The sequence below is a fragment of the Metopolophium dirhodum genome, chromosome 9, assembly GCF_019925205.1.
Source record: "Metopolophium dirhodum isolate CAU chromosome 9, ASM1992520v1, whole genome shotgun sequence".
Lineage (NCBI taxonomy): Eukaryota > Metazoa > Arthropoda > Insecta > Hemiptera > Aphididae > Metopolophium > Metopolophium dirhodum.
Window position 1 is genome coordinate 24783999 of NC_083568.1, and position 72089 is coordinate 24856087.

A 72089-nucleotide genomic window follows, 5' to 3' on the forward strand; every position below is an offset into this window, starting at 1 on the left:
TTCTGGTCATTGTAGTTTGAACTTTGAAATGTATTTTTCTAAATAAAATTTTTTCAAATTTTTTTTTTTATTTTCTAAAATGCATTTGCCTGCGGGCGCCAACACCCTCCTTCAAATTTTTTTTTATGATTTAACCTCTAGCCAAATTTTTTAAACATTGACAATTGGGTACCCTTGAATAATCCTTATCTTTAATGAACTAAATATTTTAAATAGTTTTTTCTGTTTAATATTCTGGTCATTTTAGTTTGATCTTTGAAATGTATTTTTCTACTGTAAAATTTTTTCAAATTTTTTATTTTGTTTTCTAAAATGCATTTGCCTGCGGGCGCCAACACCCTCCTTCAAATTTTTTTTTATGATTTAACCTCTAGCCAAATTTTTAAACATTGACAACCGGGTACCCTTGAATAATCCTCATCTTTAATGAACTAAATATTTTAAATAGTTTTTTCTGTTTAATATTCTGGTCATTTTAGTTTGAACTTTGAAATGTATTTTTCTACTGTAAAATTTTTTCAAATTTTTTATTTTGTTTTCTAAAATGCATTTGCCTGCGGGCGCCAACACCCTCCTTCAAATTTTTTTTTAAAGAATATGGGTATTTTAGTTTTTACTTTAAAATGTATTTTTATACAGTTAAATTTTTTCAAATTTTTTTTGTTTCTTAAAATGCATTTGCCTGCAGGCGCCAACACCCTCCTTCAATTTTTTTTTTTAGTAATATAACTGTAGTTGAATATTTTATATTGACTTGAAAATTGATAACTTGGTGCCCTATGAATAATCATTCTTTAATGAAATAAATATTTTAAATAGTTTTTTCTGTTTAATATTCTGATCATTGTATAGATTGAACTTTGAAATGTATTTTTCTAAATTAAATTTTTTCAAATTTTTTTTTTTGTTTTCTAAAATGCATTTGCCTGCGGGCGCCAACACCCTCCTTCAAATTTTTTTTTATGATTTAACCTCTAGCCAAATTTTTTAAACATTGACAATCGGGTACCCTTGAATAATCCTTATCTTTAATGAACTAAATATTTTAAATAGTTTTTTCTGTTTAATATTCTGGTCATTTTAGTTTGAACTTTGAATGTATTTTTCTACTGTAAAATTTTTTCAAATTTTTTATTTTGTTTTCTAAAATGCATTTGCCTGCGGGCGCCAACACCCTCCTTCAATTTTTTTTTTTAGTAATGTAACTGTAGTTGAACATTTTGTATTGACTTGAAAATTGATAACTTGGTGCCCTATGAATAATCATTCTTTAATGAAATAAATATTTTAAATAGTTTTTTCTGTTTAATATTCTGGTCATTTTAGTTTGAACTTTGAAATGTATTTTTCTACTGTAAAATTTTTTCAAATTTTTTTTTTTGTTTTCTAAAATGCATTTGCCTGCGGGCGCCAACACCCCCTTTCAATTTTTTTTTTCTGATTTAACCTCTAGCCAAATTTTTAAACATTGACAACCGGGTGCCCTTGAATAATCCTCATCTTTAATGAACTAAATATTTTAAATAGTTTTTTTTGTTTAAGAATATGGCATTTTAGTTTGTACTTTAAAATGTATTTTTCTTCTGTAAAATTTTTTCAAATTTTTTATTTTGTTTTCTAAAATGCATTTGCCTGCGGGCGCCAACACCCTCCTTCAATTTTTTTTTTTAGTAATGTAACTGTAGTTGAACATTTTGTATTGACTTGAAAATTGATAACTTGGTGCCCTATGAATAATCATTCTTTAATGAAATAAATATTTTAAATAGTTTTTTCTGTTTAATATTCTGGTCATTTTAGTTTGAACTTTGAAATGTATTTTTCTACTGTAAAATTTTTTCAAATTTTTTTTTTTGTTTTCTAAAATGCATTTGCCTGCGGGCGCCAACACCCCCTTTCAATTTTTTTTTTCTGATTTAACCTCTAGCCAAATTTTTAAACATTGACAACCGGGTGCCCTTGAATAATCCTCATCTTTAATGAACTAAATATTTTAAATAGTTTTTTTTTTTTAAGAATATGGGCATTTTAGTTTGTACTTTAAAATGTATTTTTCTACAGTTAAATTTTTTCAAATGTTTTTTTGTTTCCTAAAATGCATTTGCCTGCAGGCGCCAACACCCTCCTTCAATTTTTTTTTTTAGTTATGTAACTCTAGTTGAATATTTTGTATTGACTTGAAAATTGATAACTTGGTGCCCTATTAACAATCATTCTTTAATGAAATATATATTTTAAATAGTTTTTTTTGTTTAAGAATATGGGCATTCTAGTTTGTACTTTGAAATGTATTTTTCTACTGTAAAATTTTTTCACAATTTTTTTGGTTTCCTAAAATGCAATTGCCTGCGGCCGCAAACACCCTCCTTCAAATTTTTTTTTATGATTTAACCTCTAGCCAAATTTTTTAAACATTGACAATCGGGTGCCCTTGAATAATCCTCATCTTTAATGAACTAAATATTTTAAATGGTTTTTTTTGTTTAAGAATATGGGAATTTTAGTTTGTACTTTGTAATGTGCATTTCCACAGTTAAATTTTTTCAAATTTTTTTTTGTTTTCTAAAATGCTTATGCCTGCGGGCGCCGACACCCTCCTTCAAATTTTTTTTTTGTTATGTGACTAGTTGAATTTTTTGTATAGACTTTGAAATGTTTATTCCTACAATAATATTTTTTTTTAAATTTTTTTTTTATTTTCTAAAATGCATTTGCCTGCTGGTGCCAACACCCTCCTTCAAATTTTTTTTTATGATTTAACCTCTAGCCAAATTTTTTAAACATTGACAATCGGGTGCCCTTGAATAATCCTCATCTTTAATGAACTAAATATTTTAAATGGTTTTTTTTGTTTAAGAATATGGGAATTTTAGTTTGTACTTTGTAATGTGCATTTCCACAGTTAAATTTTTTCAAATTTTTTTTTGTTTTCTAAAATGCTTATGCCTGCGGGCGCCGACACCCTCCTTCAAATTTTTTTTTTGTTATGTGACTAGTTGAATTTTTTGTATAGACTTTGTAATGTGTATTCCTACAATAATATTTTTTTTTAAATTTTTTTTTTATTTTCTAAAATTTATTTGCCTGCGGGTGCCTACACCCTCTTTCAATTTTTTTTTTTTGTTTTGTATCTCTAGTTGAATTTTTTGTATATACTTTTTGAACATCAATAACCTGGTGCACTTTGAATAATCCATCATTAATGAACTAAATATTTTGAATAGTCTTTTTCTGTTTAAGATTCTGGACATTTTAGTTTGAAGTTTTTAATTTCAATTTTTTTGGTTTTCTAAAATCCATTTGCCTGCGGGCGCCAACACCCTCTTTCAATTTTTTTTTTTTGTTATGTATCTCTAGTTGAATTTTTTGTATAGACTTTGAAATGTTTATTCCTACAATAATATTTTTTTTTAAATTTTTTTTTTATTTTCTAAAATGCATTTGCCTGCTGGTGCCAACACCCTCATTCAATTTTTTTTTTTGTTATGTATCTCTAGTTGAATTTTTTGTATAGACTTTGAAATGTGCATTCCTACAATAATATTTTTTTTTAAATTTTTTTTTTATTTTCTAAAATGCATTTGCCTGCTGGTGCCAACACCCTCATTCAATTTTTTTTTTTGTTATGTATCTCTAGTTGAATTTTTTGTATAGACTTTGAAATGTGCATTCCTACAATAATATATTTTTTTAAATTTTTTTTTGTTTTCTAAACTGCATTTGCCTGCGGGCGCCAACACCCTCCTTCAATTTTTGTTTTAGTTATGTGATTTTATGTAGTAGTTACAGTATGTCTGATCCTAGTTCGAATTTTGTGATTTTATTTATATTATGTAATTTTAAGGATTTTTTTTTATCTTAAAATTAATTATGCATAGATATTTTTTTTTATAGAAACACAATTTTGTGTGTTAATTTATAATATGAAGTCGAATATGAAGTGTTAGTTGGTGTTTTGGTAATTTGGCTGAAGCCAACAGTGTCAATTAATTTTTTATGTTCTCATATACTTTTGTAGTTTTGTACATTAATACTCAATATATTTATTCTATACTTTTATAAATCTTTATTAAATCTAATAGATAATTTTTTTTTTTTTTTTTGTCATTTAATACAACATTGAAGTATTAATAATAAAAAATGTGGGCTAGTGTATGTCGCTCTGCTGTACAGTAGGTTACAAGTGGATCACTGTATAATGGATGGGATTAAATTTGAATTCAATGATATAATATCATTGTGTAAGAAAAACGATTCTGAGCGGAGACGGTATGTCAGTCTAGGTTTAAGACATTATATAGGTACTTATCTATAGTATTAAAAAAAATAATTGACCTATAATAAATTCCAAATTAATCATATCACAATATCCATTAGGTACTTATAACGCGTTATACATCAACAAAAAACCGTGATACTATCATAGATATAATATATTAGTATACTTTAGAAGTTTCAAGTACCCACGAATAATATTATACAATCTCAACAAAATAACCGAAAAAATATTCTAAGTTTTTTCTTAACTCAAAATAATTTTCTAATTTTCGTGATTTTTCATTATTTTGTCAATTTTTGAACTTTAAATGCTTAACCACCAACAATATTCACTTTCTAATCGAACAAGATACTGAAGTTGAAAATCGAAGCATTATTTCGACTACTTATTGTGTACATAGACAAAAAAAATTTAAAAAAAACACATCATTTTAAAACCAATACATTCATCGTTCCACTCAGAATCTAAAAACTAAATTATCAGTTTGTTTTATCTTATTTTTCTATTTTACAAAAATAAAAGCTTTAATAAATTCAAAACATGACATGGTGTTTGTAATAGTCAGTGTCAATGTTTGTTTTATCGTAATGACCAATTAATTAAATAATACTATTGAATATGAATTATGAACTTAATTTAAAAAAAATATGAACAATAATTGTAAAAAACTTAAAACACTCACAAAAAACATATGAGGAACCCTCAGCTTTATTTTTCTTCCAGTCATAAGAACTAATGTTACACTTTGTATTAAATGTTCAATGTTTTTGACAATGCAAAAGTTTTTTATCAACAATTATTGAAAAAACAACAAAAAAATTCGAAAATTTAAAATTTCTAAAGTTCTCAAAAAGAGTTAAAATATTTTTAAAATTATTCCATGCATAGAAATTGGTATATAAACATATTTTGGAGAACAGTTCAAGATATACGGTTATTGGTTTTTTAATTTAAAAAAAATAAGAGAATAGATTTTGTCGAAAACTTGGTTACTTATTAATTAAAACTATTAAAACAAGTACGGAGAATTTGTCACTTTTTGTCACTACAAACTACCAACTAGAAAAGATATTAAAGTTGAAAATCTTGGTATTTTTACCGCTCCGAAATATGACGACAGACCCAAAAATAAAGTCCAGTCAGTCTAAAATTAATTTTTATGCCTCATAAAAATTATTAGTGTTTAAACTTATTTAAATATTGGTGTTAAATTAAAATAATAATATTCAAAAGTAAACGTTTAATTTAACTTGTGGTTAAATTATTTTTGTCTATATATTTAAAATAGATATTATTTTAGATTCTGAGCGAAGCGATGAATGTATTGATTTTACAATGATGTGTGTTTTTTTTTTTTAATTTTTTTAATTTTTGTTTGTGCTTGTCATCGATTCGAGTTATCGAGATTTCACTGCATATGCAAAGAGCAAAGGCAAACGACGACTAAATTGAGTATTGACACATAAAATCGAATGGCATTTATTTTGACATACAAAACGTTTATAGCGATAACAAAAAAATAATATAATGACTTGTAAAGGTGCGTAGGTATACAATTAATACATAATACATTAATCAATAATAACAGGCATATTATATTCTATATTATTATGTTTCAGTACAGAATAAGACAAGTAGGTATATTAATTGGCTAGAATGCTTTGGCGAACTAAACAAAATTAAATTAAGAAAGTTATGAATTGTTAATGATTGTAAACGCGATGGACATTATTTATATCGACAAAACAAGGGTGTAGGGACTAAGGGAATTTGGAGTGAATGGCACGTAAGTTTAAATCATTTGTATGAACTGAAATCGACAAATTTTACTTAAATTTCTTTCTTTTAATAAATAAAGAAGTAAAGTTTATAAAAAAAGCAAAAAATGCCAACGGCACGTAGTGTTCCCTCCCAAGCGGTCACCCATCCAAGTACTAACTACGCCCGACGTTGCATAACTTCAGTGGTCGGACGTGAACTGGTGTATTCAACGTGGTATGGTCGTTGGCGAATTCAAGTGGAAAAATTATAATATTTAAATAAACTATCTAACAAAATGTTATTCATGTTTTTATATTATATTACAATAATATAAGTTAATTATAAGTAAATAATGGATTATTAGGTTTAAAATATGATTCTAATATGTTCTAAAAAATCCAAAAATATTCTCTTAATAATCCTTAAACTATAGTAATATATAATATATTGCTTTACTGCTCTAGTTATATGCTTTTTTTCTTCAAATAGTATAAATATATATTATAATATCAATAACTGAATTACCAGTTATAACAGTGCCGCAACAACCGCAGGGGCAGCCGGGGCAATGCCCCTGTAGAGGGCTGCTAATCGTTGGCTCAAGGGGCCCTGACGGTGCACAGCATCTACTTTAAATTTTTAAATAATTGCATTGTAATCTAATGTTTAAATCAAATAAAATATATTAAATAAAAATATCTATTTTTATAATTTATCATGCTATCTAATTTGTTGTCGAAGAACAAGGGGCCCCTATTTATCCATAATAATACCTATATTTATCTTTAAAATTATATTTTTATAGTGTTTTATTGTTTTATTGTTATTGAGTTACTTTTATGTGTGGAAAGCTTTAATTAATATTTATAATAAAAAAAAGAACACTAAAAGTGTAGTTATATTTTAATAACAATACACTGGTCAGTGGGCCTTCACATAAAATTTTATTATTTATTTTTGTATAGGTAACCTATAAACAAATATTGTATACATATACCTCAGGGTCCAATACATTGACTTTGTCCGGGACCCCAAGAATCCTAATTGTTTTACTGGCCGTAGACAGGGCCGTATATACTTAACCAAAACTCGTTTGTCAGAATTTAAATAAGAAGGGAGGTCAATTAAAAAAAAATAAAATTTGGAAGTGACTCTGCTGAACAGTAGGGTACAAGTGGGTGACTGTTATGAATAGTGTTACATTTGAATTCAATGATATAATATCATTGTATACGAAAAACGATTCCAAGTGGAGACGATTTGACAGCCTAGGATATTGTATACTATACTTATATTGATATTATTAAATATTATTAATACCGTAACCGGTTAAGTTGAGTTATTATTATTTGTTTATTATCATATTTGTATATAATAATACATTTTAGACGTTTCAATTACCCACGAATAATATTTTTAAAATAGGTATATAAATTACAAGTTACAACGAATTATGAACGATATTTCAAAAATTAATTGCCGAAAATCATTAGTTTTTAACTGAAAACGACAGAGAAGTCTGAATTTGGCGGTCAGTCTTATTTTTAAGTTATATTATAGCTAATTGAACTTTTTGGTATTTTCATATAATATATCCGGTGTAGTCACTCGCACACTGCGCTTGCTCGAACAATTAAAATCAAAAACATCCCTCGACTTGTTATGTAAATCCACCATGGGTGGGTGTCAGAATTATTTTTGCATCATCAATTTTAAAACGTTGATTTACCTTTTACCTAAATTAAAAAAAAAATTAATTTGTTATACTTAAGCTCGGTAAACTTTAAGCGTTGTACGGGTGCGTAAAACACCAAAAATCGTGAACTTCGTAAGGCTGTACCATAAATACCAATGGCTTCCCGGTAGTAGAGTCTTGGACAAGTACCTACATAGGTAACTTATAATAATTCATATTGTAAATTAATTAGGTACCAAAAAAATATAACTTCTCAAACACTGTGTCTATTGACACTGCCGGGAGAATGTATTAGAATGTCTATAAACTTACGGACCAGTATTTTCGTTTACATGTCAAAAAATATGTATCGAAAATTGTTTTAAGTTAAAAATTTATATCATTCGAATCTAACTTATATGGAAGTACTGTATATAAACACTATATCCTATAATTTAGTTTTGGGGTGGAAAAAAATTAAGTACGCTAGCGTAAAGCGTTGTATAAACAAATTACCAATTTTGTAACTTAATAAAAAGTTAACAAAAAGTGTGTATTAACTTTTAACTTAACTGAGTTCGCCTATAGTTAAATTAACTTTAAACTTTTAACTTTTTGTTATTGATGCATATTAACTTAACTTAACTCAGTTAAAAAAAATTATTAACTTGCCCAGCCTTGCGCAGTACAACCATTGTGATCTGTATAATGTAAGTACATGTGTAAAATATAAATGCATTATTCGTGGAATAATTAGCGTAGGCGTAAAATACTCAAAATAACTTTTAAAATAAGTCTGAACGAAAATTTCTGATTGCATCATCGTTCTTAACTCAGAGACATACATATTATTATATAGTACCTATATAGCAGCGTTTCTCAACCTGTGGTACGCGTACCACTAGAAGTACGCAGTACACATAAAGCTCGTAGGTGGTACGCTAAAAAAATCTACCTTTATAAAAAAAAAAATGGAATGGATCATTATTATTCACAATATATATTATTTGGTTTTTTTGATAAATAATAATATAAATAAGAATTGAACATATTTCATTTTATTTTTATGAACTAAATGCTTATATTAATTATTAACATAATATTATGGTTTATAGTAGGTATTTGAAAAAGTATTTGATTTAGTATAATACGTGTAATATATGAGTAATAAAGTGAATATTATTATTAGCTGTTAATTGTTTATTTTAAATAGCTATAGTTATCGTAATTATAATTAGATATTTTAAATATTTATGGGATTACGCATTTACGCATATAAATTAATACATATTGTTATAGCTTTATAAGCAGTCGTTATTTTATTTTGGAATGTAACCGATTCAATAACATCGAATCATAATCATAAAGATAATAATGAAAATTAATAAAAGTATAGCATTTTTGTTATTATTTGAATATGTTGTACATGCCATGTATATTGTAAATTGATTATCAAACATTGATAATTTATAATTTTTATTATTTTGTTATGCCTATATAGGACATAGTATATACAATTATTATAGATACCCATAATACACAGTGAAACTTCCGTATAACAAATTTCTATTTAACGAAATATTTTGTTTACTGAAATATTGTTGAGAACCATGACCAAATTAAAACCAAATAGATGTGATTGTGTTCATAAAATTTTTCTAATTTTTAGTAGTTTCCTGAGACTTCAGAAAATGGAAGATTCAATGTATAAGGTATAATAAAATTATTAAGTCCTTCGAATATATTTGTATACTTTTATAAGCAAAAATAAAATAATAAGTGGCAAAGAATTGTTTAATACATTTTACAAAAAATTCACAATTTCCTACAATCACCTAAATCAGTAAAATAAATAAACAGATTGCAATACTACGACACAGAAGCCAAATATGTTTTGGGAATACGGTAAAAATCAACGATACTTGATCAGTATTGACTTTAATTTTAGGATAACCCATATCAAGAGCTAGTAAAATAAGCATTGTACCTACGTTATTATTGCTATTTGAGTGCAAGAAAAAAAAATAACGTTTATTACAAAATATTACATATTATTGAATATTACACAATATTGAGGCCAATGTAATTTTGTCCACAAAAATACGCTCTTCATGAAGAATGGTCCTGTTCTGAAAAATCAACTAAATTTGAAAACTTTTTTTATTTAATAGTGGGTGCCACTGGGTGATACAGGCCGCATTGAACTCCGTTTTTCAATAATTTAATCTCAAATTGTATCCTATGTATTAAAAAAAAATACGATTTTAAGGTTTTTTACATATTTACATATTTATATTTATCAAAATCTGACAATTCTACAAGGCCTGAGAATTATTCCTTTGAAGTAATTTTTTTCGATATGATACACCGTATCAACCCCCCTGCATAGGTATCGTAGTAGATAAGTGAAAAAAGTATTATAATTATAAGGTGGAAACTAAAATACAAAATATAATTTTAAAATGTTATAGAATTGCGGAAAATTTGAAAAACCGGCACCCAGCCTCATAATTGTAATGTCATGAGTCAAATTATGTTATTGTTAGTATATATAATATTATAGTTTTATGATGCTTTAATTATATTTTACAAACTGTTAAGTGTTAGGTATTACTTGTCACGTTGATTACATTTTGTGTAAAACATTTTTATTTTTCGCGGAGTAGCTGGTATACATAGGTACTGTAATGTTAGGGGTTTCTCAAATATAAATTTAAATTATATTATATTTAATAGGTATAGGTATAGTAAGTAAGTTTTAATTATTGTTTTTTTTTTTCTGGAAGGGGGTGCTGACTACTGAGCCGTCCAAACTAGACCCCTGTTTACGCTTAGGTATTATGTAAATGAGTGAACCTAATGAGAACGTATATCATAACAACTACTGTTAGCTAATAGCTTAGATACCGTTTTGTCGTTTTATTTTACCGCGACATTCTTAATGAATAACATTTGTAATAACAGTACCTGCTATTATTGTACTACATAATATACTGTTAGGTACCCTGGATGAAGCACTAAGTCCAGACATCGGCAACAAAATGCTTAAATACTTAAGAATTGACTAAACCGTACAATCTAACATAACATATATTTAATGTATCGCATAATCGTACCATAAACCATTTTAACCTATTAACGCGTATGCCATGAGCCAATAACCATTGTTGTTGCGGCTTTAATAAAGGAAAACAAAAAAAACTGCTATTATTATTATTAATTGTTGTTATATCGTCGGCAACCACGGGCATTGGATCAAGGTCATCCATCTAACCCACTTGTAATGACGTCATCTCCGTGCTTGGTTCGCGATCGCGAACTCACACACACACACACACACACGTACCACCCTTATCCTCGCGATCGCGGCAATAAAAAACCGTTGTCCGTATAATACGACAGTACAACGTGCGTATAAAATATATAGTACATTCGCGTTACAATATGATATATTATTATTATAGTAGACATTATTATTATTACTATTATAGTGGAGAACCCTCGATCACCACCGGCACCGCCACCCCATTTTCATTCAACACACGATCGTTTCCTCGTGTGTGTGCGTGTGTTGCAGACGGGTGTTTGCGTTTGAGTGTGCGTAAGCGCGTGAGTGCGCGTGTGCGTACCATATGAATAATATCGTACCATTCCCTATCCCCACCCGTGTTTTCGGCGCGTGAGTGCGTGAGCACCCGGGACGGTCGCGCCAGATTATCGATTTGCGAGTTCAGTGACAACGCGGACGCATACGCACCCGGAGCCTGACGTTGGCGCACTCCTCGCTCGGAAAAAACTATACGATACGTGTAACGACATCGATAATATCGTTGTTGTTGTTGTTGTTGTTGTTGTTGCTGTTGTTGCTGTTGCCGTTGCTGTTGTAGCATTCGCATTACACACCGCCATCGGAGTGGAGTTTTCTCAAGTACCACCGTTGCTATTTATTGATCTAGAAAATAGACTTTTCACGAAATCGCAGTGCACCAAACCCATCGACACCCATTTTATTATACCCGCCCGTACCTAGTTTATCTTGTGTGGCGATAAAACACCGCAGTATTGTGTATATATACCAATATAGGTGCAATGACTGTTGTATCGTTTCATCGTTTCGCGTTTTCGACTTACGACGAGTTTGAACTGCCCTGTACCAACCTATCTGTACCAGCGATTCTTGTGTCGTGTGTACATTTCATATTATCCGTGGTTATTTGAGTCATTATCGACGTTGGAGATATTTTTCAGTCACTTCGATTTGATATAATATCTTTAATAATAAACACGTCGCGGAGTTCAAAACAGATGATACGAAAAAAAAAATCCTAATTATTTCTGAATTACCTAATATTTATAATAATTCTACTATAAATATTTGCAAATATTAATAACATATAAGCACGCAAAAAGTTTGTGCAACTACTAAACTATGAGTTTCGTTTTTTTTTTTTTTTAGAATGTTCGTTAACAAAAGGCGGGACAACATGATGTTACTACATGCAATCATATTTAGTCAAACGTTTGATTAGCTTTCTAAACGAAGTTTTGATCTGTCTTCTACATGATGTAAGATAATCCTAAACACTGGAATCATGTCAGGTTAGTTTTACTATTTACAGTATTATTATATATTAGTTTAATTTCTATACGGTGCATTACAACATTTGTCTTAAATGTAACAACTTGGTTGCATCCGCTTTACCACCGTCGAACCGATAAAAATCTATAAGGCACTTGGCTATATATAGCTAATTTACATGTCATATGACATATTCTAATGCGAATGTATACGAATATATTATATCGTAGGTACTACAAAAATAATATTTTGGAATTCTCAACATTATTTTTTTATTGTTCTAGAGTACATAGGGTTCGGTAGTTTACCGGATATAGTACATCGAAAAACCGTCAAAAAAGGATTTGAATTCACTCTGATGGTAGTCGGTGAATCTGGTTTGGGGAAATCAACACTGATAAATACATTGTTCCTGAGCGATTTATACAAGGAACGAAATGAATCTAGTTATGGTATGCCAATTGAAAATATCTACACTTAGAAATAATATTTATACAATTATACCTAACTCATATTTGAAAATTTCCAGAACCTCCTCAGACCGCACATATTGAAAAGAAAACGTTATGCATCGAGGAGCAAGGAGTTAAGTTAAGACTAACCGTTGTAGACACACCTGGTAACTGTTTTGTCGCAAATTGACTTTTGAGAGGGAAAAACAACAGCTGTATTTTTATTTCAGGTTTTGGTTCGTCTTTGAGCAGTGATGATTGCATTCGGTCATGCTGCGAGTACGTGGACGAACAATTTCGAGCATATTTCGCTGAAGAAAGCGGTATTATCAGAAAGAACATAGTTGACAATCGTGTTCACTGTTGTCTTTATTTCATACCCGGTCATTGCCACAGGTATGTATAATTTGAAGTTGTGAATATATAATTTGTGATTTGCGTTCTTAAACGCAATATATATTTAAGCCTAAGGCCAATAGACGTAGAATTCATGCTCAATATCCACGAAAAAGTCAATGTCATACCAATCATAAGCAAAGCAGATATGTTGACTGAAAAAGAAAAAATACAAATCAAACAACGAATAAATGATTCTATTAAGTCCCACGAAATAAAGGTAAATTATTTATTAATTTAATTAAAAATGATTGTTTGTCGAGAATATTAATTAAGAATTACTATAATAATATGTACGACACATACCTACGTATAAAAATAATGTAATACATTTCAAATATAACATTTTTTTTTTTTTTTTTATACCTAACTATTTAATATTTGTTAATATAGTAGTAGCTCGAAACATATTTGTCAACTTCAGGATAAAAATTATATATTTTTAATTTACTATAATCGCTCAACAAAATTTAAAAATAATAACGTATATTCAGTGAGAATGGTTGTTCTAAATTTGGTAAGCTACCAAAAAGTACGAGGTAAAAAAATCCGAGAAAAAAGTCCGTTGTTTAAAAAGTCGACGGTAAAAAAGTCCGGAGCATATAAAGTTCGTGGTGAAAAAGTCTGGTATACCTATCAAATGTTCCAATTAGTATTAATATAAGTTGAAACTAATTGTAATTTTTTTTAAATATATTATTTTTATATGTCTATAGTTAATTAAACAAATAAATCATTATCATATTATGAATTCATATATTCGAAACTGTTCAGCAATGATTAGAAATTAATTTATTATAAATATTTAATAAATCTAATATCTATAGATGCATATACGACTATATCGAACAAATAAATAATAACTATTCAATATATAATTTAAATATGTGCCATTGTATTATATTTTTATCGAATATAACTATAAGTTGATATCGGTCATATTATTATATATGTGTTTCAGATATACCAACTGCCAGATTGCGATAGTGACGAAGATGAAGACTTCAAACAGCAGGATAAAGAGTTGAAGGCGTGCTTACCGTTTGCCGTGGTCGGAAGTAACACGATTTTGGAAGTTAACGGGAAAAAAATGCGAGGAAGGCAATATGACTGGGGTGTGGTAGAAGGTAGAAAAATTTGAATACTTAATAAACTGTTTATTTACTTACCTACAAACACATTCATTGTTTTTTTAGAATAGTAAACACAGAGAAAGTAGATAAATATATTTAACGACACATGCGTATTAATGTTCATTAAACACAACGTGTGTTTATACGTTATATTTTCAGTGGATAACCCAGCCCATAGCGATTTTACCAAACTTCGGAATATGCTAATATCCACACACATGCCCGATTTAAAAGAAGTCACCGAGGATGTTCATTATGAAAATTTCCGGACGCAATTGATTTCCAAAATATCGCAGCAAGCATTCAAAGATAGAGGGTAAATAATATAAAAAATATAATACCATTGAATGAACTAACTAACTATTGATTTTGTGTAGAAAATTAAAAAGAGATTCGATACCAAAACTGCTACCAGCACTTGATGAAACGGATATTTTGTTGCTTCAAAAAGAAGAAGAAGTAAGTTGAATTCCTATTTAAATGTTTAACCGGTGTGTGAATAATTTAAACTCATATACAATAGGTAAATATGTTTAGTACTAGGTACTATGTTTATTACAAAATGTCTTGACATTAGCAACTATCAATGTATACTATCATTGTACATATAGCCCCATAGGTAGGTATTAGGTATGACTCTAAAAGGAACAATGGTCATAAATAATAATTATTAGTGTAGTTAGGTAATATAGGTAGGTCGTAGGTAATATACGCCATTACACATAATGTTGTTTTAACACCGTACTAAAAGAAAATACACAGTTCTGCGTAACACGAATGAAAGTTGTGATGATAAACAAATTTGACATTTTATTTATAATCAAAACTAAAAAATGTTTGAATCGATTTTTTTTTTTTTAATGATAAAGCTGTCGTTTGTCATCTCTTAGAATTTCAAATATATACCTAGTCGATGTATTTTTAAATGAATCATACACATATCAGGATATGTCAGTATGTCCCTGATTATATAGAGGCCTGTGTTTTTTTCTTATTTATATATCAGGGATATAGTGTTTATCAATATTTGGCTATTAAGACAATACCCATATGGCCCATCGGCCACCATGCAGTAAAAAATACTATGATTTATATTATGTACATCAAATATGACAACATTGCATTTGTTTTATTTTATAACAATGTGCTCAAGTGTAAATGTTAATTGATTACAGCCAATGGACCATAGTCACCAAGGCTTTATTTAATAAAAAAAATTATGTGCTCTGTAATTATTTAAAATATGGTGGATACAATTATACTGATGGCGTTTAATATAATTTGGGTCATTATTAAACACGGTTTTATTATCCAAAAATGTAGATCCGCCGTATGCAAGACATCCTTGTTCAGATGCAAGACAAACTAAAGACCAACAACGAAAAAAGCAACCATAACCTATACCTAGCAGCTCAAAAATCACTGGAAAATGAAAACAAAAAAATTGAAAACGTGATCAACGTTTAACTTACAAGAATAAAATATTATAGTATAATATTAAATATTGTTTACAATTTTACAACAATTTCTTATGTTATAAGATCATGTTGTATTAATTTGGTGTCCAACTTGGAAAAGTATTTCTATTAATGTTTTACATTTTTTTTATAATATCATAATATTATTTGATTTACTGACTTTGAATTCGTTGTCGTTTTATATATAGCCGTGTAAAAGATTCACTATTATTATTGTATTATAACATTTTATTATTTTCGTTTGAAACTTACCACTGTAAATTATAGTAGACATGGTAAGAAATTAAAATTGGGACTAAAACAGTAGGTACTTCGTGGTTTAACTTTTAAGATTGTTTAGAAATGTATATATTATCATCACAAAATAAATTCTTGATTGGTTACGATTGGATTATTGTTGATTTCAGTGTTTACACGAATACACCATGTGAACACCAGTTGTATAAACAAAATAAAGTAGTAAATTACGAACCCGTATCAAATCCTTAGAATTCTACAATGTATAGGTAGTATTTTACTATTTTATAAACATGTCATTTTTTTAACTTCTAACCAAAATGAATATTCAGACATTATTTTATTATATTGTCAAATAAAATCAAACAAAGGGGGACGGAGTGGCTGAGCAGATTAAGGCATCGGTTGTGACGCACACCGACGCTGGTTCAAACCTCGGTTCATGGGCAGCATTTTTCTTCGGGCAAGTCACAGTGTCCGGAGATAAGTGCCGCCATCCCCCACCCGGGCATGGCAGATACCCAAGGGTGCCCACTAAAAAATCTGCCAAAACTACACACACGTGTTACACCTACAGTTCCCTCCCCTACAAACAAAAAACAAACAGCTAATGGCCATAGTTGCCAAGCTTCACGATCAATAAAAAAAAAAAAAACAAACAAAATTGATTTACATGATACTCTATAAATATATATGTTGGATATATTATTGTTTATGAAAAAAAAATGTATTTTTTATACGAAACCCCGTGACGTCAACCCACATATTATTATTATGTATATTGTGTATATTGTACAATAATATTTGTCATATTTGCTTATATGTAGGTACCTATTTCAAACAATTTAACGTAATTTCGCAGTCGGAGCGGAACATGACTCAACTAATATAATATATTATAGCTGTAAACATATTATTATCAATATGATATTTTTTATTTTGTGAAAAAAACCAGCTAGGCTTCTGTCGTTTATTCTCTCCGGACAAACTATATATAGATAGATATAGATAGAATACACTGCCAATATATTATGTACAATATATTGTATAATGTGTATATTATTAATATATGCCAGTACATAATATATAGGTGGAGATGATATACATATTCCAATAGACACAATGTGTACGACCGACGAGATGAACGTACAAACACAGATGTACTTGTAAATTTATATTATTATGTTAAATATTATATAATGATATGTCTTATATAGTATATAGGTATATAATATAAATGTGGCGTCCTTTAAGCTGTCACAACACCACACGTTATTATTATAAATATGTGTGTCATATAATATGAACAAGTTAATTTCAATAATTAATACGAGTGATGATAAATTTTAATAGTTGTCAATAATTCATTATCGTGGAGTGGAAAATAAACAGTGCAGACACATAATCACGCGTACCTATGTTATCGAGTGTCAAATTATTTTAATATGTACAATATATTATTATAAAAAAATAGTACAATATTATAAACGGCTGATATAGTTTAATAATAGGTATACAGTAGGTATACCTACACCGTTACATATTATGATAATCGACTGGCAACGGTTTGTAAATATAAAAAAACCATTTTATTCTCTGTAGTTTGTGTAGGTATCTAACCTTTAGGTACCTATTTCATACGCCAATTATAGGTAACCTACGCCATAAGACGGTCGCGGTCGATGATGGCTGTTTTGAGTCTATTTTAGTAGTCATATACAATCATCTCACATGCCAAACGGCATTAAATAGTGAAAATTTCGGAATTATGAAGAGGGTAGCCCCCCCCCCCCCCCCCGGTCAATCGATATCAATATACATCTCGACCAGCTGCAATCGTATAAATTTGGAAAAATCGCGTAAGACGCAGATGTTCGCCGAGAAGTGCAGTGATCGATTTGTTTATCTCGTGTATAGCTTAAACCGTTTAAAGGATACTTTCTTACAGTTTCTTACAGCGTTTCTACTAGGTAGGTATTACTACTCTCTATATTCGTGCCGGCATCGTGAGATTTATTTTATACGCTTTATTATGTAGGTGCCTCCTATACTCGTTATGTAATACACAGACATTAGGGTTTTACTTACCTGCTGTATTATATGGAATAAATTAATAGTTAAAGTTTTATGCAAAACAAAAAAAAAATAGAGGGAAAATATAAAAACGAACGTGTTTTACCTGTATAGTAATAATATTTGCAGTCGACGGTATTATGTAACGGTAATACGATCGGTCTTGTAAACGCTGGTCGATTATAATATGTAGATCGTTCGGAAACCCTAAATTTGTAATGGTGCTCACCGTGAGCAGCTCACGTGTAACGTTAAAATACCTTTAGATAAAACTCTAACGTCAATATGAATGCTTACAACTCATCTTTAATATTTATAATTATGTTATTAATTTATAATTGTTCCGTTCCATGTTACAGTGCCTAATGTATAATAATATATTGTAATTTGCTAGTCACCACGTGCAATTTTTTTTCAGACACGAAATAAAAAAAGAACTGATTCAATGTTGTAATTTGTAAATATCAATATAAATTAGTGGCAGTAGTAGATCAAACATATTTTTACATTGCGATATAAAGTAAAAAAGTTAGGTTCCTAATATATATTATGGCCGTATTGTAATTTGCAGTGTTATTACTTAGATCTTAACAAAATAACGTTAGTTTAATATTGTTGGACGGTCAATGGAATTCAAACCTGCGTATACCTCAATATGAAAGGCGAGTGTGAAATGATAACTATAATAGTGTTTAAAAATTTAAAATATAGACATGATAGAGTATATAATAGTACCACACGGCACGCACTAAAGAATTTTGTCCACGTTCAATAAAATATGGTAAACAATAAGACTATTCGTCATCAACGACCTGCAAGTGATAAGAATTGCACCACACGAGTTCACTGCTTATACTCGTATATTAGTCGTGTACTCGTATTGTCCTCCTCGTAAGCTTTTAAATTTAACATGTACAACAGACCACCCAATCCGCATTCACTATTATATCTCTGTTGTAATAAACATCGCTTTCGTGTTTCGTCTATTATATAGACTTATAATAATATGGTATGAGGAGGTATGACGTACAAAGCCGTAATTTTGGAATTGCCTTACTTATTGAAAAACATAAAACATGATTTAAAACATACGGCAGCTATACGCGGCTGGATAGGTATACTACCGCGGTCTAAAAACAATTATTTAACTACATAATGTTTTATACTACGGTTTAAGTATAGAAGTCATCATATAGTTGACAACATTTTAAAATTAATTTTTTTTTGCATTATAATAAAATAAAATTTAACGATTTTCTTATCTTAAAATTGTATGACGTGCAGTGTATTATTAGTTGTCTTGAGAAAATATCGTAAAAAATATCTTTAGTTACATAATATTATGTTATTATACTTATTAGTTATTACCATGTGAACAAGTAACAACCACAATATTATGATACATATTGTTATATTGGATAGTACCATAATAATGTTTATTATCTAGAAATTATTCCATTATTATTCTCAACTGTTTGAAAATTTGATGAGTGTGAACTGAAACAAGATTCTTAAATTATTATAGGTACGTGTAAACAGGGACAAATAATTAATCTTTATTCATATTAGTCATTATCCCGAGAACGCAAGATGAGACAAAAATTACCATGCATTTTGCGATGTACCTTCCAAAAACACATTTGTTTTTTTTTTTTTCATTTCATGTTAGTTTATGACAATGATTTTAAGTTAAGAAAATTACTATACGCTCTATTGTTTTATTTCAAAATAGGTAGTAGTAATAATTATGTACCAAATTCTTTAATTTAGACTTCGCTGTTTATGTGTATATATATTATATTTAAACATGTTTTCATGCAATAGGTACTCGCAGATTAAATTTAATCCACATGACTTGTATTATCTAAGTATTAAGTACACATAATTGATATAATATCATACATAATATTCACGGCAATTACCCGTTCCCGCCAAAATTTAAAATGCTCGTTTCCGCCATTGCGTAACTACCATTATCATTTATCACAAGTTCCAAAATAAATCCTGCTAAGAGCAGAAACTGGTACCTTTTGTTTTTTTTTGGTTCCGGTACTCAATTATTTGATAAAAAGTTTCTGGTTCTGATTCCTGTTACAACCGTCAATAAATGATTCCAATTATATTTGTTTTAAATTCATATATACATTAGTACCTATCTGGTTAAATGTATACAAATTAAAATAATAATATATTTTATTATATTATACCTATAGTATAATATATAATATGTATATCAAAATAATATGAATAGGTATATAAATAGCCATTTAAATCTTAATGATATTTACATATCTATACAAAAATAATATTAATTTACCAAAGCACCCTCATACCTGAAAAAGGGATCACATAAGTAAAAACAAAATTAATAATCATTGAAAAAACCCAATATTTTTTTTTCATTTAAAAAATAATATATAAGTTCCGGTTACTAGAGAATATTTAATTTTTGTCTCAGTTAGGTATTCCGGCTTCCAATATTTGGCTATAATATTCCAGATAATTTTATTTTCGGTTCAGGTCCAGTCCCAGGCTACGAGCTAGTTATACAGACTACCACTATTCACTATAGGTACAGTATTTATATCATAATTCATAAAGTGTATTATTATAAATATATTATACATACATATATAACTAAGTGCTCTGACCTTTAAACCCCCATGGAATTGGTCGGTAAAAGAAACGCTGTGTTCGATCAGGTGTCCATGATATAATAATATACGCTAACCGGGTTACACATCCCATATAAATACTTACTTTTGTTGCTACCTATATGAGTGCCGTTGTCGTGACAACAATGTAATATAAACATTAAACATGATGTCACAATACAAATGTGATAAGAATTATTTTAATTAAGTAGAGAAATACATTATAACGTAGTGTAGGTATACCTATCTGGGCACTGCGGTTAGATGGGAAATAGACTACAATACACCTATATGCATAGGTATATAATATAATACATAAATATATGTACATATTACACGGTCGTTTTTATTTTTTTTTTATGTACAGTAGTAATATATTTTTCAAATATTTACATTATACTTTGTTAACACATTATATTGTAGTAAAAAAATATGACATAAGATTCAGTCTTATGGTATGCATTTTTTGTGCGCGACGTGTAAATTATCAATATTAATATATTATTCCGATTTCCGATAAGTTTTGAATTTCCCGCCACGTCGCTTGCTCGTCCGGTCGTCCGCTAAATGAAATTATTGACTGCGTAGTGCGTTGGTACCTCTGCGCTCCGTGGAAGATACAACAGCGGCGGGCCGGTCGTCCGATCGGAGTGGCGGGCGGGTGACGGTGGCGTGCGTCACCGGTTTTGGTAACCACTGATTACGATTTGCGGTATTCGACTTGTTATGCGCGACGAACGGTCACGCCACGTTTTTTCGTCCCTTCGTCTGTTAATTTCAGCGAATTTCTCTTTCAGGTTTTACGCGCCTGTGTCATTTGACGTGCCGAAACCATGTCTAGATACAGTCAGAGACCCGAAAACGCGTTAAAACGCGCCAATGGTAAGTAAACGACAAGTGCGTCAGTGGCGACGGCGGTGGTCGCCGACTTCACGAAAGCCACTGCTGGAAAACCGCCCCGGCGACTAATGTTCTACTATTGCGTGATTTTTCAGAATTCCTGGAGGTCGGACGGCCCGGCCGGGCCCTCGACACCCTGTACGAGGTGTTCAGGAACAAAAAATGGGCGTACAACTGGAGCGAGAGCGTCCTGGAACCGATCATGTTCAAGTATCTGGAGCTGTGCGTCGACCTCAAGAAGTCGCATATCGCCAAAGAGGGATTGTTCCAGTACAGGAACATGTTCCAGTCCGTAAGTAACAATACCACTATGACTGTAGATAGATACCCGATTTTATTGTCGGCATCGGTTCTTTGTTCAGGTCAATGTCGGGTCATTGGAGAATGTCATACGCGGCTACTTGAGAAGCGCTGAAGAACGGACAGAGGCAGCCAGAGAACAGTCACAACAGGCTGTTGTTGATATTGATGATTTGGACAATTTAGCTACGCCGGAAAGTATACTTCTAAGGTGACTTTATTTTTGTTTTTTCAATTTAATATATTCGTACTCTTAGTTAGTTATATTTTGTTAAATTGTTTATTTAATTATTTTTACGTGTATTATTTAGTGCTGTAAGTGGAGAAGATGCCCAAGACCGTAGTGACAGAACAATATTAACCCCGTGGGTTAAGTTTTTGTGGGAGTCATATTGTCAATGTTTGGAACTTTTAAGAACTAATGCCCATGTGGAAACTTTATATCATGACATAGCAAAAATGGTATAAAATGTTATATACCTAAAAATATTAGTTCTTTTTTATCTTGATTATTTTTTGTTATAGGCTTATCAATTTTGTTTAAAATACAATCGTAAAACAGAGTTCAGAAAGCTATGTGATAAATTACGAAAACACCTTGAAGATATTGCTAAGTTGCCTCCTCAAACTGTTAATGTTAGCCTTTCAAACCCGGAAACACAACAATATAACTTAGAAACTCGCTTATGTCAATTAGATTATGCTATTCAGATGGAATTGTGGCAGGTAAGTTGTATATAAATTTAATTGGATCAGTACTTTTTATTAAATTATAAATTTATAGGAAGCATACAAAGCAACTGAAGATATCCATAATTTAATGTCTTTGGCCAAGAAGTCCCCTGTTCCAAAAACTATGGCTAATTATTACCAAAAATTAGCTATGGTTTTCTGGAAAGCTGGCTATAATTTATTCCATGCTGCAGCTCTATTGAAGCTTTTCCAACTCAGCAAAGAAATGAAGAAAAATATTACTGCTGAAGAACTTCAAAAGTAAGTTTTTACATTTTGAATTTAAAAAATGCATATTTTTATTTAAATGAGCAAGTTAATACTTAATTTGTTTTATTTGTAAAAGTCAAAAATATCTTAAATATCTGAAATTTTGTATGTATGTATATTTTTTGCAAATATAAATGTCATACTTTTCTTAATTTAAGAATGCACATTTTCCTAAGGCGGAACTAGTTAATTTATTTTATAACAACTTAACTACCTACCTAGTTCATTTTCTAATTAGTAATAACTTAATTTTTTCAGTCAATTTTAAAATAATAATATCTATTAATATTATTAATCAATTTTTATTTAGTTGCGTGATACAATGATTTAAAATTATTCCTGTATTATATAGGCACTGAACTGAGTACATGGAATGTGTATATTGATTAAAATATGGTCCTGATAGGATTAAACAAAATATTTAATTATTATTTAAAGAATTGTTACGCTATTACTATGTTACCTAGGTGATAATTAAGATAAATGAATGAACTTTTAACCAAATTAAGTTAATATTTTTCTCCTTATTTACTTTAAAAGTAATATATGTTGTGGTTATAGTTAATTAATATGCTAACTACCCTCAAAATAACATGTCCAAAACAGACAATTTGTTGAATCGTGTGCTATCTACACATTTTATTGCTAAAAGAAATTGTCTACTCATTTAATAAGTAACAAGTTACTTAAGTAACAACATGCTTTATCAATAATGTTCTTACTGTACGTATAGCAGCTCTCATTCCCTGAAAAAAGCTTCAAATGAATTATTTGAATTACCTAAAAATATTAATTTTTCAACTAATTGCCTATCTAATAAAATTTATATATACCTATATGTCTTGCTAGGAGTAGACTTGCCATTGTACTTTAGGGTAGTAGGACCTTATACTACATGAGGCCATAATTAAGTGATACCACACGACATCTTAAATCTTAATTATCCTCGACTGTAATTTTTAATATAAAAATAGAATATTATAAATTGATACTTTTGATAATATTATATTATGTTATTGGGGTAATGTATTTACAGTTGGCATTATAAATTATGATTTATGGTATATTAGGCATTATTAAATAATAAATACTATGACTATAGTCACAAATCGCCATTATATATTTAAATGGCTACACAATGAGAACAATATTATTTAACCATGCAATCTTCTTATGCAATATTTTTATCTTTATTATGAGGTTAACAATGTTTTTATATTTATAGATTTTTTGGCCAGAGCATATTTATTTTTACATGCTAAAAAAAAGGATTACTAAAACATTAAATAATAATACCGATTGATTTTATCGAATTATTACAATTTATGATTATGATTGTAGTATAGTTTTTTTATACAAAAATACTAAATTGTATTAAGAAATACAAATGCAATAGGTTTTTGTTGCTGTCAAAAAAGATAAGAATACATTAGGTACATTCGTTTAATAATATAAAACAGTTAGTGTAGATCAGGTTTTGATCATCAGGACAATCAAGTACAACATTTAAATGTTATGACTGCAAAATAAGTAATAATATTAAGTATTTAAGGTTTGTCATTACTTATTAATAATGGTTGTTTTTTATTTTTATCTAGAATGGCTTCTCGTGTTTTGTTGGCCACTTTAGCTGTACCATTGCCATCGGCTCATCCTGAATTTGATCGCTTCATTGAAACTGATAAAAGTCCTTATGAAAAAGCACAAAAACTTGCGGTGCTCCTAAGTCTTCCTGCCCCACCTACAAGAATCTCTCTTATGAAAGAAGTTGTAAGAATTATTTGTTAATTTTATTTTGAGGAAATACATTTTTTTAATCTGTTATTATTTTATAGGTTCGTCATAATGTAGTATCTTTAGCATCTGAGGATTTACGTAATCTTTACATGTGGCTAGAAGTAGAGTTTCAACCTTTAGAACTTTGCAAACGTGTTGAAACTGTAACTGATCCACTTATTGGTAGTGGTAGTGAATTGGAAGGATATGTTGCTCCAGTACGTGAAGTAACATTGGCACGATTAATTCGACAACTCTCTCAAATTTATGAAACGCTTGAATATAAACGACTCTTAGAATTAGCTTCTTACTGCAAGCCCTTCCATATGGAACGTGTATTGGTTGATTTAGTTCGCCATAATGATATGCAGGTAAATAATTATTAACTCAATATGATAAACCAATTTTAGTTATTTAAATCACATTAAAAGTTATTAATATTTTAAAGGTGTCTTTTCTGTTTCTAATATCTATATTATAAAATGAAAAGTTTGAAATGATTACTATTTTCAGATAATTTGAGTATGAGTATGTATTTGTATGCTCTTATGGACAGCCAAAATGATTAATAATCTTATTACTACTAATTTAACTAATTAGTGATAATTAGGGCTAGGATTTTGTAGCAAAATAAATTGTTATAAAAGCGTAATAATTGCCAATAAAAGCATTTAGGTATTTCATTTACACTCTTAAAATACAAAAAAGTATAGGTTACCTATAAAAAAGTTTTTTTAATTTTAAACTTTCAACTTTTTATGTCATAATTAAATTTTAAAACAAATTTTCACATTTACTATTTAATGTTTACCGATCAACTAAAGTATTTGAACATGCTCTATATTTATGACAATTTATTGTAATCAAGGAATACAAATAATAAATATTTTCTGTATTTTGAATCCAAGATTCGCATTGATCATGGAAAAGGATGCATTCAGTTTGGAATGGACTTGTCAGAATCACAACGGGAAGACAAACCAGAAGGACCAACTCTACAAACAATGCCCAGTGAACAAATCCGTACATATCTAATTAATACTTTTAAAGTATTATCTAAATCTGCTAGTATTATCAATCCAGAAGCTAACAAGGTAAATACAAAATATTAAAATATTATTACTCTATGAAAATAGTTCTCAAATATTTAGCATTTGGTCAATAATATAATATTCAAAGAGTTAATGGTGTGCCTACAACAAAATTTGAAGTCAGAAAAAATTGTTCATTGAATAATTAAATATAATAAAGTTTAATTAAAAAATCAAATAAATTAAAAAAATTTTACTTATTTAAAAAAAAAAAAAATATCTAAAGCTAGGTACTTAATTAAACTGTTTAATAATATTGTGGTAGAAAACCAGAATAGGAATTATTGAGGTAAACTACTAGCATAATCAAATGTAATGGACTTAAGATGATGGTCATAATAGTATTAAACAAAATTGTAACCAATAAATAAATATTTTTTTTTTGTTCAAATATTAATTCTTAAAAAGCGATATAGGTTTCTATTTATTTAATTTGATGAATATAATATTACTGTTACAAATACAAGATATATTATGATTTTAATATTTTAATTCTGAATAACCATAATTTTTTTGTCTAAATGATGAATATTAAATCTTTGCGGATATCGGAATGATTTCATTGATTATACTTTTGTTCTGATAAAATATATTACATATAAATATTAATTCATAAAAAACAATATACGTAGTTTCTAATTATTTAAAATGGTGAATACAATATTACTGTTGCGGATACATGATATCCTATGATTTTAACATGGTAATTCTGAATTAACATATATTTTTTTTGTCTAAATGATGAATATTAAATCTTTGCGGATATCGGAATGATTTCATTGATTATACTTTTGTTCTGATAAAATATATTACATATAAATATTAATTCATAAAAAACAATATACGTAGTTTCTATTTATTTAAAATGATGAATACAATATTACTGTTGCGGATACATGATATCCTATGATTTTAATATGGTAATTCTGAATTAACTTTTTTTTTTTTGTCTAAATGATGAATAATAAATCTTTGCGGATATCGGAATGATTTCATTGATTATACTTTTGTTCTGATAAAATATATTACATATAAATATTAATTCATAAAAAACAATATACGTAGTTTCTATTTATTTAAAATGATGAATACAATATTACTGTTGCGGATACATGATATCCTATGATTTTAATATGGTAATTCTGAATTAACATTTTTTTTTTTGTCTAAATGATGAATAATAAATCTTTGCGGATATCGGAATGATTTCAATGATTATAATTTTAATCTGATGACATGAATTTTATCTTATAGGAAAGTAAAATACAAATTCTTAAGAACTATTGGTTTTAAATTGTATTAATGTGATGAATACAATATTACTGTTGCGGATACATGATATCCTATGATTTTAATTTGGTAATTCTGAATTAACATATTTTTTTTGTCTAAATGATGAATATTAAATCTTTGCGGATATCGGAATGATTTCATTGATTATACTTTTGTTCTGATAAAATATATTACATATAAATATTAATTCATAAAAAACAATATACGCAGTTTCTATTTATTTAAAATGATGAATACAATATTACTGTTGCGGATATATGATATCCTATGATTTTAATTTGGTAATTCTGAATTAACATATTTTTTTTGTCTAAATGATGAATAATAAATCTTTGCGGATATCGGAATGATTTCAATGATTATAATTTTAATCTGATGACATGAATTTTATCTTATAGGAAATTAAAATACAAATTCTTAAGAACTATTGGTTTTAAATTGTATTAATGTGATGAATATAATATTACTGTTGCGGATACATGATATCTTATGATTTTAATTTGGTAATTCTGAATTAACATATTTTTTTTGTCTAAATGATGAATAATAAATCTTTGCGGATATCGGAATGATTTCATTGATTATACTTTTGTTCTGATAAAATGTATTTCATATAAATATTAATTCATAAAAAACAATATAGGTAGTTTCTAATTATTTAAAATGATGAATACAATATTACTGTTGCGGATACATGATATCCTATGATTTTAACATGGTAATTCTGAATTAACATATATTTTTTTGTGTAAATGATGAATAATAAATCTTTGCGGATATCGGAATGATTTCAATGATTATAATTTTAATCTGATGACATGAATTTTACCCTATAGGAAGTTAAAATACAAATTCTTAAAAACTATTCGTTTTAAATTGTATTATCTCCGATTGGAAGATAACCTCTGTTTCTATTGCCACTTTCTAATGATAATTCATAATTTATTCATATTAGTAGTTTATTTTTTAAATTTAAATCATACAGTGTTTGAACTAATTTTTTAGAAAACATTGTATATATTACAAAATAATGGATTATTATTTTCGGTATTAACTGGTTTGCATACGATTATTGTACAAATATATAAAAAAATTTGTAAATATTTTAAAAAATAAAATTGTTTATAAATAATTAATAATCATATTTTTCCTACAAGTTCTTTTTCTAAAGTCATTGAATTGGCTACTTAAAAGAACACTGTAAAAATATTGAAATACACTGAATGTATATTAGTAAGTTTTTTTCCACTTAATATTATAGTGTTGAAGACATTATTGTAAATCCAATATACTCATCACTCAGCTCTGGCTTTAAAACTAAATAGTTCAAATTCAATTAATGTGATGAGTAATTTTACTGTTGCGGATATATGATATCTTATGATTTAAATTTAGTAATTCTGAATAAACTGATATTTTAAATATTTTTTTCATTCTAAATAATGAATAATAAATCTTTGCGGATATCGGTATGATTTCATTGATTATACATTTATTCTGATGACATTTATTGTGTATAAACATGAATACTAATTTATAATACACTTCATGGATGGTTTAAATTTATTTAATATGATGAATATAATAATATTACTGTTGCGGATACATGATATCTTATGATTTGAATATGGTAATTCTGACTTCACCGATACATCTTTGTTCAAATGATGAATAATAAATCTTTGCGGATATCGGTATGATTTCAATGATTATACATTTATTCTGATGACATTTATTGTGTACAAAGTACAAATACTTATTTATAAAACATATTATAGATAGTTTAAATTTATTTAATAATATGATGATTATAATATTACTGTTGCGGATACATGATATCTAATGATTTTAATATGGTAATTCTGACTTCACAGATACTTTTTGTCTAAATGATGAATAATAAATCTTTGCGGATATCGGAATGATATTTATGATTATACTTTTATTCTGATGGCATTTATTGTAAACAAAAATGTCAAATGGCAGAATGATAATAAATTGTTTAAAAACATTCTTTTTAATTGTTAAATTAATGTTTTAGGATGAATGCAAACAAATTCACCAATCTCTTATTAGACATCATCATGAAACAAAAGATAAAGAACATCAAAGAATCTTGGCCCGCCACAAAATAATTGAAGATCGTAAAGAATACTTAGAAAGATTAAATACTGTTCGAGTAAGTATACATTTTTAATTAAATTGTACATAGTGTAGTGTAAGAACCTAATAAATTATAAAACTTTTCATTCATTGTTTAGTTGTGATAATGTAGTATCTAAATCTTTTATTTTTGAATGTAGGAAGAAGAAGAAGCTCGTCGGGCAGAAGAAATTGCTAGGGCTGCTGCTGCAGCTGAAGCAAGACGATTAGATGCTGAACGCGAAGAAAGAGAAAAAAGACGCCAGGAATCAGAGCTACAAGCTATCAAAGATAGGAATTTCAAAGAAAAAATGCAACAAATCTCTTTAACAGCTCATGGTCAAAAAGTTTTAAAAAAACTGAATGAAGATGTTAGTTTTTTAAAATTTAATATATCCTTATTTTTCATAGGTTCCAATGAAAATGTATATAATATTTATTCACAAATCATTAGTGTTTCATCAGGCTTCTATAACAAAATCAATATCCCAAGCTTTTTTTGGAAATTAAGAAATTTATCGTAATTTAAATTTTTTTACTGGCCCCCAGGCATTTGGGTATTCTGGTTACCAGAAACCAACAGATTTTAACGCCAAAGAACTTGTACAATTTATTTTAAAAACAATTTGTTCAAGTTATTGACAATTCGGAATATTGATACGTATTTTTTTTTCTTTTTTGCGATTCAATATTGCACCAAACAAAACCATATCGATGTTCTTAAATATATCGTTAAAGAAACCTAATGTTTATTATACTATAAAACTTTTAAGAATTTTGTGAGATTACTTTATGTTCATTATTCTGAATGGCAAATTATTTTTTATTTATCTAGTTTTAACTTTTTACACTTTTCAATGTATATAGGGCATTTCACAATTGTATTTTTATTAATGTTTTTGTAATCAGTAGATAATATATAACTCAATAAAACTATATTCTTACTAAAAACTAAATCTTTATAAAATGTTTAAAACAAATTTTTATTAGGCCTTGAAAAATATGGATGCTGATCAAATTGCTGCTAAAGAAGCTGAAGAATTGGCAAAAGAACGAGCAGAATTGGTACAAAAATTGAAAAATCGCAGAAAACAAATGGATTATTTTGAAAGAGCAAAGAGAATAGAAGAAATCCCCCTATTAGAACAGGCATGGAAAGAAAAACAAGTTCACGATAAAAAGTTTTGGGAACATCAAGAAGCTGAACGTATTCAGTTAGCAAATCAGGAGCGGAAATTAGCTGAACAAAACCGAGAAAGGTTGGCTCGAATGAAACCAGACATGGATATATTCTTAGGAGAAATGAAAGAGCGCCGCACAGCTGAGTTCCAGGTATGAAATATTGTATGTTATAATTATTATCTTACTTATATTCATTTATATTATTTAGGTCAAATTGGTGGTGTTTGAAGAAGAGTTGATAACTATTCGTAAGGATAGGTTGGCATTAAGAAAAGAAGAAAGGAAAATAGCATTGATTAAACAACGGGAAGAGGAAAAGAGGCGTAAAGAAGAAGAAGAATGGTTGCGCAAAGAAGAAGAAAAGAAAAAAAAAGAAGAAGAAGAAAAAAAGAAAAAAGAAGAAGAAGAGCGTTTGGCTAATTTGTAAGTATCAACCATCTTCATTTGTAGAAACTTATTATAAATGTATGCACATTTCACATAAATAAAACTTAAAACTTTTAAATAATTATTGGAAAAAAACATATTTTTACTGTGTGTTTTTTTTTTATTAGGGCTCGTCAAGAACAACTTGAAAGACAAGCTGAAATTCAACGTAAAAAAGAAGAAGAAGTACAGAGGAAATTGGAAGAGAAGAGTAAGATCCTTTCTTCATCAACAACCTCAGCGTCGTCTTCCTGGAGAAATTTGGACAAGGCCAAAGAAGATACAAAATTATTTAGCTCTACTCGAGACAATAAAGATAGAAGAGAAGTAGGATTTGGGCGTACTAGGGATGAAGGTCCACCGCCTGAACGTCGATCCATGTTTAGTAATAATAGAGGCAATGAAGACCGCAAAGGAGGAGTGTTTTCAAGAGATAATGACCGTGGTGGTTGGAGTCGTGGCGGAGGTGCCAGTACTACTGGTGGTGCCTTTGATAAAAATTTCAAAGATGCCCCAAGAGATGGAGCCCGTTCAGCTTTTGACAGGGATACACCTAGAAAGCGAGATATACCTTCGTCCAATGATCAAGTAAATTAATATTCTGAATTTAGTAAACACATAACCTTATACTAACGAATATCAAATATTAAACTATTAATATTCTATATTTGTAATTATAATATTAACTGCTATATCATTTACAGGGTGGAGGAAATTCATGGCGTACCAGTCGCGCTCAAGACTCCGAGGATAAACGAAAGGCCAAGTGATTTTAAAATGACTGTTAATGAAATTATCTGTCTTCTTTTTTTTCTAAATCTGATATATTCATATTTATAATTATTTTCTTATTATTTAAATGTAGAAATTTTGAGCTATCGTCATGTTTTTTTTTTTATCTTAACAATTACAAATAATTATATATATTGCATAAAATAATGATAAATACATTTATGTATGACATTCATATAGCTACATAAATAAACATAATATATTAGATTTAATTGTGTGTGGTATTACCATGTATTATAATATAATGTATTTATGTTGCATTGAGAATGTAACATGAATGTTTTTGATGTACAATTTGATGTTTGATTTTGTGATTTCATATCATCAAATTTACTAGTTTTACACAATAGGTTGAATGTTTTTGTGTGTTTACCTGTAGAGTGTAGGGGGAATAAAATCAACAACCCACCATGCATTAATTTGGTCTCCACTATCCTTAATTTACTTTGGTATTCTCGGATGAACATTTTTACAACTTAAATACTCTGAATTAATTATTTTCTTTTTAAACCTTTTATGATAACTATCTTATTAAAATTAACACTGATTTTTTGTTAGCTTACTGTTATGCTTCCATTGCACCTTTTAATTGTTGTCTAAGGTAATTGTCAATGATTGCCACCGACCTGGTGTTAGTTGCGCTATGGTCTATAGATTAACATTAAATAGAAAAATAATTTTCCCATCTAGATAGTTCATTTATATACTCAATATACCTTTTAAAAAACATTAAAATTAAATATACATGGTTAAAATATATAATATCATAAATTGCAGGTCATGTTGAGCAATAAACACCTTATCATGTTTACACAAACCAATAACTAACTTATCCGTATTAAGATAATTTTTTAATTGATCCACTTTATTATTTTGGTTTTTATTTTCATCCAATTTTTTTTTATATCCATAATGTAATGTATATGAAAGTAACCTTTTGTAAAAACACTAGAAAATGTAAAAATTGTAAGAGATTGATTTTTGTTAATAAAAATTGTATTAAACAATAGTTTTTATACTTTAGTTATAGGTAAAGTGGTTAAACAAATTGAGGTGTGATAAATGTCTGGTTGAAATATATTGAAGCATTATATTCAGTTTAAAACAATGATTAAATATTATTTTACACCAAATTATAATATTTTATACTCAGTTTTTAGACTTTGTTATAATACCTACAGGATTGTTTAGAAGTTGGTGGCTCAACTCTAGCAGTACCCACTCCAACACTTAGTTTTGTATATTATAATATTGTAAAACAAATATACTTTGTTATTCTTTTTATCCAAAACTGTTAATTTTTAGAAATGCCTACTTATTTGATCAAAAATTCTTTATAATAATTTAAATATTTTTATTGTTCCAAATGTGTAATTACATGTAAGGCAAGTGAACTAAAATACATAACAAGGTGTATTTATCATTGATGAACAATTTATATATTAATATTTATGTCAATAGACTATGTCCATGATGTAATTGGCTGAATCACAGAATAGTGAGACCAACAAATGAGACAATCTGTTGATTGATGGTGAGACCCTCTTGGGTTTCTTCTTGAGTGGACATAATAATATTAAGAAATGGACTGCACTTTGAGGGAGAAAACCAGTAGTTTCGTCGTCGAGTAAGAATGTAAGATAGACATAAATAAGTGTATCGTGTATAATAGATTTAGGATACTACTCGGTCCATCCATACCCATTAATAGCGTGATCGAGAAAAAAGTCGTTACTAAAAAAACTACATTTTTTGGAAGGGGTACCAAACACCGTCTCGGTCCTATCGGGTTTTGGCTATTGTCTCTATCTAAAAATCTTTGCACTTGGCAATTTAAGATATGGTTAATCCTTGGTTTCCTACAATCCGTGAATGCGTGGTGATCACGTAAAAGAGTTGACATACCTACCGAAAATTTATTTTATCTTGATGAATAATTCACGCACGTCGTCTACTGTCGCCCTAAAGGAAACGTACAGTCGGCAATTTGATGAAGTTTGAACCGAAAAGTCTGAAACTCAGAACACCACGATAATAATAATAATAATATATTCGTATGCCTATGGTGGGGTGAGGAGCCCCCCGTGTTCCGAAACGTGGAAGGCTGGACTGTTTGACGAGTGGTGCGATCTGGCAGACACTACGGTCAGCGTTAAACGTAGAAAAGTTGTCTGTCGCTCGCCACAGTGAAGTTCACGACCGTGTTGCTTTATATATAAGCAGAGACGAACGATCATAATCGTCAGAGGTGCTCGAGCACGTTTGCGTACCGACCTCGCCGTATGGCGATCACACACACGTCCTCATATGCGTTCCATCGCGCAATGATCACAACTGTAACCCATACTTCTGTATAAGTCTAATTTTAATTTCAAGCAAAATAAAACAACCATCGTACGGACGGCTCAACCATACACCTCGCCCTAAACTTTTGACGTTTTTTTTAAACGTTTCGTTGTACACTCGTACCGACACGATCTCGCGGACGTTTTATTTAATATTTACAGTGCATTGCCATTACGCCTGCGCGCGGGTAAAACGTGTAAAATCATGAACACGTCTTATATTATTATAATATTACGATGATATTATTACAATGTACAAGGATGACCGTAAAAATTATTTGCATGACAATGTCAAAATAATTGTTTTTTTATTATTATTATCATTGTACTCTATTGTAGTTACCTAATTGTATGGAAAACATAATACATTGATACAAATACCAATACCAGACATGCGCCGAGGCAGATTTGGCGGGAAACCTTGGCGCTGAATTCTGAGAAAGGGCTTTGAAAAAAAGACGCATCCTATAATGAGCAAAAATAATAATAAAACCTGAAAAAGTAGGTAGGAACTCAAAATGTATTTAAACATCTCATAGTGTAGCCACGTGTAGGTTGTAGCGGTACCTACTATATAATATAGCCAATATAACACATTCGTCTGTTTCACATGTTTTTGTAAATATCAAGGGAAGATTTATGATCTGGTGGGCCGGGGGGGGGGGGGGCATAGATGGAGGATCATCCATCTATGATCTATACCAGCGGTTCCCAACCCATGGGCCGCGAGCAGCATGGTACTGGGCCGCGAGCCATAGGTATAATATTAAATATTTTATATATTTAAAATAATATTATTATATATTTTTTGTTATATTTCTGATCATAATAATATTTAATCAATTTTAACAATAGTGTATAGTCATAGTGTATACTGTATAGTAAATGTACAATTAACGATACGAATGTTTGAATGTAGTTTTAAATCACATTAAATTGTTTATCTTGTGATAAAGTTGAATTAAGTTTTTTTAATAAACAATTGTTTTTTTTAAATTTTTAAAATGTTTTATTCCTAATAATTATATATACATGTATATATGTATATAATATATATTATATATTATAATTTTATGAAAACGTATATGTATGCTATGGGTGGGCCTCAAATATTTTTTTACAAAATTAGTGGTCCGCGAAACTAAAAAGGCTGGGAACAGCTGATCAGTGATCTATACGTTAATATTTAAATAAAATCATATTGTGTATTATTGTGTTGGCAGATGAGTAAATACTAAATTGAGAGCGCCATGGATTTTATTGTCCGTATGAAAATTGGCAGCAATGCTTAAAACGTCGTACGCAATCGTGTAGTTAAAAATCAGGTAACATTGTACGCAATCGTGTAGCAAAAAGGGGGGGGGGCATGGAGCAGTTAAAAGAAAATTTGTATTTTAGGGTCAGTATAATACAATTGAGCTACTTATTTTACGTTCAGTACACCTACCTATACCATTAATAAATTTCCCTCTTTATTTATACCGTTAAGACGTTCACGTTACATAATACACCGATATTTTTGTTGTCTCCGTCTTACAAGTGCGTAACATATAGCTAATTGCACGCTCAGCAGAACACGTGTAACTCCGTTAGTTTAAAAATTAGAGTGAATTGACCTCTTATATAATTTAAAAGTAAGATTGTTATCTAAGAAATCGCATGAGCTTTTTATTATATTTTAATTTTAAAGCGAGTTATGAGTATTTTGAAATATTGTAAATTGTTTGTACATCTTAAAATACTAATAAATCGCTTAAAAATTAAAATATTATAAAAAAAACCCTATAAGATTGCCTAGATAATAATAATCTTACTTTTAAATTTTATAAGAGGTAAATTCACTCTAATTTTTAAACTAACGGAGCTACACGTGTTCTGCGTAGAGCGTACAATTTGCTGTTACGCACTTGTAAGACGGAGATGACAAAATTACGGTGTAACGTCCTCTTAATACCTACACATAATATTATTATTTTTTCTTAACATAATTTTTTATTAGACCATCTGTTACAAAAGTTGAACAATAAATTTACTTAATTGATAATTTTTTTTTTTTTAGTACACTCAGGAAACAGAGTGAAGAGACTTCCCAATGGAGGTACTTCGTCAATAGACAGTTAACTATAGCTAACTCATGCACTTGAAATTAGATTTTTTTTACATAATTTTTCAAAACAATTAATATACTCATGTGAGCAGGTCACGACACTGCTGTCTTTTTAATCTCTTTTTGGGATTACCAGGTATGGATATGGATGTGAGTTGAGAAATAAGTGGATTGGGATGACGATATAATCGGTTATTGAAGCGTTTGTAATGTAGTTTGACTAATTCCGTGACTGTAGATATTTTTAGATCGGAGTGGAAGTATTTATTTGAGACATAGAATGAAACTTTTGAAATGGTACGAAGGATTTTAGACTGGACTCTTTGGATACGATTGGTATTTGAAATTTTTGCTGCGCCCCAGAGCTGGATGCCGTATGTCCAGATGGATCCAGAGGAGTAGTTTGTAAATTAATAATTTATTTGGTAGTTTTATATTTTTGGAGGTTAGTAAGGGACAGAGGAGGCGTAGGCGATTATTTAGAGATTGAACTTTGTTTTTAATGTGAGGTAGCTAGGTAAGACGACGGTCAATATGAATACCAAGGTAACGTACAGATTGAGCTTTAGGTAAAGGTCGACTATTGAGTGAAAGTGGCTGACATATTCCCTGACGGAGAGAGGAAGTGCATATAATATGACATATTAATATTTGTTATCTATTTTTCGAAAAAACAAAAAAACTATAGTTAATTTTTCTACTATTCCATAATTATTATATCGAGCCTTTTATGAACCATCATTATTTCATTATTAACAACGAACTGTTGTAGGTACCTATGGATTTGAGTGATTCAAGTTTTCATTATCGTTATACAATCATTACCTATTTATCGGAAATTTGTACTGACCGCAATATTATTGGTATATCGACCCAGATAATGACCTAGAGCAATATTGGTAGGCATATGATAAGGTAATTTTACGCACAATTGGTAAAATCCCTAAAAAGGTATCGTCGATACGCACGTACGGAATCGTGTTTTACCCATAAAAAGCCACTGAAATGGAAATGTGTTCTCTTCAGTGCCGCCTTGCGCCGTGCAGTGTATAATTAATGTCATCGCCAATATCGCGTCTATTCGTCAACATTTAAGCCTCAATGTCATATTATATCATATAATAATAAGGTGTGTACCTAAGGTAAGAATAGCAACTATCAGAACTTATGGCATTATAATCACTATTCTATATAACACAATATTAAAAATATGCGTAGAGGTGTTGGCCTTTACAATTTTATTTCGATAACTATTTCTTATTTAAAATTCTCAATGTATACCACTATATATTTTCCATTGATATCAACGACAAAAACACAACACTGGTTTGTGATCTGCGTTGATCCTTCTACGTATTATAGGGAGTATAGTGACCGGCCTCTTTGAAAAATATACGCCGACACACCACCACTATGTATATTATATTATTACCACTATAGGTATAGGTTAGGTTAGGTTAGGTATATTTATGAAATGAGAAATACGAAGACTGATTTTTGTTTATAAAAAATAATTATAATACATTAGGTACACATAAATAAATAATATGCCTATAGTTAAATTATACATGAATTACAATAATAGGTAGGTACAGAAAAAATATTAATGTTTTCTTAAAAAAAAATAATTTACATTATAATTTATCACTTCGTAATCATATAGGGTCGATGATTATATCACATGCATTCATAATAATATTATATTTAATTTAAAATGTACATATATATCTAATACACGTCCAACAAAATTGCAATATGAAATAGAAAAATAGAACGATGCAAAACTTATGCAACCAGAACAACCTGAAAAATTAAAACAATACATAAATCAATAAACATGTAAATATTTCCATATTTCATAATAATTTTTTAGGCATAGAGCGGTTAGGTGATTCTTTTGGCATTGAACGTTGATATTCACACGTCACATTTATAACCGAAGAGCGTTAGTATTATGTTAAAAAAAATTAATGCGTTATTGAGTAAATCTCTATACAATCGCGTAGTTCAGCCTTATAATATATTTATTGGGGAAAGCGCATTGAAGCTTTTCAGTGTTAAGAAGCTATCTATATTATATTTTATTTTTATAATGTGATGCAACAAATGTTTGTACAATCCTGAGGCTTAAAATAAAAATATTTAAATAAATATATAGTCTTAAGTTATAAAACATTTACAAAGCATAGATAAGAGAACTTAGAGAAATTAAGATAAGAGCATACCGCCATACCAATAAGAACGGTTTTTGACGTATTTACGTCATAGGTTAGGTTAGGCATAATATGAAAGAGTCAAAGCTTTAAAAACAAATAGGAATGGGACGATACCACTTTTTACCGATATCCGATGTATGCTACCGATAAAAAACGGATAACCGAATGTAAAGCATTTCATATACTTTATACCAGATATTTAATATTTTTTGATTTGAATATAAGCTGTTAAATAACTTTCTTTGATTTCAACGCGTTTCTACTTTTAGAACAAATACCTAAAGGCTATATAGGATAGTACCTATGTACAACAAGCTATAATAAATAATAATTATTATATTATATTTTATTGTTTCTATACAATTCCTTATTATCTCATTTTGGTGCTCATATCAACCACCATATAATTATTTATGTTTATCCATTTCCAGTAAAAAAAAAATTAAAACCTTAAGAATTTAACATTTAATCAATGTACTATAATATTGTGTGCCTATGAATAGTGCTTTGAATTTGTAAATAACCGCGAAGGTGAAATATACAGCGATAACCGTATATTATAGACGATGAAAATATTATAAGTAAACGGTTTATTTTAAGTTTTAAATTTTAATTATGTATACGGATTTTAAAAAACTATAATTTAATTGTAAAATGTATTTTTGACTTTTGTAAAATATTTTAATCAATATATGTATATTTTTTTCAAATATTGTAGTATGGGTATTAGATCGTATGTGATTTTTTTTAAACAATAGTTTGCATGCGTGAATCGTAGTACATTATGAAATATATAATTATTCATTATGAATGAAACTATACGCTAGATATTATATTCGTACATAAAGGTAAATACATACTTCCGGTTTTTAGATAGCGCTTTGTCCAGGTTACTCATTTCTTCTTGCAGTATGTGTTTCCTAATCCCGTAGTAATAGCTTTTTGTATATGATTTCCAGTCGAAATTGACCATACTGAACTCAAATTGGTCGCGGTCTTCTATGCTTAGTGACGATAACAGTTTGACGCTATTGCTGTTGTCAAATTTCCATTGGCTCGTAGTAAACACGTGAAGTAAGCCCATCATAAATTCTGTTTTCGCATACATTTTCAACATTCTGTACAAAAATATTTTAAAATTATAATAATATTAATAACATTATAGGTTGCCAATTATATTTTATACTCATGCATATGCACGTTGAAATATAATTGTTGTTAATAGATGGTTATTATTTTGTAAACTTGGCGGTAAATTAGAAATATAAATTATCAAAACGCTTATAATATAATACGTTATGGATTATAGAAGTTACAGGGTGTGACAGAACAATTCGTTCGCGGTGTCTGCAGATAATCATAATTACTGTACAATTTGAGTGATCGCAATAGATACTTTTTTCTATTTAACTTGACGTTGTAACTCTTACGAGACAAAAAGAAACAAAAGTAACTTCCAACTTTTAATTTAACTTACGATATCTTTTGTGTATGTATTTAACTTATAAAGTGTTAATAATATTAGTTAATTTGTTAACGCAATAATCAATGATAATATATATTTGATATGTATATAATTTTGCGATTTTGAAGCAGATGGCTTTCGGGTTTTATCACCGTAACAATACTGTTACAAAATAAATAACACAATAAGTCGCTTACTTGGGACTTTTTCCGGTTATGAATAACAAAAAGTCGACAAATGCGGCCGGTATCCGGTGCAGGAGAAATTTCAAAACCATGCCGATCCAGAAGTTGGTGTACACAATGAAAAACCCGTACCACATTGACCGCAAAGGTGGTGACACGTTGTAATGTTCAGTCATTCCTCCAATATATTCGTTCCACGTCAACGGGCTATCAGCACTTGAAACGTAATTGTAGATTTTCGGTTGTTCATATTTTGTGTAATCGCAGTCTTGATGTCTGAAAATGATCGAAATTATTAAATTAAATACGCGCGTACCCAAAATACGAAATATTATTATACACTATATGATATAGCTCTGCACTATAATATAATATGTCTACACGAAGTCAAATATTATATTATACAATGTACACACATTGGGTTGAATTTTATCCTAATATCATGGCCCATGAGGCTAAAATTTACCTCCACAAAATGAGCGAATTAATAAAATAATTTTATTTTTTTTTTTTGCTGGGGGCTTTGTCTTAATTTAAAATTAAACTGAATATACTAATTATTGTGGTGCTATAATAATGTTTCATTAGAAGCACGTCACAGTACAAATTAAATAACTTCATTCATATTATATTATTAATTATTGTTATAATATAATATTATTATCATTTACCTTTTAACGGTATCCCACATAACACTGATCAGTGCGTTGGCAGTATAATCCGCTGGGATTATATCGGTTACTTTGTCTGTGGCAATGTTGACTGTTCTCAAGAATCCGACCATGACACCTGTTAATATTCCTGTGGGCCCGTTCATGTTTTCCAACCATCCTGGTTCCGGTTCGGACTTCGTGCACCCGACTGTAAAATATTATAAAAACAGGTTATATTAGTATTGAACACTTACACAATAATACAATATTACGAGTATATATAACTATACCATGGTTTTTCAGTTATTGTTCATATTTTATTTGCAGGCATGAATGCAGGTGGCATAGGTATACACACATTTCAAATGTGAGGAGGGTATAATATTATATAAAATATATATATATTAGGTACCTATATATTATATTTGTGACATCACTGACATATGATTTGTAAAAATATATTTAAGTTTTGTTTTTATTTGGTGAAAAAACCCACGCCCCTCGCGTGTATACAATTGCTTGGACGTATACAATATCATAACATTAGATATAGCTAGTTAAACCATAGATTAACGGCCTTAGAAAAAACAATAAAGTGTGTTCACCGATGGTAATATTATTATGTTGTTGATTAATAATTTGCCGTTCTCTTAGTGTTTTCATTCATTTTTAAAAAATGTACCATAGCCACTAAAAAAGGAAAAAATATTCAACTGCATGATACTGCGCTAATACTACCCGAATACCTGATAATATGTTTAAATTGTACCTACGTAAAACGCGTTTATAATCGATTAAAATTAAACAATTTAGAGGTTAGAAGGTAAGTTTGGTAAACAGTTTACTAAATATTTTGTGATTCCGTTGTTTAATATATTTTAGTCCTATAGAAAAGCTCTGGTTGAAAACTCATTTTCGTTGTTTTTAAAATAATAATCTTTAACAACTATAAAATGCATTTATTGCGGAAATAATTTCAGTTTAAAAAATGTATACCTGAATAAATTATATAATATTATATGACTATAATTAATTTATATATCATACCCAGTATGTACTATTCGAACATATTTAATAAAATAAAATACAGGTACCTAATCTGTTTAGTTGTTATGTGAATAGTAACTGTTAAATAACTGTTGTTGGTCGTTTTATTGGGAGTTTACCAATTGCGCTTAAAATGAACTTTTCATATACCAATAATAAATTGCGCTCGAAACATTTAACACTACCTAAGGAAAATGTATTAGTTAGTTTTAAATTATAATTATATAATAAATGATTTCACTAACCGTTTATTTTCTAGCATTAATGCATAATACATAATGTAATTTAAATTAAATAAACGATTTTTTTCTTCAAATTTAACAAGTCTTTTAACGTCAACTATATAAAATTTATGATAATGATAACTTGTTTTCTTCCATCACTTAAATGCATACTTCCGTGATCAAATGTCCGTAATAATAATAACGTTTCATACAATTCCCGATACCGTTATAAAATGTAATATGTATTATAACCAGTCACTCTAACCATGCAGTTATCAATTGATCAATAAATATGTTTTTAATTTTCAAGTATTTTAGTGTGTTGATGTTGATGGAATTTGATCGAACAACAATATTTCTAAATCTGAAGGTAGCCGCCAGGCAAATTTGAATACAAGTGCAATTGGTGTACCGACCGTAAAATATAAAGAGCGCAATTGGTACACTAACCGTAAAATATATATTATTTATTTATTTATTTTAATTAACTCACGCCCAATCGGGCAATTAGATAAATAATGTAAGGATATATACAATGTTTAGTACTTATATATGAAGCACAATTGGTATGTTGACCCTAAAATACAAATTTTGTTTTGGCGAAATTGGACCATGCCCGTTTTATTAAACGGATTTTCCTTAATTTAATTTTGGATGCTCATGAAGAAATACGATTCATATCGTTCTATGTCCTATTTATGTTAAGTATATATTATATAATTATAAAAAAATTACTTGATTTTTTGCCCGAGTAAAGTATACCAATACATACACAGATGGCAAGATGTAATAATTATTTACTATTACCTATAATAGTATATTGACAATAGCTGTGTTAATGTGGTGGTCAGAATTTTGCGGTCGGACTTACTTTCAAAGTTCTAGCCATATTTTGTATAGTAATTAATGTTTAGACTTTAAGTGGATATCTTCACTTTTATCCGTAAGCGATTTGATGTTGCACTATGGAAACGATATCTCATCGATAAAATCTAGTGCACGGGTCGAAAACTACACGAATATAATTTTTTTCGATTATTCGACATTTCATACCTATTGGTAATTCGTACAGGTGTTTAATGACTGCAACTACGGGAAGTTGTAAACGGGATCAAATGGTTTCCGAGAAAACGTTATGTAAGTAACGAATATTAAAGTTATTCTGTTTTAAGATAAGTCAACTTAAAAGATAAGTTGACCATTCGTTTGTAATGTATAGTGATCCCAAGTACAGAGTTCATTTTTAAGTGTTCGGATTTAGCAAGATAGAATAATAACACGAGTTGAATTTGTTATTAATTTGTTTATTTGACACTTAAAACTTGTAGCAAAATTTGGTTGTAAATACAATAGCGCTTGTACTGGCTCTCGCAAATCGCGTATCACGTCTGACTCTATACGCCTGCTCGTATTTCTCCTACATAGTAGTTTACCCTTTCCTAGTGATGATTATTTTATCCTATTTCTGTGGCCTATGTTCTTACGGCGTCCAAGAAATGCCATTGAACCATGCTTGATTAGGCAATTTTTATGTTTATATTATATTTTTAGCAGTACTGTGGACATCCTGTTTATCAACGCTATCGATATTATATGATGGTTAATAGTAATGTGTATTCTAATATATATACACATTAATTACTCAAACAGTGTATATATTAATATTATGATAATTAATATTATATGGCCAAAAGATATTTCGCTCATTTTTCCAATACCGCGTATTGTATGATAATCCTGCCATTTGATCTTTCGCCGTTATACAAGGTGATTCTTATTTCTTTTATCACGAAACACTCATTATTTCAAAAAGTATTAATGTTTTTGAAAATATTTTTCTACATAGCTTCAAGTCATTAAAAAAACAAAGTTTTTATTAAAAAATTATATTTTTAAATATTTTTTAATTTTTTTAATTTTTTGAAAGACAACATAGAGTTTTTATTTCATATTTCAAAGCAGGATATTTTTCTAAGTATTTTGATACATAAAAATCGAATTCAGGACGTGTAGTTTTTGAGTTATAAGTATTTAAAGTTTAGACAAGTGGACTAGTGGACAAACATTTTGCGGGGTAACCCCGTATCACGCCACTCCGCCCATCTAAACTTTAAATACTTATAACTCATAAACTATACGTCCTAAATTCGATTTTTATGTATCAAAATACTTAGAAAAATATCCTGCTTTGGAATATGAAAACTCTGTGTTGTTATTCAAAAAAGTAAAAACTTAAAAAATATAAGGATAGGTAATAAATATTTGAAAATATAATTTTTTAACAACTTGAAGCTATGTAAAAAAACATTTTCAAAAACATTAATAGTTTTTGAAATAATGAGTGTTTCATGATAAAATAATAACCTTGTATGTGATTTTGCTAGCCGGATGTGGTTACTACTTACTATAGCAAAATTCTAATCGTTGAATTTTGAGAGTTCTAATTTAGGTGATCTCTTTAATGTATTCTTGCTAAAGCCCATGGCTTGAATATACAAGGTTATTGCACATAGTCTATATTGTTATCAACCAAAAATAAAATTGCAGCATAAGGGTACAGTCCATATCTTAGTATATATATTATCATGCATATAGCCAGTATAGGTCATCGCCATTTTAATTCCTTAACGGCTTAACGTGATAAAATGACGAAGTGGGGGTACTATTGCAATAACCTTGTATATATAAGCCATGCTAAAGCATTTTCCTGACCGTAATCATAGTATTGGGTTTTAAATATACATTCTATATACAGTAATTATTGTCGACCACTGACGAAGGCATATATAATTTAAATTATTATTATAACTAACGACCGAAGAAATAGATCATATAATATTAAATATGACCTGAAGATTAATGACTATAATATTATTATATCGATCGAATGAATACTTACTAATTGATGGACGGAAAATGGAAATGGGCAAACGGTTTTCATTTGTCGATATCATATCTTCCGTGATTGCTTTTGTAAAAGTGTACGTGTTCGGCCAATTTTCTAAAATTCTATTATTTAAGTCGAATTAATAATATTACTATACGGAAAAAAACATCCGTCATCAACGCCGCTATAATTTATTAAATATAATATTTACTTAGATTCGGACAGTTCGTCTGATCCCAGCATATTTTTTAGCTCCTTGGCCGTGACCGGAGTCGGATAATATTGTTCTCTGATCTCATTCCTTGGACAGTGCGAATATGCCGTCGACACGTGCACAAAACCCTGCGAAATGATAAATCATGACAACCTGTTAATTTATGCACTTAATTTTATAAACTGCAGTATGGCTTTAGTCTGTATTTTACAAAAAAAAAAATAAACCTGGTTTGTACACACTAGTATCATAATTCATAACTACCTCGTATTACGGTACAAAATAAAATACTGTTATTATTATACACATTTTGTCCTACACAGTCTTGCAAACCGCGAACTTGTACCTTAAGATTTGTCATCTTCGCAGCTAATGTCAACAGGTTGTTGGTTCCTTGAATGTTTATTTTGGTCGCCAACTCCAGGGCTTCGTTGAATTTGATCGTAGCTGCGCAATGAAAAACAAAATTCACATTTTCCACGATCCAGTTACGATCTGCTGTCGATAAACCCAATGATTCTTCTTCGATGTTCCCTTCGATGACTTTAATGTTGTCAATAAAATCGGGTTTTTCATTACGAAGTCGGTCGAAAAGCTATCAAAATTAAAATAAAATATTATTAGAGCTGTATGGATGTGTTAAATTTGAATTCATTTTATTATTTAAATATTTTAATAAGTCAATTCTGGACGGAGATAAGTGGTGTGTCAGCCTATATTATCAAGGATGTTTTATAATTTTGCTACGCGTATTTTACTTTTTAATTCGATTTTATAAGGAATATAGTATGATGAACTGGTTTAGACCGGGATGATTTTGGGTGCATTATTTACTAATGAATTATTAATTATTGATTATCGAAATATTTATTTATTATATTATTCAATATTTCATTGATTTATTACAGTTCCGTTGAGGAAAACGTGCATAAACGTAATAATATGACATCAACTGTATAGGTAAGTACCTACTGTCATATCAATTAATCTCAAAACAATAAATAATAATTATTTGTGAAATTAAATATCCAAATATTAATACATATAATAATATGAAGTGTATCCAGCAGTTTGTATTTTTGATGCAAAAATTATATTTTTAACCTAACTCTTTTTCAAAATTAAAATTGTAACTGACGTGATTATAGGTATAGGTACTGTAAGTTTGCGTGTAATGTTAATTATTATTAAATTATTAGTCTTGCGAAAATAGTATTAAAAAATATATATATATATTAATATATTATATTAACTTAATCAATTTAAAAAATAAACCATAACAACAAATAACGAATGTATATAAAATATAAAATAACTTGTCCTGAATGAGAATGACTGATTCAACATTCCCAAGGGGCTGGGGTCCAGGCGAAACCATTGAAGCTATGAGTATGAAATTTGAGATTCATCGTGGAAATTGAAATTGTTGTTTTGTTTATAAATGATTGCTATTGATTGACTCGGACAGATGAAGTAAAATTCGACGTCGTGCCTTATACATTTTCAGAAGAGCACAACTAATTTTAATAAATTAAGGTGATTTAATAAATAATTATAATGATAATGATCTAAAGGTAATATCTACTTGTAATATATAAAAACTGATACAAAAAAAAGTTCTACAGCTAATATATATTATTAAATAACTACCTACCTAGTAAGAACTACGAATAGTTGTATGTTATAGATAAATACCTACACGTTCAAGAACGAAAAAACGGATTATTGTGTATTGTACTATAGCTGTAGCTTATATACAATGTAATTGTCATTTTTCGCACGATTCACTTGACCGATGTAAAAACTATGAAATTTGTAGAACTCATAGTTCGGATTACGCTATTTTCAATCATCCTCGAGTCAACTGGTAAGTTAGTGTTAGTTTACCTTTAGCTGTTATGTTAACAACTTCAGGAAGCAATAAAGTACTAAATACAGTAATATTATTATTACTTAAGCTAGACTTAAATATTAATATTGTCTGATACTCTAATCACTTAATACAAAAATATAACGGCATAAATTAAGTTGGAAGTGTGTTTAATAGATCCTGATTTAAGAAACATTTTTATGATTATATTAACCTTGACTCCTAATAGTTAATACATCTGAAATATTCAATATCACTATCAACTATATTATCAAGTATTAATTATTAACTTACAAATAAGTGTTCTAGTTTGTCAGTCTTATTTAGTATAAAAATGTAATTACTAGTAAGGTTATAAGAAAAGTCGATGAGACCTGAGAAGTAATCATAATATTGTAATTCACAGTTAATATTTTATAGATTGTATAACTTCAAATTTTTAATTTTCAAAAAAATGTATACATGTTTTATAAGTTATTTGTTAAATAGATTTTATCAAAAAAAAAAAAAAATTAATCACTACAATTCATAGGGTATAGAAATTATTTAAACAGATTTTTATTTAAATAATAAATAATATAAAATTCACAAACTATTTTCTCTACAATGTTTTTCAAGTTTCCAAAATTTGACCAGATAATGATAAAATTAGACAACTTTAAATATGCCTATAGTGTTTAAAAATGATAGTAATAATAATATGTCAGGTTCTATGTAAAGAAAGCACAAAAATTATATTTTTAAATAACGTTATTTGAAATAATTTGTTTAAATTACATTTACGTTTATTGTTTGTTACTCAAACAATTTTTTTGACGGTTTAAAAATTTGAATTCCGGGGATGTTTATTTAATTTCACGACAGTATTAATTTTGATTATTAACTTGGATGTTGGAATTTATTATTTTTAAATAAGTAATAATAGTATTAGAGGTAATATTATATCGGCCGTGGAATTTAAATATTATATTAATTAATCTATTCGTGTCTATTAATATTGTGTTGTAATTGAAGATTATATAATAGTGCTTATATATTTTGTAGGCATCAAAAACATTTAAGTACGGTAAAAAATCTCCATGCAATATGTAAATTATTTAATGACAAAACCAAACGTATTTATATATTATTATGTTATACTTACAGCTTGTTTATAGATATCTGCAACCCTCTGACTGGCGTCGAATCCTTTTTTACTCCTCACGAGAATCGCGATATTTTTCACGGGACAAGACCTGAGTAATTTTTCCGTGAGTATTTTCCCCAAAAATCCCGTACTCCCGGTAACTAAGAACGTCCCATTTCTAAATGTTTCGGCTATACCACCGGCTGCTTCCATTGCACTTTATTTGGTTTTCACGGCGTACGACACGAATTACTAAGAAATTATTATGTGGACTGTTCTAAAGTTGGGCTACGTTATTGAGGACGATATACGACGATCTAGTATAACTGCGAAGTGTGCGAGACACGGAACCTCCGCGGATAACCAACTCAATCGGTGTTTGTTTGTAATGTTGCTATCCTCATGTATATATAGGTACCTACGCTACGTACCTACCTGTGGCCGGACACAAGGCGGATACCGTAGTTGCGGTTGCGGAAAAAGTCGTCCCCACCATAAAATCGCTATAGGCGTTCGTCGAATACTAAAAAAACCGGATGAATAAAAAAACCCTAATTATTAGTAATAATATCATGATGCACGCACCACGCGTGCTGGGAAATCAGTTTTTAAACTATAACCGACAAATGCGCAAGTACCTATGCATATACATGTACATTATACACATACAGGGTGTAGCAAGAAGACCTGAAAAAAAAAATGATGCTACTTAAACGTATGATAAAAATTGTGAAAACTGTATGATTAGTAAATAATATTATAATAAATATATATAATGTAAATAATGTATAAGAAATATACTCATGTCAGGAAATTTCCAAAAATATTATTTAAAAAAAATTAATTACGTTCCAAATTAATTTAATTAAAAAAATATTGATATTTTTAAAAGTTATATACGTATATATACAAACGTTTTAATATATATTTATGAGTTATGACGTTCATGCACATTGTACCTATAGGCTACAGTGTACCTATTGTGTATATTATACTATAATATATACAATAACATGTGCATGAGAGCATGGGTATATGTTGTAATGTGAACGTATAGGGTGTACTTTGACGAATTGCTAGGCTATGCACTCGTATTGTCTCTGCATGCCTGATGCACTATAATACCACACACTATATGGCTTATTCTAGTATTTTGTTGAGGGTCGGAGGGGTGTATCGTTTGAAAAAAAGGAGGATTTTTTTGTTGTAAGAATTCAAAGTTTTTGTGAGGAGGAGACAGCAGAGTAGTGAACTAAACTTTATTGTGGGGTATTATACTATTAATATATAGATATTAATGTCATTATAAATTTAATACATTTTTAAGTATAATAATCATAAAAATAATTAATTATATAAACTCACAAAGGCTTATAATATTATTATTTTGATACTTTTAATCGTTTTAATCGTATGGTAATTTGTATGGATTTAAAAAGGGCGTGAAAAAATGTTGAGTACCTACTTTTGTAATGTAAATAAGCTGGTTTTTAACGAAAGCAATATCGCTATCTCTGTCAATTTTTGGCTTTTGTGGTCTCACTCGAAGTTATCTTGTTGTCATTAAAAATAAATGTTGATATATATAAAAATATTATCATGATTTCAATAACACATCTATATTAGCAGAATAATTACTGTATTTATCATTTTCAATTTGTATCTGAAAACTTGTACGTCCCTAGGGAAAATGTAAACTTGGACGCAGTGAAAGTGATATGACCAAAGAATGAACTGTGTTGATGATTAACACTATATTTTGTAAATTGTAATTGATAACTTACAGATTTTATTTTTCTGCAGTCAACTTGCTTACCAATTAAAGGTAGGTAAGTACTTTAATAAAGAAGATTTCATGAGATTTATAATTAACTATGGTAATTAGTACACAAAAGTAGTTCCATGTAATATTGAAATATTACATGAATAAGACCACAGAATTTGATATTTTTTTAACCAAATGAATACTTATGGTTAGGTTGGTTATGGTATTATTATTATATATATATATTTTTATTTATGGAATAAGTATTCCAATTTAATATGTATCATATAGGTATGTTATTAACAGCTAATTACAAATTTTATATATAGGGTGTTAAAAAGTTTGAAAAAGATCATCAGACTAATTCGGACTGATAAACGATAATATGATATAATTATTGAAGTTATTATTTATTTTACCTAATAAACATGTAGTAGTGTTATCTGTTATTGATATTGTACAATTAACAGAAATTAAAGCGTTTCCGAATTTTTTGAACCACTTGTTTATTATGAATCGAATATGAAATTACTAGGGTGCGGATTTCAAGGAAAATTGTTTTTTTCTGAATATCCTAATGCTTTCCAAGCACAAAGTTTGTTACATTATCAAAAAAATTAAAAATTGAAGTTTTTGTTTTGTATTTTTTGACATTTTAAGTGCATTTATATGTTTTTAAGGTTTGTTTTTTCTCATTTTTATATACTGCTCAGTGTTATCAGAAAATATTTTGAACATATTTATTTTGATTTCCTCCTAAAAGAGAAAAAATGATTTATATATTTTTAAAATGTATTATGGTTTTACCGATTGTATCGGATAAATATGATACTGATTGTAATAAAGAAAATAATAAACTATTAATCGTATAAAGTGTCGTATTGCATTATTTACACTGTTGTGTTTAGTATAACGTTTTGTTAATCTGACTCTATCGTTTCGTCTGTAACTGATTCCCGAGTGGCATTTACAGTTTTGTTCTGTGTAATTAATTAAAAAAGTTTTTTTTCAATGATTAATATCATTTTTAGGGTATTTTTAACCATTTTTTTTTTGGTTTTTAGAGCATTGAAATCCTCACCCTAGTAAATACCAATTAGTATTTATATTTATATGTATATATGTATTGCAAATATAATTAACTATTAATGTTTATACATACTTTAGTAATTGTAAAAGCAAATGATCATTTTTGATACTGCAAAATGAATGGCCAGCTTCTCCAAATGCAAGTAATCGTGTATACCTACAGGCTACGGTATACATTTTTTTTAAACTATTGTCTCGATTATTGTTGAATTATTATACATTCGAAATTATTATAATGTTAGGTACCTTTACCAAAAATAATCGATAGTACCGGAAGACTGCAGTAAACAGTAATTAAAATAAAATCTCGTTCATCGTCACTGAATAACATTCTTTATTATAATGGTATTATGTAAATTTGTATCGTAGTTAGGAGAAGTCTTGAAATTCGACACCCACACCTCCCTGGGCACCCGACAGTTAATATTCTCAATTTCTCAGAAACTTAACATTGCAAATATATAATGAATAATTATAAAATATGTTGTACAATACAATAATAACTTATTCCTACCCACTAAAAATTGAACAAATAAATTATTATTAGATTTTATTATTTACGCATTACTCCGTTCCACAGTATCTACTATAAGACCTATCTGAATTTTCTCAGCCACTCCTTGCCCGTTAAAAATTCCCGAGCACTCCTTCGACGTGTTATATAAATTATAGAATATAGCTGATGTAGAGGATCCGGGATTCGAATATTTTCCCTTACTGTATTATAATATACAATACCATAACAGCGTACACGATTAATCGATCATCTCAAAGATTCTACTATCAGTTTTTGTCTTTCAATTCATGAACTTCGACTCCCACATTTGCATGGATGTTATTATAATTATTTTTAAATACCGCAGTACAGCATTCCATCTTGGATACCATACGGTTTTTTCGTGACGTCATCGAATGGTCGCGTAAAAACAGAAATCTACATAATATATTATAATATGTTGTGACTCGTGGTTAATAACTGCAGCGGTGGTTAGTATACTACGTTGGTCGTCGATGACGCATTTATGTTTACGCGCGTCGCACGCTGTCCGGTACATAATATTACCATGGTAAACCGATTAATACCCATGAACTTGAACGCGCGTCAAAATTTCTAAGATATTGTAATATTACAATGGTTTTTTATTCGCGCTGTGCCAGTCCATTCATTCTCAAGACCCTGAATTAATGCAAAGTGGACATTGTTATGTCGGTGGTAAACTTTTTGTGGAAAATGACTCAATACGCTTAGTTTCACATAGAAACTACCTATATGAATTGTTGTTGAATATTTAATTTTTTGATTATTTTCATACCACAGTTTTCCTTTTGTGTATATTTTGGTTCACCTGGTGAAAAATCTCGACACAGGAATTTAATGATATTTGTATGCATTTCAAATAAGTACCCATCCAGTATCCCAACACATCCGTCTTGTGCATTACATGACAAGTATACCTATACCAAAATAAAATAAAATATTTGATAAGGTGAGGAGTCTACTAGTTGTAAAGGTCATTCGATAATATCTATTTATTATAATTTTGATTGTACATCTCGCTTCCGCTGTCTTCGCCAATCAAGGGCAAGACGCGGGCAAGACAAATTACACATAAGTACGCACACAATAATTCTAAAATAATTATATACACAACGATTTTACGTATACTTATGTGTTTTTTTTACGATGTTAGGAACTAGATATTTAGAATGGTACCTATGTATAATGGCTGAATACACAGGTCTTTGTTAAGTAGTTATGTTTGATATATGTATATTATAATCAGGCGTGTGGTCAGGAATTTATAGTGGGAGGAGGGTCAGTGTAGTTTCTTAAGTCCAAAAGTAGGATTTTTGCCCTAAACACCTTTCAAGGTTTTCTGAAAACTAATTACAATTATTAGATATTAGAATAATGTATATGCTGCTAATATACAAAGAAACCATGAAGATAAACACTCGTTTTCTTAAAAAGATTTAACGGTTTTCGAAATTTCCCTTACTACACTTTTTTTGTTGAAAATTTTGACCCAACGTGGCAAAGCAATAATTAATACAATACGGTAAACCGCAGAAGAATATTGGTTATCACTACCATGGTTGATGATAATAGCATAATATATCAATCTTGAGTTATCGACAATATTAATAGGTACCTACTACATTATTTATTGTAATAGATTACTAGCTGTAACCCGCTCTGAAATTTCACAAAAAAATGTAAACAAAAGCAGGTAAGTGGATGTCGCTCTTCTGTACAGTAGGTTACAAGTTGGTCACTGTATAATGGATTGTATAAAAATTTGAATTCAATGATATCATATCATTGTATACGAAAAACGATTCTGAGCGGAGACGGTTTGTCAGTCTGGATATTTTATATTGTTATTATTTTGAATTAATGTCATAAATTACAACAAAATAATTAAAATCATTATTTTTATTTTTATTCGTTTTCATGGTGATAAACAAAGTGTTAGAAATTAAAATCCTATTTTTAGCGGTTTTCGTAATTTGTCGGTGATTTTTCCCATGGCATTAAATAACTATTGAGAAAATCGAAAAATGACCTCTTTAAAGTACCATCTTGATTCAATTTGCTAAAAGATAAGGTACTATATAATTTTGAAATCGAAGCACTCCTTTTGGTAGACATTTTGTATACAGGATATAAAAAAAACATTGTTGTAAAACCACTAGATAAGAAATAAGAAATAATTAATTTTGAGCAATATTATGCTATTATAAAATTTTCTTGTCAAAGTTGTAATGTGTGAATATTAATTAAACTAGTGATGGCAATAATCGATTGATTTTAAGTTCTGAGCGGAGCGAGAAAGCTAGTGGTTTTACAATAGGGTTTATTTTTTTTTCTATTTTTTTTTATATCATGTATACAAAATTTCTACCAGAAGGAGTGCTTCGATTTCAACATATAGTACCTTATCTTTTAGCAAATTGGATCAAGATGGTACTTTAGAGAGGTCATTTTTTCAAGAGTTATTTAATGCCTCAGGAAAAACTACCGACAAATTACAAAAACCGGCTAAAAATGGGATTTTAATTTCTAACACTTTGTTTATCGCCAGAGCGACGAATAAAAAATAATAATAATATTATAATATTAATTCAACTAATAGGCTATAATAATTAATAATAACAATATAAAAAATCCAGACTGACACACTGTCTCCGCTCAGAATCGTTTTTCTTATACAATGATATTATATTATTGAATTAAAGTTTAATACAATCCATTATACATTGACCCACTCTTAACCTACTGTACAGCAGAGCGACATCCACTTACCTGCATTTTTATAATCAATATCAATAATAATCAGTGGTGTATTGGTACGGGTACGCGGGTATACGCCGTATACCCATCAGAAGATTTTCGATTTTCGGCGTATACCCAATGTAAAATCTTATTTTACGGGTATACGCTTCCAAAATAACCAGAAAACCAAATAAGATTTAAATATTATTTAATATTTCATATAGGAAAAAAACGTTATTCGTATTAATGAATTTATGTATTAATGAATTATTTATCAATTGAAGTACGTATTGAATATAAGTTATATAACAATATGCGTTGTGTTTAATGTATTTTAAGACTTGAAGTTCAATTTAGTAAACCCAATATTGAATTCAAAAAATTTTTGTGGAAAATTCTATAGATTGTACCTATAATAATAATGTTATTATAATTTTAATTTTTTTGACATTTGAGTTGATTTTGTTTTATTTTCTATTGTTACATTATACAAAAATTAATAAAATAATGTTAAAAACTATGTACTAATTGAACTGCAATAACGTTATATAATATATACGATGATATAATTTAATCGTTTAGGTTACATACATATTTTATTGGTGCGTATACCCATAAATATATTTACCAATACACCACTGATAATAATATAGTTACAGACATATTAATATGCTTAAAAATCATATTAATTGAACCACTCATAGATAATAGAATATAACTACTTAAAAAAATCCTAGATACTAAGGGGGAGGGGAGTACTTTATGGTACTTACATATTTCGCTCTTGCAGATAAAAGGTAATTTTGCTATTGAGTTTCTTCTTATTATTATTTTATAATATGCATGAATGATGAATATAATATTATTCACTATAAAAACTTAAACTTAATGCTCTATATAGTCTATACTCTATGCTTTTATGCACTCGAAGTACATTTTTTCGTCTAGGCCCTGGCCCTCCCTTTTTCATTTCTATAGATCAATGATTGTATATTATGATAATCTATATATTATTACAAAATACAACGCTGGCTGTTAATAGTTTTGATTGTAGTTGCATTGAAAATGTCATACAAATAGATTATCATGTGATTAATTAGGTATATACGTAACCAGTTCAATAAAATATGTAAATCGTACATAGTTCGACTAATCGTTCGGTTATTTTTATTTTCAATTATTCCTAACAATATAATTACAGCCCATGACGTCGCTGGGACGCCACCGCTCGCCGTCATCTACTGCGTCACAACGCGTGTAAAAAACCCGTCGACAACAACAACAATAACAACAGTTTTGACTAAGTAGTATTGGAGGTTATTAACATATCTTGCCCGTGCATGCTGCAGGCAGCGACGCAGCTCACAACACATGGAAGTATATTGCAATAAAAAATTGCCGATAACTGCTATATCGTATCTATTATGTATTATGGGTAATTAATTTCTCAAAGTTTTCGAAATTGTTGGCTCATATTAATTATTATACCGAACACTTTTTATTTGTTTAAATTACACAAATCGGTTTGGTTGAATTACAGATATTCCTGCGGCCGTCAAAAATTGCTTCGCGTCTTATCTAATAACACATGTAGATAACATAATATAATAAGAAATTATCATATTTGTCTATTGGTGCCAGCGATGGGTTTCGAGAAAATTGAGAAGGGGGGTAGAATTTGTATAGGAAAACTTTTGATATAATTTATGGCGGGATAATAGGCAATATAGTCAGTACCTAGTGAATAGTGCGCTGCAACGGATTATTTGATCGGACTATTCATGCATTTATCTAGGCGCTATGCAGTTTGCAGCCTGACGGCAAGTGTAATATTATTATGTAATGCGATAATGTATAGTAAAGCAATCGGCAGACAGCAAAATCATCTCCAATTATCATAATTTATTATATTTCACAGACGAGTTAAATCGATAAAATAGCTTTGTATGACTTTTGAAGTTTTTACTATAAATTCCATTTGGAAATCAAAAGTTGATTATGGTTTCAACAAAAAATACGTATAATTTGGTGAAAACACACGAGCGAAATTATGAAGTATCAAAAAGATAATTTTGAAAAATATTAACACTTTATAAGGTATGTATTTGTATTTGTATGTATTTGTGTTTTCGTTTAAAATGATTTAGTAGTTATATTTATTTCAGTATATCTAGAGACGATATCTATAGTACGACTGTATATAAGGGAAAACACAAAAATTGTACCTACACTGTATAATAATATGTATATATATATTATGAACATTATGTCAACTATCATATTATTATGTTTCGTATAATAATTGTCAGTTTTTAAACATAGTGTGAGAGTGTGACCAGTCAATTTCCGACTTTCTTACTAAGATTTCATTTGAATTAATACACGATCATCAAGATGGAAATCACAAAGCACCATAATAATGTTAAGTGAAATTTAATAATCAATTTAGACATTATAATTAGAAAACCAGAGATGAGTACCTACCTACCTACACCTTTTATACGATTTGATAATGGACCCTTATTTACTCATACATGACGTCTTAATATTCTTTTACCTACTCATTGAGTGCCGCGTTTTATCAATATAAAATACTTCATTAAAATAGTGTAACTGTGCAAAATAGGTATGTCGTACGGCGCTCGGACCTATTATAATCACCAACACGAAGTGCTCGGAAACGATCAAGAGTTATTTTTGTTCAGTTAAAGTTGAAAAAACGATCTTTATATTTTTTAAAGAAGGTAAGCGCACAACACGAAAAATCAAAAAAATATACTTAAAATAAAATAATTGATCTCCACGGATTTTGATTTTGCTGGAATGCTGGAATGTAAACGAAATGAGAATATTGTGTGAAATACGAAACACCAGCGGAAAGGTTATAGACATCGGGAAGTGGTTAGAAAAGAAAGACAAAACAATCATATTATTTCGTATTAGTACATTTCACTTCGGCGTGGCCGCTGGAATTCCAAAATTAGGGTTTAGGGAGCGAGTAAATTACTTTAACCTTCCACCGGTCGTGCACCTTTTAATAGCAGATTTAAGGACGCACGTAGAAATCACACATATAATTTATACACGCCTGTTTAAAATTTATATTTAAATGCGTAAACCTCCGCTCAGAATCGAATACAGCCATAATTACAATATTATGTAATATGCGTGCATGATGCATCTCGATGCACTTAATGATAGTAATATACTAAAATATTACTATAGGCAGACCGAACTAAGCCGCTAAGTATTATAATGTGCAACTCGTAAAAATATTATATGAGTTAAATAATTAACATAACGAATTATAGTCAATCAACCGAAACTCCTATATTAAACTATATCCCATAATAATGTGTAGGTACCTATAATGTTCATTAAACAATTAGGTAACATCTGTATTAGGTATATAGTATGCTAAGATAAATATAGTTTTTAAATCAGTGTTAACGATAGTTTTATTTTTTTTTTTCAAAATAACAAGCCTATATGCGCACTATTGCTACCCATGCGATATAATAATATTATAATATAGTAAAATGTAATGTAATAATTAATGTACAAGTCGACAGTAGTAGTAAGTCTTTTTATAGCGCTTTGCTACTCGTGTATCCATTAAATTATATTGACTATAATATGATACGGTGTAAATAAGGATATGAAATTTAATTTCTTTTTTCAAAATTTGTAATAATATAATAGGCGTATACTGTATACCATAATATTGTATTTAAGTAGATATGCATACAGGTACTTCCTAATGGAAACACAAGCTCTAATTTTTTATTGATTTGAAACCAATAGGTTAAGGTTATGCGAGCCTAATAATATCGAAAACTTTAATATAATGCTTTTATCAACAGTAATTGTATAATATAAATCAAACCGTTTAGTCGTTGTCGTTCACCGTATTACCATTTTATCAAGGTGTCTCATTCTCATAATTTATTCGAGTGAATATGATTTATTAGAAATTTGATTTGTAGGTAACTAATATATTATATATACACCACTAACCGCTAATACCAATAATAATAATAATATTTATTATTATTGTCAATAACAACAGTATATGCATTATTTTGCAAGGAAAAATAAACATATTGACACTTCCCCAATAAGCATAGCTTGTGGTAGGGCATAGTGAGTTCAAATCTATAATAGTATACATGTATAATATACATTAATTAAAAACTACACCAAAATGTATAAAAGAATTTATAAATAAATAACCATTAATTAATATCTAGTTAAATAAACTATCAAAGGTTATGAGAAAAAAAAACAAAAGAAGAGCAAAAACATAAATATTAAAATTATCAGATGTACCTACATGTTATTAGAATCTAAGTATTGAATGTAATTAATAAATTGTTTTTTATTGAAGCATTTTAGGTGACTAAATTGATATTATATTCCCTGAATACAGCAGTTCCAACAAAAAGGACACTTTTTTTGGCCAAAAACAGTTTTACACTTAAATTAGTGAAAATTTAATCATTTTTAGATTCTGAGCGAAGAAGAGGAAGCTAGTGGTTTTACAATGGCGTTTATTATTTTTTTTTCTCCTGAATACAAAATTTCATCCAGAAGGAGGGCTTCGATTTCAAAATATACCTAGTATCTTATATTTTAGCGAATTGGATGAAGATGATACTTTAGAGAGGTCATTTCCTAGGGACAAAAAAAAAATTCGAGTTATTGAGACTCGGCTGTATACAGTTTTTAGTTGAAAGCAGATACCATACTATATTGTTAAGTACTGTTGTACATATTTTGTACTCTTAGGTATATCTATTTGAATAAATATTAATAAAACCATCTTTATACTGTTTATACATTTTGATTTTGTTATAATATTATATAACATATGAACCAAGGTACTGTGTACGAAAATCCTTAATGCTAGTGTCCCTGGTAAATATATTCATTGCTATAAGATACGTGCACATGAACTCAATACAGATAATATGTATAATTATTACAAGACTATTGGAGTTTATACCTTAATGTAGTGCGCTTATATAATGTACCGTAATTTGTAGTATTTTAATGATGGTCATTATAGTAATAGGTATATATGAATAAAAGCGATGGATGAAAATAATACAAATTAAAAGCCTTATAAATTGGCTATAAATTATAATATACATTTTATGCAAAACAAATGATAACATGTCTAGTGTTCGGAAGTTGTATTCCATATTATCATATTTGATAGTCTTTGTAAATTAATTCTCATAAAAACCATTTTTTATAAAAGTCTCGTGTTATAAAAGTTCATTTCCATGGAAACTTTCTTATCTATAATACAGCCATACTAATAAAACAAATACCTACATAATATAATGGTAATATAAGTTAGGTTATACAAAAATATTAAGCTTATTGAATAATATATAATTAAAATAAAATTGTTTTCTAGTATTATAATATGTAGTAACTAAATATGTAATATTGTTATCTTCACGTTTTTCGTATAGGGTGAGGTGATAGTCAAAATTAATGGATTTAATTTCTTAGGTATTCATTGTATCAAAATAAATATTAAGTAAAAGTCAAAATAAAATTTTACTCTTTCACGACCATCCCCAACTGTGGGTTATTTCTACTAAATAACAATCAAAAATATTACCTATACTCCAAAATTAATATTGAATTGGAATAAGATTGTATTATTATATACTAGATTTATGACTCGTATGAGTAGTTCATACATAATATTATATTATGCGTAAGTGTCTAACCCATGGTAATACCTCATTTGATAATATTTACAAGTGATCAATTGTGGCACATTGACGCATTACTTAAAGATAACATTTTTTTAACAATTGATTTTTATGCGAGACTTGGCTTTATGACACGCGATTTTTAAACCCAAGTTCATACCAAATACATATAATGTTAGTTATATGTTTAAACATAGTGTGCGTTGTCTATATCAGGGGTCGCCAACCTATTCCAACAATTGAGTCAAAACGTTAAGTATCTACATGCATTGCAGCTTGCCAGCATAAATTTGCATAATAAGTAATATGTACACCGATAGGTATTATTTTGCTTTCCTTATTTTGTAATCGGAAAATTGTATGTTTATCTTCGTTGATAGTAATTAATACTTTACTTTGTATGTAAAACGTAAAGTTGTGTTTAAGTATTAAACTTTAAGATTACGCACGTGATCAACAGAATATACCTATATTAAATGTTAATAGGATCGACTGGTTGGTGACCAGCTGGTGGACTTGGCATATTATATTATACCAGTGTTCGGGAGGACTGCGCGTTCATCGCGTTCACGTAGTACCTATATTATGTATTTTGTGAATTTGCCGTAAACGTCACTCACTTAATAAATCAAACAGAACATGAACGAAATTCATATTATTTAGAAACTTCAGAGGTTTGTTGATCAAAATTACAGTTTATCCCTAATTTTTTTTTTTGTTTTTCCAAATTATTGAAAAAAAATAGAGGTAACTTTGTACTTTTGTCACGCACCCTTAAAGTAACTATATTTGTATTTCTTCCAGAAAATACATGGAAGTTGAAGATAGATGCATTTTCACTGCTCCAAAATGTGATGACTGACTACCGCAGACAGAAAAAAATCACACAATATCATTGTAAAACTAATAAATCCATTGCTCCACTCAGAATCAAAAATATGTGTTACAGACTACGTGTTCCATACGGGCTACTAAATTTAGTATTTATTTCTGTGCAAGTGAAAACTTAAAAATCATATATATACCTATTGTAAGGCATTATATTTTTAAATTTTAAAAAAGGTTCGCAATTGAGTACCACTCTGCTGTCTACTGTGGGTGTCGAGTGGGGACACTGTAATGACGTGGTTTTAGAAGGTGTAAACGGTAAGAAAAACTCATACGAAGAACCGTGTAATAAAGTTTCAAGCTTATAAACTATTGAAATTGATAATTATTAGTCGATGCACTTTTAAAGCGATTGGAAGCTAGGAATTTCTATTATTTTTTTTCTAACACACGCGCAGAGATTTAAGGCTCAAAAGTTTCAAAAGCTTTCAAGTGAATCTTTTCATGAAATTTGAAAAGTTTCTAAGGTGGTTAAAATGAAAAGTTTTGAATAAATCACTATTATATAATTTGGTTAGATGAAGAGATGTAAAATATACTAGACAATTTTAATTTTGGTAAATGTTGTAAATCAAATTAATGGTTTAAAAGAGCAAAATGAAAAGTTTCAATGTTTTTTGAAAAGTTTCATCGGGTCAGTAAAAACATGAAATTGTACATCTCTGCACACGCTCAACGTGGGAATTTAGACGTGTTATATTTTTAATGAACCAATTATTGATCTAGTGAAGTGACCAGAACTCTGATCTTATATAACTTATATAGGTTATTAAAATGTTTTAAAACTAAAAATTGTTATTTTTTTGCTCTTTAAAAAATTTAACAAAAACGATTAAAGTTTTCTGCATAAAAATGAAATATTCAAACCATCGGAATATTGTGTTTGGCTTGCTCATAGTTTTTGCAGTTGTTGAAAATTTATTTCATACTTAACTGCCATCTGTGTGTGCTACAAACTATACACGCCTCAAGGGAACCTTGAGAATCTTGTATGAGAAGTCCGGTCTTTATTTATTTTATTTTCATTGGTGTTGCTGCAGATACTAGCAATTAAGATATCTTCCATCTGCACTAATGACTTTTTAATTTATTTTCTTAAAATTTCTCTTGAGTTTTTTCAATTTCTTTTACAAATAATTTATAACAAAACCAAGATATTTTTTATAATGGTTATTAATGGATATGAATTATAATCAAATTATGATTACACGGCGAATGAGATAGGCTATTTAGTTACAACAATGTCAAAGAATACAGTCTAATGAGATATTTGTCCGCCATATTATCCATATTGTCCCGATAAACTATGATGATAAATTTATTATCAAGTTCCATGACAATATATACCGAATTCAAAATAACTCCGTAAAAATATTTCATTACAAAATATCTCACGTAAAATATATTAATACAAAATGTTAACCTTTTCCAGGATTATTACTGCTATAACCGCAACTTAAATAAGGTTAGTATTTTTACCGAGATATTTTGGTTTCGGGATATTTTATCGATGATAATTTGATGTGTCTCCTATTATTCTCATGGTTGAATTTGATTTATACAGTGTGTTTCTTTAAAAAAAAAACACGCATTAAATTAAAAACGATTTTGAGAATATTTTTTTACATAATTTGAAATCTTTACAAAATAAAATTTTCAGAAAACAATCATATTAACATCAATATGTTTTAGCCTGGGTACAGATACCTACCTATTTTATGTTTTTAACCGATTTTTCTAATGATCCGATTTTTTAATGATTTGTATATCACCATAGAAACGAATAAAATTATAAAATAACTCATTATTTCAAAAAGTATTAATGTTTTTCAAAATATTTTTTTACACAATTTCAAGTTAAAAATCAACGTTTTTATAAAAAAAATTATATTTTTATATATTAATTTTTTAAGTTTTTTACTTTTTTGAATGACAACATAGAGTTTTAATTTCGTATTTCAAAGCAGAATAGAATTTTGATTCATAAAAATCCAATTTAAGGCGATTAGTTTATGAGTTATAAGTACTTATTTAAAGTTTTGATTGGCGGAGCGGAGTGAAACGGGGTTAACCAGCAAAATGTGTGTCCACTACTCCGCTTGTCTAAACTTTAAATATTTATAACTCATCAACTCCTCGTCCTAAATTCGATTTTTATGTATCAAAATACTTAGAAAAATATTCTGCTTTGGAATATGAAATTAAAACTCTAAGTTGACATTTAAAAAATAAAAACTTAAAAAAAATATAAGGATAAAAATATAATTTTTTAATAAAAACGTTGTTTTTTTAACAACATGAAAAATTATATTTTTCAAAAACATTAAAACTGTTTTAAATAATGAGTGTTTCATGGTAAATGAAACACTTTGTATGATATAATATATAATGTAATAATATAATAATAAAGAATAATCAATGGTTACTTATTAATTATTAATACATATATTTTATGATACATAAATTTTCTTCGAAGTGGATACTAATGAGTAGCGTGCTATGTTTATGTCACACAATCCCCACTTTATATAAAACGACGATTTTTTTTCATAGTATATTACTTTTTTGGTTGGTAAACTATTTTTTATTAATATAATAAAAATATCTTTACAAATATAGTTGTAATTTACAACAATTCACATTTCTATTTTTTTTTTTTTATAGGTACTAAACACAAAATAATATGTGAAATAGCTAGTAAGTTATAGTAAAATTGGATTTAAATATTCCAGATTTGTCTCTTGTACCCTAAGTGTATCTAAGTTACAAATTGTATAAAACGATATCTGCAAACAACATCGTAATAACGTATAAGCGACGAAAGAGGGGGTCATAACCAGTTAAATTGAACTTGGCGCCACCGCCCACTACAATGGTACAATTATTATTCTCAGGAAGACTGTTGCAGATACGTCTTGTTGTTCTGTTTTCTACAGACAAAAGTATTTTGGAAGCTGTAAAACGAAATAATATACGTCCAAGACGTAACTCATAATAACATACATTACATTTTGTACTTACTTTACATTTAGAAATAAATTATTAAATTGCCACGGTGCTCGGTACAATATAGTATTATGAAATAAATCCAATTATTTATAATGTATCATTAACTCCATCAAAATAAGGTAGGTACAAAATTGGTTGGTAGTAATTATTACTTGTCAATTTTAATAGAATTTAAAAAATAATTATGACACTGCTATTTTTTTTCTTGGAAAATGTATTATAAAAAAATGAAGTGTTCATTTTACTATTATATTACAAATAAAATTACAAGCTATTACTTGTATGATTAAAACACGTTCAAAATAACGAGTAAAATTAAAAATTAATCATAATGACTTTAGGTAAATACCTAGGTATTCAAAAATGATTACGGTGGGACCGCTGCGGTGTATGCTATACATTTAATTTATATTTTTATACACAAATTGGCTATTAAAAACAACTGTTATACATATAGAAATAATTCAAACTTTAAAAATTCACATATCGTGGTAATATAATATTCTGTCGACTGCACGGATATATTATTATTATAAATATGGTTTTTGGTTAAATATCAATAATATCTTCGACATTGATCGAAATTACCAACAACGATAACAAAACTTGTTGGACATGGTCTAGGTATAATATCAAATCAAAATAACAATAATATAATAGGTATACCTACTACCATACATATAGCACAATATTTTGTAGACCATTACCAATGTGCAAGAAGTAGATACGAACAATCGTTCAGGTGGTACTGATGGAAAAAAAGTACTAGACAGTACTAGACGTAGCTATTGACTAAAAACAATATTATTTGAAACAGGCTGTAGTTGTAGTGCGGAGAGCGTGGACCTTGTTCTTGCTGTATTTTACGTCATCATTTTATCATTTCCTCTCTACTTTTGTGGTTTTTCAAGATTATGAATCACAAAGGTCTCCAGTGTTGGACTGTTTTTATGTGGAAATCACGATTTCGGCAATGAAACGTGTTGTGAGATTTTTCAACATGACCATAATCAGTGATCAAGGCCATATTATATTCATCGACGGCGCATTAGGATTAGATTGGTAAAATATTTTTGCACGGCTATATTGCAGACTGTCTAGTGTCTAGCACTTATTGAAACTAATTGCAGCCCACCGCCCCCAGTGGTGAATTTATTTAGTGATCCGTGCTTACATAAGCCAGATATCATATAATATACGGTACCTATACCTAAAGATAATATAGTATAATATGCCTCTATATAATTCGTATAATCATTGCATCTTAATAATAATCATAAAAATGTTATTGATAGTAAAAATGTTTATCTCTTAACATCACAAAATTAAGTAGGTGGGTACCCATTTCATACCTTCCGCGACCTCGGGCACAAGTGAGTACTTACAATTGATTAGTCTAATTCAATCTGTTCACGTCCATTTCGGGATACTATGCCGGAAAAGGTCGATCGACGGGGTCGTGTAATAATAATAGGTTGGTAAATAGGCCGCGGCTGTTTTTAATGGCTTTATTTCCGCGTAGTACCGTACTCTAGTTTTGATGATAAGCACTTAGACTTACCTTATTATATAGCAAATCAAAACCATTTATTTTGAACATATTTTCTATAATATACAATATTACCTATGATATTATATATTAATAGCTATACCTATACTCAGCATAATATTATAATTTATAATATTATCATTATATCTACAATGTCTAGGTTACGATGATGAGGTTACGAACACTTCTGACATAAACGTCAAACATCCGCCCAACACTGTAGAAGCAACCGCAAATCGCAATAAGAATTGCAACCGCATAATAATATTATTAGTCCCGAAGGTACTACATACTTTTCATACATACATATTATTACTTATATATTGGTACTTACATATTGATAATTATTATTGTGTAAGTATTTGACCGGTTTTCGTGGAAACAATTTGTTTTCTATTAATAGCAACTAATGAACTACACGTTACGATAAATGTAATACCTGTACCTAGTATTCCTATGCGTTTTACATAAACGATATCAACATAATTATCGACTACCTGGGTATTTAACAGTTATTAAAGTATATTACAATCGGCGAACTGCCTCCCAGTCACGTATCCAACCATGCCGAGGCCGCCTATACACTGAGATTTGTGTGACTTGCGTCAAACAATAATGCGTCATTTAGCCGCTTAGATATAAAGATAGGAAAATTGCATGTTCCCAATCCCGTAACCTTCCCGGATTAACAAGTTGATGGACAGTAGGTACATGCTACGGGATTCATGGCTTTAAGGTTTTACATTCTGCATGAATGACTTAGCATCGAATCCTAATCATTTTAACATTCAAACTGTCCCAAAAAGGGCTGTTTAGTTTGGTGAATGCTATAGCAGCAGTTATGTCCATCAAATATTGATTTCGAGCTTAAAAATTACCAAACTTTGGTGTGACGGTCGAAGCAGTTTAATTTTATTTTGTGAAAATTTGAATTTGTATATACAATTAATCCATATTTTTTTAATGCGACTACATTTTTTTCATACTTTAAGGAAAATTATAGATAATATTTAATATTATTTAATGATTTCTTTTTTGATTAAATTTCATAAGCATAATATGAATACTGGGCCCCACCGAGAAGACTCATTTATACATCATAATATTATTATAGTAGCGCAGTTATCTTAAGTTTTAGATTTCAAAGAACATTTTTCAAAGTTAATTTTAAACTGTTATCATTATTAGATTTTAGATTTTTTGGCAAATTAGCATACACTTTTACAGTTTTAAATGTCATAAATAAACCTTTTTACGCCAAACATAATTTTGGCAAACTATAATTTGTGATAACAAGTACTAGTTGCTACTCATGTTAACCAATTTATATGTTTTGATTATTATTATTATTTTTTAAATTGTTCTTAAATGTTCATTCGGTTTATTTATTTATAAATTAAAGTTTTCTGTTGTTTATTCACAGTGCATGTTTTCTTGTAGGCACATGGCGTTATCTCAGTTCATTTTTGAGGTAACATGGTTAACATTTTTGCTTGTCATCAAGATAGACACAATACGTACGTATTATCAACTCGATAGACGATAGACTATACTGACAGTTTATCATTTTTTTTCCACCGCTACAGCTGGAGACTTAAACGGTCTGTTTTAAAGTTCCTTAACACGTCAATACTGCACGTTTACAGTTGTGCAGTTTTAGTTGCAGGACAGCTAACTTTAAGGCAGTATTTATTTATTTTATCTGTTATATACAAATCGAAAAATATTAGTATTGAGTTTGAATTGAAGGCGATTGATCTTTGTGAATGGACAAAGTGAATATTAGGCACTGATATTAGGTGACCATATCTTATATAGAAATCACTTCCTCTACTAGTGATGATTTGTCAAATAAGCTTACCAACCCATCTAGCTTGCTGCTTGACTGTGCTTTGACTAGCCGCTTGTCTTTGAGTTAAAAAACGTATTCAAGATAGTGACTAGTCAATGACTGTATAGTGAATACAAAAAAGACATTTTTTTACTCGGATAGAGAGTATGCTCAGTCACCTATATTATTTATAGGACTTTCTCCTACTTAAATATAAGATTAAGGGTTTTATTGTACACTATTTTATATTTTTATCCACTTTTAAGGGGACTCGATCTCGGCCGTTTTTAAGGAGTTCATATAGACAATTTTCTATTTGTTTTCTTGCGGGTCGTTTAAGTGTGCATAGTAAGTGATCATTAGTGTGAGTGACTGTGTATAAAATAATTTAATGGATCGCTCCGCATATGCACGTATAACGTATTCATGTCAATAACCCATTACACAAATTAAATTACAAGAATTACTTATTGATTATTGTACTGCCAGAAATAATTACTATAACTACAATGATAACATATTAAATTAAAAATCTACTTACCATATTTAGTACTTAACTAAGGTATAGTAGTTATTACAGGTCCGTATTCAAAGACCTTCGAAGGTGAACCATTTTTATGTATAAAGTTCTATGGATAAAGTGACGAAAGTAAGTCTTGATTTTTTCAGTTCTTTGAAATATCGAAGAATCAGAATCATATTGTAATGAAAATTATAACGAATTACGAAACGTATATAATTAAAACTTGTATTTTCAGATATCAAAGAGGTTATCAGATTTCAATGATTTCATACAGGTTAAAAATATATTTAGACCCTCATGAAGATGATAAATGATAATCAATAAAATATGAGGTATATTATTTTAACGTTTTAATATATTTCATTTTCTTGCGTATTGAACTTTGTTATCATAATATTAAATTCTTCCTTATTTTTTTTTTAAATTTAATTTTTAATCTTTTTACAAATGTCCGTGTCTCACTGAGATAACTCATGATGTGGAGGTTAAGGAATATTATACCTCTTAGTGTTTGAAAATATATCTCATAATCGAACTAAATAATAATATATGTAGGTACTATTGCCCTATACCTATATTATGTTGGTTCACGATTTTTGGTCTAGTGACTAAACTCGACTCTAGTATACATTGTAGCTTGATGGAGACCATGTACTGCCTTATTGATACTTTATTAATATAATATCTTGTACACGTATAACTTGTATAAATAATTGATGTTGGTAGGTACGGTATTAATTTATTGTAAATTGTAATAAATAATAATAAAATATAAATATTATATAATAAAAGAATCCAATCGTATAATTATGGTACAATGTAATCATTGCCAGTCTAAAATTTAACAAGGATAAACAAAACAAATAGGTATGTTCATTTATTCTTACAAAATGTATTATTTTTAACTAAAGGTAAGTAAACAAACAATCGTAATAATAATAATCATCCATTTAGTTTTTAACAAATTACGGCTATATGAGCTACCTATATAAACATTGCATATTTACATTATAGACAATATAATATAATATAATTATTATGATGTAATCGTTAAATCTAATATAAACTCAAATATAAAATATACTCTCGAGGAACGCAAATGTTTTACAATAAAAATCTAAAAGCTAATATTGAGTAACAAATAAAACTAACAACAAACTTTTTTGACGTTAAGTACACGAAATAAAATACAAATTTTCTTAGTAAATTATTATACATGCGTACACATGGTAATGTGATGGTTATCATTTTGGTCAAGATTTAATCCATAAATCATTTGAAAACAATATCGGGATTATATACACGAAACGCGTTTCAAAAATTTGAAAATTGTATACTGAGATCATAAATTATAACCAAAACCTATGATGTGTTATAAATGTATAATATTTCTCATCAATTTATTAAATGACTTATTTTTATTAAAAATTATTATTTTTTGGACCAAATCGTGATATTTTCATGACCCTATCGTAATAAATCGGGATCATACATTTGAAAACTAGTACCTACCTATTAAAAATTATTTAAAAATATTTTATTTAAGACGTAAGTAAATAACACGAATAGGCAATAGCAAATAATATTCAATTAATTTTAATATATTGTATTGGTAAATGAGTTCAAATAAAAATTAATTTCACTAATTAAAAGTAGATATTGTATAATATAATGTTTACATAATATACCGAATTTATGTCAATATCATAATATAATTCTGGAACTTTTTTTTTTTTTTTTGGTAATCTAACGATTATATTTCATTATTTTAATCCCCTATTTTATGATTTTAACATACCTAATTGTACCTACTTAAAGTATAATATAAATATATAAAATAGATAAATATGTGTTTTTTAATTGATTTTAACCGGTAATGAATGTTTTAGTTTGGTAGACAGCTGCTGCAGTGAACAATACAATCAACACAATTAATGTAAATTGATCTTATTGGTTGGGTGATGCATACACATATTACCAATCGATTCCGTATTGCTGCAGTGACTTATTACAATTAGCATAATATAAACATATTACGAATATTTGAACAATGATGGTGTACATACGTACCACGGTAGGCAATAATATAATATATATTCTATTATAGGTACATCTTAGTTATTACTTTATTAGTCTTTAGGCCACTATACAACTTAATATATTATATGTATATTTTTGAATTATTGCTATCTACATTATTTCTGTATTTAATTATTTATGGGCGTTAGTTTATTGTACCAATATAATTATACACCTTATTACCATATTTGTTATACTATGCAAAATTTCCGTTTTGGCGTTAATAAACAACAACAATAATAATAATAATAGTAATAATCACTAATATTTAAATCTAAGTGTATAACTGCTTTATAGTACTAATAATATAATATTGTCAAGTTTTAAGCCCGTATTTGAGCATTTTTGTAAAACTAAAAACAAAATCGGTCACAATAGATTATTGAAAATACTAAATAGGGATTACGAATCAAATTTTTAGATAATATTACGCCAAAGGGCGCATGTAAATTTCACTGGTACATTTATTGTTCTGTAAAAGATTCCTAAACTCCACTGTTAATAAATTTATGTAAGCTAATAAACTTAACCGATATTATTGAAAAAAAGAACCAAATCAAATTTTGTATGCACAATAATTGTGTATAGGTACAATATTAATTTTATGAAAAATAAATTAATTTAAACTTAATTTGTCAACTACGATTAGATGCCTACGAGTCAGGTGAAATGAAATGGAAATACAATAACAAATTATGATTTTTTTTTTCTATAGATTATATTATAATATACAATGCCTTTATATTTTTACCTGATTTTTTTTCATAGTGGTGTTTTTATGGTTTATTTTAGGCAGAGTTACCACTAAAAATAAGTACTTGTGTCGGAGTTTACATGCGCCCATAAAAACTTCTTGATCTTGATGAAAAAACTGTAATAAATTCAAGAATATATATTATATATATTTTCACTATTGAAATTTTGTATGTTTATTGTGTGATGCCGTCATAGTTACTTTAGTTACTACGATAAATTAATGTATCTAATAATAGCAATAAACACATAGTAACTAAGTACATACTATGTGTCTATTTTATTATATTCATCATATTATATACCTATATATTTATGTTCATCTGAACATTTTTAAGCAATTGAATAAAAAGAGCTTATACCTAATTATTGATTAATGTATGGTAGTAAAAAGAAATGAGAATTCGACGATTTGAAAATTGAATAAATAATATGGTACAACGTTGTACTTAAAATAAAGTAAGTATTAAAGAGAGTTGAAAATGGGGAACGATCGATTCACGTGGCTATACAAAAAGAAAAAAAAATCTGGTTCTGTTTTTATAATATAGGTACGACAGGTAGGTATTATAACAAGCATTAACGATCGCTATCAAAAGATAACTACCTACTGGACAAAAATCGGATTTGTGTAAAACTACTATGGCGTAACGCGTCAAACCTTCTCCTACGCCGCGCGGAAGATATGGTTATTGTTTTGCAAGGGTGCGGTTAAAGTGGTCTCCTCGTTTTTGAAAATTTCGGGGGTCCTGAGCGACCACATCGGAAAACCGAAATGCATCTAAGCCGGTTTTTTACACCCCCTCAAATGAAATGCCGAGTGTCTGCGTCGCGGTTATCATGACAGCGGATCGTCCGTCGATTGTCATGCGGACGCGCGTCACTCGGAGACCGTCGTGGACGTGGGACACTCGTCGATGACGTTTATTGAACACTCGCTGCCGGCGTCGGACGTGTCTTGCAGCTCGTCGGTCGTGGTCGTGGACGACACCCGGCTGCCGGGTTCGTGTTGCAGGTACGCCGCCACTACCGGTCCGTACTCGTAACAGTAGTACGGGGCAGCGCCGGAAGCGGCGACGGCGCCCGGAGGAAAGTGATGCAACCCGTTGCCGAAAGTGGGCTGGTGGGGCAAATAACCGATCGGGGCGTGCTCAGCACCTCCACGGTGGAGGCGTTGGTGGTGTAAGTGGCTTCGGTGCTGGTGCAGTTGCTGTTGCAACAGTTGCTGCATTCGGTAATCGCCACTGGCCGCCGCCGCCGCAGCTGCAGCAGCCGCCGCCACGGCCACTGCACCCTGGGCTGCGTGTCTGGACGACTGACGGTGATAGGCCTCGGGCGACATCTGGTGCGCGGCCTCTTTGGGACACTCGTCGTTGCGGACCAGAACTTTGACCGCCACTCTTTTGGCAGGCGGACTACCTCCACCACCTCCACCACCCCCGGACGGCACTTGAAGTTGCTTGCGCTTGGTCTTGTACCGCCTGTTCTGGAACCATATCTTCACCTGAGTCTCGGTCAGCTTCAAAGAGTGGGCCAGGTCGGCACGTTCCGGGCCCGACAGGTAACGCTGCTGGTTGAACCGCCGTTCCAACTCGAACACCTTCGCGACAGACAGTAAAAACCATATCGTTAGA

General features: G+C 29.2%; 4 protein-coding genes, 1 long non-coding RNA gene and 1 pseudogene across 5 annotated transcripts in view; 3 read left to right on the top strand and 3 right to left on the bottom strand.

The window, feature by feature from the left end:
- Window positions 1–6165: 6165 nt before the first annotated feature.
- Window positions 6166–6288, bottom strand: LOC132953116 (5S ribosomal RNA; annotated as a pseudogene).
- A 5165-nt stretch (window positions 6289–11453) lies between these two features.
- Window positions 11454–16137, top strand: LOC132952872 (septin-2A-like). The gene is made up of 10 exons (XM_061025347.1): window positions 11454–11643; window positions 12172–12314; window positions 12579–12746; window positions 12824–12913; window positions 12977–13142; window positions 13212–13362; window positions 14104–14269; window positions 14435–14591; window positions 14653–14734; window positions 15599–16137. The coding sequence occupies exons 2-10, from the start codon at window positions 12308–12310 to the stop codon at window positions 15740–15742; spliced, it is 1131 nt and encodes a 376-aa protein (XP_060881330.1). The 5' UTR covers window positions 11454–11643; window positions 12172–12307; the 3' UTR covers window positions 15743–16137.
- A 5293-nt stretch (window positions 16138–21430) lies between these two features.
- Window positions 21431–32903, top strand: LOC132951969 (eukaryotic translation initiation factor 3 subunit A). Its single transcript, XM_061024057.1, has 15 exons — window positions 21431–21599; window positions 21713–21909; window positions 21980–22128; window positions 22229–22379; window positions 22443–22643; window positions 22702–22910; window positions 24518–24689; window positions 24755–25066; window positions 25604–25789; window positions 29121–29258; window positions 29383–29592; window positions 30212–30553; window positions 30612–30826; window positions 30958–31417; window positions 31534–32903. The coding sequence occupies exons 1-15, from the start codon at window positions 21551–21553 to the stop codon at window positions 31597–31599; spliced, it is 3057 nt and encodes a 1018-aa protein (XP_060880040.1). The 5' UTR covers window positions 21431–21550; the 3' UTR covers window positions 31600–32903.
- Window positions 32904–37567: 4664 nt separating this feature from the next.
- LOC132952693 (fatty acyl-CoA reductase wat-like) lies at window positions 37568–48353 on the bottom strand. The gene is made up of 8 exons (XM_061025079.1): window positions 47979–48353; window positions 45311–45559; window positions 44962–45092; window positions 44763–44872; window positions 40611–40800; window positions 39952–40215; window positions 39150–39407; window positions 37568–37876 (listed from the first exon to the last, which is right to left on the bottom strand). The coding sequence occupies exons 1-8, from the start codon at window positions 48171–48173 to the stop codon at window positions 37783–37785; spliced, it is 1491 nt and encodes a 496-aa protein (XP_060881062.1). The 5' UTR covers window positions 48174–48353; the 3' UTR covers window positions 37568–37782.
- Window positions 48354–56713: 8360 nt separating this feature from the next.
- LOC132952949 (uncharacterized) lies at window positions 56714–60804 on the top strand. The gene is made up of 3 exons (XR_009665541.1): window positions 56714–56835; window positions 60310–60497; window positions 60628–60804. It is a non-coding gene; the product is annotated as an uncharacterized LOC132952949 (long non-coding RNA).
- A 7653-nt stretch (window positions 60805–68457) lies between these two features.
- Window positions 68458–72089, bottom strand: part of LOC132952066 (homeobox protein zampogna-like) — a 15160-nt gene continuing 11528 nt past the window's right edge. The window contains exon 3 of the mRNA XM_061024197.1: window positions 68458–72055. Within this exon, the coding sequence (XP_060880180.1) occupies window positions 71336–72055 (720 nt within the window). The 3' untranslated portion in view covers window positions 68458–71335. The remainder of the gene's footprint in view (window positions 72056–72089) is intronic.

Excerpts from the sequence above, each read along its gene's own strand:
- LOC132952693 (XM_061025079.1), bottom strand. The coding sequence starts at position 48,173 with ATGGAAGCAGCCGGTGGTATAGCCGAAACATTTAGAAATGGGACGTTC. Across the intron at positions 45,093-45,310 it reads CGAAGATGACAAATCTTAAG|GGTTTTGTGCACGTGTCGAC; the intron begins GTACAAGTTCGC and ends ATCATTTCGCAG. Across the intron at positions 37,877-39,149 it reads GCGCTATCTAAAAACCGGAA|GTTGTTCTGGTTGCATAAGT; the intron begins GTATGTATTTAC and ends TTAATTTTTCAG.
- LOC132952872 (XM_061025347.1), top strand. Across the intron at positions 14,592-14,652 it reads CAAGCATTCAAAGATAGAGG|AAAATTAAAAAGAGATTCGA; the intron begins GTAAATAATATA and ends GATTTTGTGTAG. Across the intron at positions 14,735-15,598 it reads TGCTTCAAAAAGAAGAAGAA|ATCCGCCGTATGCAAGACAT; the intron begins GTAAGTTGAATT and ends CCAAAAATGTAG.
- LOC132951969 (XM_061024057.1), top strand. The coding sequence starts at position 21,551 with ATGTCTAGATACAGTCAGAGACCCGAAAACGCGTTAAAACGCGCCAAT. Across the intron at positions 30,554-30,611 it reads GCCGCACAGCTGAGTTCCAG|GTCAAATTGGTGGTGTTTGA; the intron begins GTATGAAATATT and ends TATATTATTTAG. Across the intron at positions 30,827-30,957 it reads GAAGAGCGTTTGGCTAATTT|GGCTCGTCAAGAACAACTTG; the intron begins GTAAGTATCAAC and ends TTTTTTTATTAG.